Here is a 72,089-nt window from a genome sequence, read left to right as displayed (position 1 = left end):
GTTTTCCAACTCATTCCACACCTTTTCCTTATGATTTCACGATCGATTGGCGCCGCCTACACACCAACGGTATGTTTCTACTTTCTTTAACCTAGTTTTGAGATTTTCTTCTCTGTGAGCTTTACTTCAAGCCATTAAACTAGGTTTTCATTCTTAAATCCTTAGGAATCATCTTGCAAAAATGTATAGATTCCGTGTACGTACCCGCCATGCCATTAAGCAAGAGGAGCAAGATGCTACCGCTGCAGCATAGTTCAACCCACTCCTATTCCTCTCTATGGTTGAGCAAGATTGTTGGGAATGCTTCGAGTATCGTAATGTGGACCTGGGAAAATATGTGAGGACAAGAGACTTTCGTGTGTTCTGTCTCCATTAATGCTTTGAGGCGATCGGGTGGTGCTACATCTTAAAACCCAACAAGTATTACTACACACAGTTGGTGAGGCTATTTTACTCTAACTTATAGTGCACGAACCTTGGTACCGAGGAGATGCGGATCACCTCCTATGTGAAGGGGGTTGAGATATCCTTTGATATGAGGTAGTTGGCCAACATCTTGATGGTTGATAACACCGGTGACTTGGTTTATTGCCCGCCTTGGACTCCAGTTCATGATTTCTAGAGTCCTGACACCCTTCAAGAGTTAAATAATATGTTGACCAAGGAGGCTCCTGGATGGGATCACGCAACCAACTACCTGGCCACTCTAAAGGTTGTTTGCTGAGCAGTCCAATTGAACGTTCTCCCCACCTGTAGGCATTACGACGAGGTATCCATCTTGCATGCCTATGTGACTTATTGCATTTACATGGGGCCGCAGATATGTCTTCCTTACCTTTTGATGTGGACTGTGGTAACTCGGACCAAGGGAGTGGACTGCCGAGTTGGGAATCTATGCTATGAAAGGATACTGATAGACATCTTCCTTTGCTATAGGGTGGACTTGGAGGGTGAGGAACGCTTGGGTGACGAGGTCATAGACTTCAACCAAGACTCCCTGAGGAAGATGACTCTAGACATGAGCGAGGCGTCACTTGTTGAGGAGGACAAGCAACCTATGAGGTAGAGGGTGGTGGTGCCGATGATATTGGTGGCAATGCCAGTGATGTTGGTGGAGGCATTGGCAGAGGTGCTGGTGGGGTAGGGAGAGGAGCTACTAGGGTTAGTGGTGTTGGTGGTATTCCACCACTTAACCCACAGGCTATGGGTTCCAGGGTTGCTTCCACTTCCCAGGGCACCAGGGGTGCGAGGCCTTACGCTATCAACGATGTTATGGCCCACTTGGACACTACCACATCACAAGGAGCATGGACAACCACCTTGAGAGCGTGGATAGGACTTATTGTCTTATGGACAATAGAGTGGCCTCCTTTAAGGCACAGATGCATGCGATGGTCTTCCATCTAGGTATTCCGGTGCCACCTCCAGGAACACATGGTCTGAACCAAGCTCAAGGGCAAGGACAGAACCAACACTAGTAGGATTAGCAGGAGCACGATCAATAGGGTTAGTGGCATGTTTGCCACTGTAGCTTTTAGGATTTCACTTCCATGTTTTATTTGAGTTTGATGTTTTAGGTTTTAGTTGAATTTTCCTTTCTGTCATTTGCTTTAGTTATTTGAGTTTCCTAGACTTAGGATAGTTAGGCTTTCCAGCTTTCAGTATTTTATTTTCTTATGAAAAAGGTTTAAGCTATATAATCAAGTTCCTTATCTAATGAAATGGCTTTAACACCTATGATTGTCTCCTAATTTGTGCAATTCTATTATTGTTGTCTTTTATGTTTTTATTTAAATCCTAATTTCCCTAAGTCGTGGTTTGGTCGAGATTCTGAGTTAAGGCAGAGCTTCACCCTCTGATACTATAGCTATCACACCCCACTTCTAGTAAACCCAACTTACAATTAGGAATACTGCTGGTATGAGTAAGACACATATTTCTCTTACAAACCTATCAGGATCTCTGATAGTAATACCTTAACATTTCACAATCTCACATCACAAACCAACTAATAGCAGTGGAATAAGAGTAATATAGCAGAATCATAAATAAGTGGAGAAATATCTAATGATAACATAATATCAATAACCGAGTTATTCTATTTACAATCCTTCAAGACTTACACATATCAAATTTAAAACACAATATCCATAGACCTGTATCAAAATAATCAAAAATACATCGAACACCTCATAGTGTCGCATATGCACAAAAGTCACAAGTACAGTCGTGGCCATACTCCTCCTGGCATCCACTAGTCACTCAATCTGTACTCGGGCCCAGAGGAAAGAGGTCACTAGCCATAGGCACGAACGTACCGCATTATCATCTACAAAGTGTTTATATGTGAGGTGAGCTTTCCAACTCACTCAGTGAGGGGTGGGGTTCAAGCACATCCAAGTATAACAATCGTAGTAATAATCTATGATGCATGATTACAGAAATTAAACACATAGTCCATGATGCTCGTGATGCAATTCATTTATTTTATTATCCACCTAATAATACAACTAAGTCTGGTAAATGCTACTATACTATGACATATTAGGCTATATCCCTCGTCTCAGAACCACCATCGACTACATAGGGATACAAACTCGAGCAGTGAATAGAAGCCTGTCGGTCCTTGTATGCGTCTATGGGTCACCCAGCAAACCCCTGACAACCCCCTCCTGGCTGTCACGACACTAGTACCACATGCTGGACAAGTTTCTGCCTTCGACAACAATCACATTGTACTATGGGTGTGGCATTCCAAAAAGGCACATCGAACATACCACCATGGGTTATCCAACACATTACCCCTATTAGAAAGGGCTCGTAGCATAGAGAGTGATACCTAACCACATACATGCTTCATGCCTTCATAAGGATACAGTTAGTATGAATTACACAATACCGGTAACACATCGGCCATAAAGTGTAATCCATCTCCAAATACAGTCCTAGGTACACGATACCGGTAACCAAGGATTAAAGTATCGGTATCGGTCATTGTATCGGTCGGTCAAAATTAAGATACGTATCGGAGGATATCGTATCGTATCGAAGATACACTAAGATACGCTAAAGATGCACACATAAATGGATAGTAAACATTTTTTTAAACACTTTTGCATAAAGAATTTGTTAAAAAAAGCTATTGATAACATGTATTATGCATAAACACTAAATTGAGGGTATCATACTAAGAATTCAAGGTTTGCAGTTGTCCCATAAATGTAAAATCCTTGTTCCCAACCTTGATTTCCACTTTAGTTAGAGAGAAATATGGCTGACAGCAACTTTGGAACAAAAACCCTTCAAAAAATCGTGTTTTTCTGAAAAATTATCCATCTTGGCCATTATATGACCGTAGCGCACTGTATCGGTACATACCGATACTCACCGATACGTACCGATACTCACCAATACGCATCGATACTCACCGATATGTACCGATACTCATCGATACGTGCCGATATATACATACCGATACTCACCGATACGTACCAATACATACTGAAACGTACATTTTACCTCAATTTTATATTTTCTATTAAGTCGTATCGAGGCATATCGTATCGTATCGTATCAATGTGTATTGGTGGTATATTGATGCATATCGGTATGTATTGTAGGATATATATCGATACGAAAGGATTTTAAAAATTCCATGTATCGTATCGGTGTGTATCGTATCGGCCGGCTAAATTTAAGATACGTATCGGAGGGTATCGTATCGGTATCAGAGATACTTAAAACCATGCCGGTAACACATCAGCCACAAAGTGAAACCTAAGACCGTTTACCCAATCTAGCATGCATATAACAGTTGAGTATCGATTATGCAATACCGGTGCCAATCATCAGCCACGATGCATATCCATTTCCAAATGTATTCCCGGAGCACATGATATCGGTAACACAATGTCCATAAGGTGTAATCTGTGACTACAACTAACTCTAATGGACATAATCAATGCATGAATGCAACATGCATATGGCAATCACGGCATCGGTACCACCTTGGCCATGCCAGATTTCGTCTCATACATACAACAAACACACGGCGATCATGGTACCGGTATGCCTCAGCCACATCAGATCCCATCATACATATCAATTCCATAAGAACAAAACATATGATAATCGTCATCATCATGTGAGCAATATAATTAAACATATTAAGTCCACACATGTGAGCAATTCTAAAATAATAAACATTCCCAAAATAAAGCAATCCATCCCTCACCTTATTTATCTCTGTGTGTGTTAGGGTTCAGATAAGGCCACCGATCGATCAACTCAATTCTGCTCTCGGGGCTCGTGCGCATCGCTGTCCTAGACACAAGGGTAATCATACATCAATATATGTCAGGAACATTGGGAAAGTCCCACTTGGGTCACCCCTAAAGGATACAGACAATGTTTCCCAGTGACAGAAATGTCACTAAAACACCCACCGAAAACAGGAGTTTTCCACCGAAAATATCAGTCCTATTTCTGGTGGTGGTGGCAAAGAGCTCATAGAGCTCTGTGGTTCACCGAAAATAGCCCACCGAAAGCAGACCCAGTGTTTCCTGTGGCTTATTTCTTGTGACAGTACAAAATTGTCCAACTTGAATTAGGGCTTTCCAGCTCGGGCCCGATCATCGAGATTTATTTTGTGGAGGTTGTAGGGAATGTTCCTAGCACCATTATAAGCCAATAAAATCCATATCTCACCAAGCCATTTGGGAGATACGTCGATTGACCGATCAAAACCCTAGTTGGTCCTTTGGCAATTCTTGTTGTCGGAGCTCACCGAGCTTGGTTTGAGCTTGGCAATGGCACCGGGGAGGTGGAACATGTATTCCATGACCTCAAGAGGGTTTGTGCACAATATTACACCCATACCTAGCCTAACCTAGGTCAAAATGAAGAGTGAGTGTAGTAGGAATGATTGCATTTACCTCTGGCAACAATTCTGGCAACTAGGCAACAACCGACACCAAAGTAAGACTTCCACCCTCTTCTTCCTCTTCTTCTTCTTCTTTCTTCCTCTCCTCTTTCTCTCCTCTCCTACATTGAGCAGAAAGGAAATGAGGAAATGAAATCCTCATTTCCTACTTATGTGTTAAGTTGGACCTTAGGGTTTGTTTGGTTGGACCCTATTCGGATCGATCGGGTTAATACAGCTTTCGGAGTCCAAGAACTGGACCACTTAGGTCCACAATGTCCTCACATCAGGAGGATGATGTGGAGGATGATTTGGGATCATCTGAGACTATCTACAATGTGAATGGCAGGACCCACGGGCATCAGAACCTTTACAGCAGCCTATTTTGCTCATAGGAAACACCCAATCGGATTCAGGCCCAGTGCTTCTGGTGGCTTATTTCTTGTGGTCAAGACAGCTTGCTATCTTGACTCCTTGTTGTCCACCAACTGGCCTTTCGTAGGTAGTTTCTCTCGGTTATGCTTAGGGTCTTTCGGCAACTTTGGTATGTGCCGGGATTCATGTGTGAGGAGTCGAGTCACTTACCGTCTGGGGTCAAAATGTACGAACCCCCTCCAGTTAGACTAGCACGCGATGCACGAACACTTGGGGTCATCTCTCCCCCTTTGGCAATGGGCAGCTGCAAGCCAAAACCCAGTCGTGCTTCCGATCTCTGGTACGAGACCTATCATAACAGTTCAAATTAGACCGAGTCAAGGCACGGGAGTGACATTTTTACTAAGATTGAATTTTATTTTATTTTCTTTCTTTTTTTAAAGAAGACTTTTAGAAGGAAGGAGGCAAGACCAAAGCCCCTTCCCCCCCTCTCCTTGGAAGATTATTCCCCTTAGTTTATTTTCTAGTTTTTTTGCCTAGTTTATGCTCAGTTCTCTTCTCTCTCTCCTTATGTTTCTTCAAGATTTTATTCAAGTGATTAATGATAATGCAATTCAGTTTTTAATTGTTAGTTTGTTTAATTATTAGTTTACTTTGTTAATTTAGTTCATAGTTTAGTTAATTTAATTAGTGTAATCCATAGTTCTAGCTTTCAAACTTTCTAGTTCTAGGAAAGAATTGGTTCAAGTGACAAGTATCAAGAGTTTTCAAGTTCAAGAGAGCAAATTCTTCATCAATAATTCGGTTCCAATACCATCACTCCAAATCAATCAAGTTTCACTTCAGCTTACACATAATCAAGGCATGACAAAGTTTATTACTAGAATTAATATTTTTATTTAAATACAAGTAGTGGAATCAGGATTTTTATGCTTTTTTTTTCTTCTAGATTAAATTTTGAATTACTATCTACTTAGTGTATGTATGTGTGACCTCAATTTATAAGTGCTAAAACTGAAGTGGTGTGTTTGGCTATGCCTCCTTTAGAAGTTTGACCTATTTTTTGTGTTGTAACCCGATAGTCATTGAGAGTGGGGGTGAATCAGTGAGTCCAATTCCGATCCCCAAAAACCTATCCGATGTCTGGCCAAGAAAAACTTGATGCACCTATCCCTATACCTATCTTTGTTTGCACACAGTTGTATGCATACTCAGCCTCTCATAGGCACTTCCAAGTGTGCACATCCATTCCGCATTCTATGCACTTCAATATAAAATACAAACAACAAGCATCCACAACACAGGGTTTTTACGAGGTTTGAAAATTTTCCTACATCCCCAGAATAGTGCCTGTAAAGGCTTTGTACCTACTCAATATACTACTTTGACTACACCCACAATCGAGAGCACCTACACGAAATTTTCTCAAACTGAAGCTGAGATGGAACTCATAGTACCGGTACAATGTGTAGCACCTACTACGTGGGAGCACCCACTCCAAGTGCTTAGCATCCACTAAGCACTCAATAAAAAATACAGTAAATTTGGGCTTACATCAATGCCCTACAGTCAAGCCTTACCTACCATATACATCCACAACTAACCTAGCATGTATACATTCATCCACAACTAACCCTAGCATACATATATATCATTATACACATATAACGTAAATTCAAGGTTAGGGAATCTCACAACCGGTTGCCTAGGATGACTGAAAACTTGCACTAACAAGCTTGGTGTTCACACCTTCTCTCCCCTTTGGCTTCTTGCTCTTTAAGGTAACCACAAGAAAACCCTCATTTGGTTTCTTCTCTTCCTCTTTGTCTTTGAGTCAATGCATCATCAACACACATTAACCACCTCCTTAAACCCTTATTAATTGAGTAAACAAAACTCCCATTGGGCAACAAAACGCATTCATGGTTCTACCAACAAAGGGGGAAGCTCCTCTTTTCATTCGTCTTCTTCACTTGGCTTAGAAATAAGATATCATCAATACCACCCAACTACCCTTCTAAACTACCATTAATGGAGTGTAAAACAACTCACATGAAGCCTTCAAGCTTTTCAATGGTCAACAATGGAGGGAGGAGTTTTACACACAAAAATCATAGCTTTTCACTCATTAAAACCCTAATTATTTTCTTTTAATGTGTAGAGCTTAAAAAAATGAAGAAGTTGCAACTTTAATGGATGAATTTGGCCTTGTGGTTAGAGAGATATGACCTTTTGAAGTTGGAGCAATGAGATAGCCTGAAATGGAATCTTCAATGGTTGACGTAGGCTACGTCGGCGGTGTGCACAACATAGGTGCAGATCTGGCCGTAGGTCTCATCAAAAAGAATATTTCAATCTGATCCATTTGATTTAAATAACAGACAAAAAAATAGAACCACAGGATTGGAATCTTAATGATGTCATCTTGATGTAAGCATGACGCATGCTGACGCAAGCCGTTTGTGCCTGCATCAGCACCAAGCACGTTGTCGGTCACGGATTGGTTTGTGTTGACACATCACCATATGCTGACACATCACATGGTGATGTCCATTGCTTTTTGATAAAGCACAAATTGTCTTCAACCATCGGATTGGCTTCATCTAAACTATATCTAATCAGATCCAAGGGAAGAAAATCATGCATGGTGCACCATGCACATGTGTCACACTTGATCAAGAACCAATTCTTTAAATCACTCATCAGCCCCCTGGATTCTTATAATTACAAGAAAACCCACCACATATTCAAGCAAATTTCTAAAAGAACCCCCACTAGCTGAGTGCTACTGTTGGTTTTTTGGTTTGGATTTTCAAACCGGCTTTATGGAAACACATGTAAATTTTTCATATGATATCCGATCGAGATGAAATGAAGTGCGTTGGAACCGTGACTAGATGCTCTACGACTTTCCAGAAAACTAGATCATCTAACTTAGCCATGTAAAAAGACTAAAATTCTCCTAGACCTTTCTAATTATGCATCTTCCTCATACAGAATCGGAACACAAAATCAGAACCGTTGGAAAGAGCGGATTTTTGTCGTATCATTACATAGAGAACACTTCTTTTAAAAAATTCATCTTTAATTCTGAAATTGCCATCGACTGCCACAAATGCCGTAACTTCTTCGTACGATATCAGAATGTGATGAAATTAGATGCATTAGACTAGATAAATTACAATCTATGAAACCAGCCTTAGGGTAGGATGTATGTCCTAATAGCTGAGGAAGCTGAAGCCAGTACAAAAGTACTAGCAGGTACACTTTAATTCAAAAGACCTTATGATTAAAATTTGAGCAACCTATTATACTTATATGCAATGCAATACTAGGTGTCTTATTTGTATCAGATATACCTACATATGTCTTATTCGATTCTGAGGCATCACATTCATTTGTGTCTAAGAGATTTTGCTAAGAAGCTTGATGTGCCATCTAAGACCTTAGAATGCAAGCTAGTTGTTAGCACGCCTACCGACATAGTGGAACAGTTGAAAGGGATCTGTGGGCCATGTTTAGTTGGGATTAATGGGAAGAAACTGGATGCCCAGCTTATCAAATTCAACATGTAGAATTTTGATGTCATTCTAGGTGTGGATTGGTTGTCGGCTTATTGGGCAAATGTGATGTGTGCTGAGAAACAAGTTAAGGTGAAAGATGATGGAGTAGAGCTTGTTTATCAAGCTGAAAGGTCAAAGAGACCTAGAAAGACTATCATCTTTGTATTGCAGGGGTGAAATTGCTAGAAGATGGATGTCAGGGCTACCTTGCACCTGTACTAGATGTGGATGCAAAGGTTACGCCACTAGAGGAATTATAGGTAGTCAAGGAATTCCCTGATGTTTTCCTAGATGATCTAACTCAGCTTCTGCTTGACAGAGAGCTGGAGTTTGCCATTGACCTAATACCTAGAGCTGCCCCAGTGTCTAAAGCTCCGTATAGAATGGCACCAGCCAAATTAAAAGAGCTGCAGACACAGTTGCAGGATTTGTTGAAAAAGGTGTTTATACGCCCAAGTGTCTCACCTTAGGGTGCACCAGTCTTATTTATCAAAAAGAAGGATGGTAGTCTGCATATGTGCATCGATTACCGAGAACTGAACAAGTTGACCATTAAGAACCAGTATCCGTTACCACGCATCGATGACCTATTTGATCAACTTCAAGGTGCTAAGGTGTTTTCAAGGATTGATCTTAGATTGGGTTATGACTAGCTCAAGATAAAGGGGAGTGATATACCAAAGATAGCCTTCAAAACCCGATATGGTCATTATGAATTCTTGATGTTGTCTTTCAGGCTAACCAATGCATCGGTTGCTTTCATGGATTTAATAAATTGAGTATTTTATGATGTCCTTGATAAGTAGGCCATTGTTTTCATTGATGACATCCTGATTTACTCGAAGTAAGAAGAACATGAAAAACACCTGAGAATGGTACTACAGAGATTAAGAGAACAACAGTTGTATGCCAAATTCAACAAGTGCAAGTTTTGGCTCAAGCACATCGGATTCCTAGGATACATGGTGTCTGAGAATGGGATTGAGGTGGACCTAGAAAAAGTAAAAGTTGTAGTAGAGTGGGAAGCACCTAAGAATGTAATCGAGATCAGAAGCTTTTTGGGCTTAGAAGGCTACTACCGGCACTTTATCGAAAATTTTTCTCAAATTTTGGCACCCATAACTAAGTTAACCAGGAAAGGTGTAAAGTTTGAATGGTCAAAAGAGTGTGAAAATAGTTTCCAAGAGTTGAAAAAGAGGTTAGTGTTAGCTACTGTATTGACCATTCCGAATGGTATAGGTGGGATGATAGTCTATACTAATGCATCCAAGATAGGGTTGGGTTGTGTTCTTATACAACACGGCAAGGTGGTAGCATATGCATCCAGGAAACTCAAGGAGTATGAAAAGAACTACCCCACTCATGATTTAGAACTGGCAGCATTCATCTTTGCCTTGAAAATCTGGCTTCATTACCTATATGGGGAGAAGTGTGAAATATACAGTGATCACAAAAGCCTTAAGTACTTCTTCACCCAGCGAGATTTAAACATGAGGCAGAGGAGATGGCTTAAACTGATGAAGGACTATGATTGTGATATTCAGTATCATCCAAGTAAGGCTAATGTGGTAGCTGACACATTAAGTCAGAAGGCTCAAACTGTATCACTTTCGTACTTAGCTGTCAGCCCACAGCTTATAAAAGAGGCAATGTTAATGGATAAAATCCTTCTATATGAGGGAGCAACCTTGGAGCTTGAGTATCAGCCAGATGATGTTAAATAGTTGACTATATCCTTGTCAGCCTTACAGATACATCTATCCATCAGACAAGAGGTGATAGTGACACAATCATTGGATCCTGAGCTGCAAAGGATCAAGCTGAAATTCAAGAGTAGACAATGAATGACCCTGACTTCACAATAGCCAATGATGGGGCATTTCTATTTCGGGACAGATTATGTGTGCCTGATGACATAGAGATACAGGATAAGATTGTGAAGGAAGCACACAGTTCTAAGTTTCATCCTAGAAGTACAAAGATGTATAAAGATCTTAAATAAAGCTATTGGTGGCCAGCAATGAAGACCACTATTGCCTTGTATGTAGCAAAATGTCTCGTGTGTCAGAAGGCCAAGGCAGATTGGCACCGACCATATGGCACTCTTCACCTGCTCCCCATACCAGAGTGGAAATGGGATAAGATCACTATGGATTTTGTCACAGGACTACCCCGTTCACCCAAAGGAATGGATGTAATTTGGGTGGTAGTTGATAGGCTTACCAAGACTGCTCATTTTATTCCCATCAAGACCAATTACTCTATAGATAAGTTAGCCAACTTTATATGGAAAACATAGTCTGTTTACATGGAGTACCGGTAAGCATTGTGTCAGATAGGAACTCAAGATTTAAATCTAGATTCTGGAAGAGTCTCCAACAAGCTTTGGGGAAACAGGTGCATTTGAGTATTGCTTTCCATCCATAGACCGATGGGCAGTCAGAGCAAACTATACAAATACTGGAAGATATGCTTAAGGCCTATGCAATGGAAATGAGTGGCAATTGGGAAGAATACATACCTCTTATGGGGTTTGCTTCTAATAATAGCTATCAAGCCACAATTGGAATGGCTCCGTATGAGGCATTGTATGGTAGAAAGTGCAAAACATCCCTATATTAGGATGAAGTAGGTGAACGATGGATGCTTGGACCTGAAATGATACAGATGATGTGTGACAAGGTCGACATCATTCGGGAAAGAATTAAAGCAGTCCAATTATGCCAAAAGAGCTATGCAGGTAACCGCAGGAAAGATAATGAATTTCAAGGGGGAGAAAAGATATTCCTCAAAATCTCTCTTACTAATGATTTGCATAGATTCCACAGGAAGGGGAAGCTAAGTCCAAGGTATATATTCACCCATTTGAAATCTTAGCCTGAGTTGGCTCCGCAACTTATATGTTGGCTCTTTTGCATTCTCTCAGCAATGTTCACAATGTGTTTCATGTGTCTATGCTGAAGCGATACATCCATGATCCATCAGATGTGCTGCCCGTGGAACTTGAATATTTAAAAGCTAATATGACCTGTGAAGAGTAGCCCGCTGAAATTCTAGACCGTAAGATAAAGACTCTTCGCAATCGCTCCATCACCTTTGTGAAAGTCCGATGGGCCAATCATTCACTTGAGGAAGTATCTTGGAAGAAATAAGATGACATTAAAGCTGAGTATCCTCATCTTTTCGGATAACAAGGTACTATAATTTCGAGGACAAAATTTTTAAAAAAGGGGGGTAAATGTGATACCCTACTTTCTAAACCCGGTCTAATTACCCGTTTGGTTCGGTTTGGTCTTGTAGGACCTGAACCTGAGCGAGCCATAGCAGATACTTTATGGAGCATGGTGGCAAGGGTGACTCTGAACTCAGGTCGGCTAAATGAGTTGGAGTTAGTGGCTAGTGAAGACTGCATACGCAAGTTGTGTACTTGCACGTATCATAAGGCCATATATGCATAATAAAGGTACGTAGCAATATTTTATGTCAAGTATGCAGATTAATCAATTACCAAGAGTGAAATACATGTCGAGGCCAAGCTCCGTCAAAAATCCCAATGTTTGGGTTAAGTTTTGGCTGACTGGTGGGTGGTCATAGGTGGGTCAGACCCACCAGTGTGACCTACCACTCTGGTCATTAGATATTTTGACCCCACTATAAATAGCATTTATTACATTTATTTCACCTCATTTATGATTTTACATGGTGGATGAGAAAAGTAAAGAAGAGAGAGAAAAAAAAGAAAGAGGAGGAAGATGATCGTTGTGCGTCATCGGGGTCAGATCTCTTGAATCCAGTGCCGGATTTGTGATCCTCATCTCGAGATCTATGATGTGAGGTGAGTAAAGTCCATACTCCTTAAACCCTTATGAAACCCTAAGTGAAACCCTTCGATTTGGGTAGCAATCCTTTGGATCTTGTTATGATCTCTTGAGAATGCGAATCTAAGGTTTAATAAAGGTTCTATATGTTATTTATGAAGGATTTAGTGGAAGACTTGCAAGATTAGTGAAGCATTGGTTGATCTCTTAAGCCAAAGAGAAGATTTGGGGTTTTTGAGGTGTTCTTGAGCAAAGAGATAAGATCCACGCTTAAGACTTTAGTTTGACCTTAGATCTAGGTTGGAATCATGATTTGGAGCCTTAGATTTGTGAAAAATGTGATCGAATTGATCCTTGGTAGTTTCCCCAAGGTGGGATGAAGAAAGGAAGTGAACAGCAAAAATCTCAGTTCTGATTGGTTGGTGCCCTGGAAGTGGTCGGACCCACCAATATGAAGCCTACCTATCCTGGTTAGGCTTTTGGTCATTTAGGCGAGTAAGGACTAGGGGTCCCTTGCCTGTCGGTCTAGGCCCGTTGTTAGGGTAGCGGCCAAAAATGGACTTTATATAGGCATCGATTTCGTCCTCTCTCCTCTCTCTTTCATCTCTTTCATGTGAGGGGAGGGGTTTGTGTCATGTGTGCTTTACTTACGGGCCCCACACCGCTGTATCGTCGCTCAGAGATACGTGGAGGCCTATTTCGCAAGAGTGTAAAGTTCATCATTTGAGACAGGGGTTTGATGATGGTCCAATACGGGGATCGAGATCATACAAATGGGGGCTTGGAGTCGCCACTTAGGGTTATGGGCCTAGGACCTGGGGGTGGGCCTGATTCCTAAGAAAGGGGCCCAAAATTTGGTTTAGTCCAGAGATTTAGGGTAAGTGTCAGGTTGTAGAATTGGGAAGGTGTTAGGCACCCAATCTACCCGGTTCAACCGATCTTCCTACTAGATGCTTAGGAACGAACATTTTCCACAATTTATTGAATTTAAACTACTATATACATTAAAACAAGGTCTATATAAATTCCACATAATGATAATTTAGTTGAGAAACTGTACCTGAACTTAACCCCTATTTCAGGTCAAGAGGGGTGCACCCCTGATTAGTACCGGCTTGGACTGTCTTTCCTATTCTCCTGGCTCAGGGAAAGATGGTCTTGACCTCCAACTTCATTTCTTGAGAAATACTGATTGTGATGGTATTCGAACAGAGTTCCGGCTAGGAACAGTTACTTTTGGATTTGGATTTGGGCAATGCTTCGGCTAAGGAAGGCTATTTCTGGATTTGGATTCGGACAGAGCTTCGGCTAGGGAAGGCTATTTTCAGGCTTGGGATGAGATGGCACTCCAATAGAGCTTCCGCTAGGGGTAGGCTAAGGGAGGGCTAGGATGAGGTGGCACTTCGGCAAAGCTTCTACTGGAAATGGCTATTTCTGGAAAGATTCCAGGGGCACTCGGACAGGGCTTCCACTGGGAATGGCTATTTCTGGAAAGATATGGGTTGACCTAAAAATGGACTGAAGAACTCTAAAGTCTCGAAGAACACTTTGAAGATCAAAACAGAACTTCAAATCTTGACAAATATCTCTTCGTAGACCCAAAGAACCTCAAAGGGGGGTTTCTATTTCTAGTAAAACTCAAGAACACTCGAGGGGGCTCAAGAACATACTATTTTTGGAAAAAACTGGATCTGACTAAGAACTTGGATTGTAGATCTTCAAGATCCCGAAGAACACTTCGAAGATCAAAATGAGATTTCGGATCTTGACGAAGATCGCTCCGAAGATCAGAAGAAAATCAAGAGGGGGATGGGAGGAAATTTTCACTACAAAGGAGTGAGGTGGGATTTTGGTGTGTGAAATCCAAAGGAGGGGGTATTTGTAGGTTTTCTCGGCCAATGGGATAGGGGGAACCTCTTTATCCAACAGACGAAAGGGGGGTTCTTGCCTAAAGTGCGGGGATAGGGCTTCTATACAATGGGTAAAAGAGGGGTTTGGACAGAAATGGGTGGGGAGTGCTTTTGTCCAATGGGCAAGGAGGGGGGTTTGGGGAGAGAGAATTACTAGAAAAAAGGGGTTTTTTTGGTTTTAAGTGGGTGAAGAGGGAATTTCTTCACCCACTGGGTCAGGGGAACACCAATGCCGGCCGTTGTAGGCGGTGCACTGGATGAAGCCGAAGTGCTCGAGGTATGGTTAGTATAGGTAGGCAATGCAGGCAATGTTATGGGCGTGTGACGTATGACGTGTGGGTAATGGCCAAGGAGGCACAGGCATAGGCAGCATGCATGTGTGTTGGCTGGCTTGCTGGCTAATGCGCCCACACGCTTGGGCTGGCATGCTAGCCAACACGCAGGCAGCAAGGTATGGGTAGGGGTGCATGGCAACATGGGCAAGGCATGGCCACGGGCATATGCCCATGGGGGCGTAGGCCAATAGGCAATGACAGGGGTAGGGTGTGCATGGCATGGCTTGGCATGGCTTGGCATAGCCGCGGGCCTATGCCAGCGGGGGCACAAGCCTGCAGGCAAGGGCAATGGCAGGGTGTGCATTGCATGGCTTGGCATGGCCGCTGGCCTGTGCCCGTGGGGGCGCGGGTCTTTGCTAGTGGGGGCACAGGCTAGAAGGCAAGGGCAATGGTAGGGTGTGCATAGCATGGCTTGGACCGTAGGGGCACAGGCCAGCAGGCAAGGGGAGTGGTGGATGGCATGGCTTGGCATGGCCCCATGTGCTACAGCCTATGTGCTACTGCTATGGGCAGCAAGCACATGCTACAGCTATGGGTAGCAAGCACACGTGAGGGCTGGCCCGCTAGCCAGCATGCAGGGCGAGCGATTATGGGTTTTTCTGGTGATGATCACGGGAGATCCGTCTGTCCAATTTTGACGTGCCATATATCATCAAAATCGTATTCTTGAGCACTATCCATCTGTACGATCATCCGGACCGGATTCTAAAATGTCAAAATTAGACCCCCTTCCCTCCCGTGCAGGGTTTCTAGGGTTTTAGGTCCAAGAGTGTTTCTGGGTTATCTGGGTAGGTAAGGGATGAACTTTAGGGTGTTTGGGGTAGGTGGGGGATTTTCTAGGTTTCTAGCAGGACAGTCCATGTGCGCAACATATGCACGGGAAAATGTAATCTTTGGGGATGACTGCAGGAGATCCATCGACCCGATTTTGACATGCCATATATTGTCAAAATCGTATTCTTAAGCACTATCCCTCCATACGATCATCTTGACCAGATTCCTTCATATATAAACAGTTAAAACTGGACCCTCTTTTCCCTCTACTCGAGGGTTTCTAGGGTTTCGGGTAGAGGAATGTCTCCATCCGCAGCTCAATTGATCAGAAGCCAGAAGTCGCGTCCAAGGTCCATATTTCATCATAGCTGGAGGAGGGTGACAAAATTGGGTGTCTACAGAATGCTCCTCTTTGACCGAGGCTTGTGCCAATAGCCAAAGGGAAAAGAAAAGAACGACCACATTTTGTCACCTAGAGCATTTATTGCCGTCATCTTGCTCATTTAAGATGGAGTTAAAAATGCAACAGATAATATCTCTAGAGTTTAGGACTTACCTGGGCTACCAATTATGGAAAGGAATTCATTGCTCTTCCAATCCTACAAAAAAGGTTAGTACTTTGATCTTTGACTCTTCCTTAGCTAGGCTTCACATGCGCCAGTTCAGGAAATATGGTCTCCATACTGGGTCTTTCGAACCAATCTGGAATATCTGGGACCGATGGTTACAAGAAAGAAAGTAGCTGCTCTTCCAGTCTTGTAATGAATAAAAATGTTTGATTCTTTGATTTTCCTTAGTTGGGCTTCATATGTGCAGTTCAGGGGATTTTGGTCTCCAGGCTGGTTCTTTCAAACCAATCTGGACCGTTTGGTCTTCCAGGTGGGTTCTTTCGAACCAGGCAAGGTTATCTAGTCTTCCAGGTGGGTTCTTTCAAACTGGGCTGGGCTATCTGGTCTTCCAGGTGGATTCTTTTAAATCAGGCTAGGCTATCTGGTCTTCTAGGCACTTAACCGAAGGATGTACCATAAATAATATGAGATTTCCTATTTAACCAGAGAGTATTCTTACAAGGGCTTTTTCTACTTAGCTTTAGGGGAAGGGATGCAATACAAGTAATCAAAGTAAAAGAATGGTTCCATAGCTAAAGAGGGGCAAAGCCAACACATGCATCTAGCCATGATCCTTGGGGGAAAGGGAATGCATCAAAGTAAAAACTGAAATTTAAATCCTAAATTAAGAATTGAATAGGAAGTAAGAAGAGGGAATGAGAGGGGGGGTGAGAAAACTTATGTAGAAGCCTACTTAGTTGAACTTCAATACTTCAATTTGAAAACTTGGTTGAGATTTGAAATACTACCAACCCTAAAAACCAGATCTAAACTAAATCAAATATGGAGTTGTTAGGCCTGTAGAAAACAAATCATGAAGAGAAAAACTAAACTTGAAAGAGATGCTCCACAGCTTGTTCTTGTCACCTAGAATAAAGCCTAGAACTAAAAATTAAAATTGTTATACCTTTGAATAACTTGAATTGCATGAACAATAAAGTCTTGAAAAGCATAAACAAAGACTTGCATTGATAAGAAAAAAAAATTACAAAAGTGCTTGCATAAAAAAAAAAAAAACTAAGAAGAATAACTAAAGAGAGAGAGAGCTCAACAAAAAAAACTAGAAGAAGAAAGCTAGAAAAAGAGAGGGACAAAAGAGGACGCCCTTCCGCCCCCTTGGTCGACCCTCTTTTATAGGAGTAGGGAGAGAGGAGAAAATGATTTGGGGAAATTGGGTTTCCAAATTGGTGGGGATTTGGACAATCATGGTGATGAGGTGGGAAATAGGAAGTAGGAGAAAAGGGAGAGAAAAGAGGAGAACGCACAAAGGTGGATCCCCTGGGCGATTTTACGATGAGGTGGAGGGGAGAGAATGGAGAAATGAGAAACAATAGGAAAGAGAAAAAATCTCCACGATTTATTTTTTCTTTTTGTTCCTTTTTTTTATTTTTTCTTTCCTTTTTTCTCATTTTTTCTCCTTTATTTCCTTCTTTTTCTCTCTCTCTCTTCAAACTTGGAGAGAGAAAATCTTCCAAAAAAATAGCAGCCAAGTGGTTTGAACTTGAGACCTCCTGGTGAGCAAGGGATTTTTGCACATCACAACTCACCAACTATGCTAGGTAGTAGCTGTTACCAAAAAAGAATCTTCAATCACTCAAGGGGGGTCCATTGATCCTTGTTGGAATTTAGAATATTCCTTGTACACCTGGGACAACTGCAAACGGGCTACTTTGTAAAAAGAATAATCACTTGTATAGTTGTCCAAACGAATGTCTACTTTTAATGCAACATGTCCTTCTTGCCCAAAATTTCGTCATCTTCGCAACCATGAAAAGAAATAGGATCTCTTTACGTGTAAAATTGGAGATACGGTGCCCGATAGTCATTAAGGCCTTTAAAATATAAAAGTTGTAAAAAGAGAGTAAAACCCAAGGTTACTCCATTCTAAATATGTAAAATGCATGCTTTTATACCCTAGATTTCACACATAAATGTGCTCATCAGAATTCCCCCACACTGAGACTTTGCTAGTCCTCGAGCAAAATAAAAAGAATAAAAATTAACACAAAAAACCTAACTCACTTTCGTAGGAATCACGATTGCAAGTGCAATAAGCCTTTAAACCCCTAGGTCACCCTCAGTGCACGAGTTGTGTCTCGTGGGTATTTGCAGTGAATATACACCCAAAATTTAGAAGAAAAAAAAATGACTTTGGCTAAAGGTAAGGGCCATACCGATCCAGAGCAAAGATAATTCCTCTTACACTTGATTTAGGGACCCCCACACTTGATTTTTTATTACCCCATATCAATTTCAGGCACAAGCATATTTCTCAATTCGAAACTCACCTTGTCTCTTCCAAAACATCCTTATCTTAAGGCAAGATCACTTGTAAAATAATCGGGAACCCAGGACTAAGGCGTTGGATGTTTTTGACTAAACATGTTACCAAGGCATTGATAACATTTACACATACTTTTCCTATTGTGTGGGGTTTTTTTTTTCATAATAAACTCTATCCGACTCCACTACTATTGGCCTAAATGATATTGTGGATCAAATACCAGACACCCAAGTTACTATGTAGCTTCACTTTTTGCATATGCCCGCATAGACAGTGATGCTAGAGTTCTTTCAGAAGTTTCTTCCCGAGGAATTTTGATCAAGACACCATGCTTCTTGTGGCACAATGCTCTATCTAATTCTAAGGAAATCAACCCTTACTTTTCATTTATATCACTTTCCACACTTCATTTAAAATTGTGTATTTGTCAACACATGCCAAATTAAAAAGGTCTCAACTCCAAATCAAGAGTACAAAGAACCCACAGGCTTACATATGGTCCAACACTGCAACACAAGCGTATCTTATTTTTCTAAAGAGAGTCCCATCTCAAGACACGAGCTTGTTTCTTTTTTTCTCAATAGGGTTTTTATGTGTTTCAAGATGGGTACCTTAATCAAAACTCTTACTTTCATACATCAAGCAACCGAATGGTATGATCATTAGCCAAAAGCCAAGTAGGACTTCATCCTTAGCAAGCTCAAAAACAAAAAAGAAATACAAACACAAACAAAGGGGAAAACAAAAACAAAAACAAACAAGTAACTCTTTTCCCTCCCCCACACTTGTCATGCAATGTCCTCAATGCATGGAAAGAATTAAAAACAAAGACATTACAAGGGGGTAATACATGGGTAAAAGTAATTCATTTATGTAAAGAGGTTCACGGAGATCCATGACCTCTTTCAGAGTAGAAGATGACAACTCAATGAAGGGCTTCAACTTATGTGTGATCCCATATTTCTTTATAAGGACCTCAAATGATCTATTGCAAAAATGTTTGCCCGTGTCAAAAATGTAATTAATGATCCCAATATCCATCCACTTTAGAATTTCTTTTTGAATGGTTTCCTTCATCACTGGGTTAGCTCTCCTCTGGGGTTTCATTGATGGCATGGACCCCTCAATGAGGTGAATATGATGTTGAACAATAGAAGGGCTAATTCCTTTGTTGTCAACCATAGTCCAATCTAGGGCTTCCTTATTGTCTTTTAACACTTTAAGTAATTCCTCTTCCTGTCTAGAAGTCAAATATGAAGAAATTATTACTGGAAGAGTCTGGTCAGGCCCTAGGAAAGCATACCTCAAATCAGATTGTAACTCCTTAAGATCTAGCTTAGGGGGCTCTACTATAGAAGGTTTGTGAATGTAATTGGAAGGGGGTCCTAAGGGCTCTATAGGTGGTTGAAGACTCCAAACCTTAGATATAATTCCGTCATCAAAACCACCCAATTATTCCATATACTCCTGAAATTCATAATCAAAATCAATATCAAAATGTGTCTCAATAGAATCTGAAATTTCCTGGGGTAAATGAACATCCTTCTAAGAGGGATTTGGTTGCTTACCCAACCTAAAGACATTAAAATCCATAGAAGTGTTGCCAAAAGAAAGTTTCATGGTACCGTTCCTACAATTAATTATGGCATTGCTAGTTGCAAGGAATGGTCAAACGAATGTGTCTTTTTAATACAACACGTCAATCTTGCTTAGAATTTCATTCTCTTCGCAACCAAAAAGGGGACCTCTTTATATGTAAAATTGGAGATACGGCGCCCGATAGTCCTTAAGGCCTTTAAAATATAAAACTTGTAAAAAGAGAGTAAAACCCAAGGTAGCTTCATTCTAGATATGTAAAATGCATGCTTTTATATCCTAGATTTCACACATAAATGTGCTCATCAACTTCCTTCTCTGTTGGGGTAGTGACTCCCACTTCATCAAAGAGAAGAGGCATCAAATTGCATGTCATTTGAAGCAACTTCAAGGATTCAAGACCCAGTTTATGGTTGTGTTGGAATTCTCTCTTAATTATAGCAATAGACACTAATCACTAAATGTGAAATTGAAATGACACAAGCCCAACTTGTCTTCTACTATGTGAAACAACAACAACAACAACAACAACAACAACAACAACTACAACTACAAGCCCAATAAGAGAAACCATTAATGGCTCAATCCCAAGTTCAATATTGTGATGATCATGGTTCTATCCAAACCAGCAAGATCCCTTTTATTTGGATCAACAATCCTTGCTACTAGACTTTGAAGCATTTAGTTAAGAGGTTTGAGATTACCAATACAACTGCTACATCTACTTTCTCTCTCTCTCTCTCTCTCTCTCTCTCTCTCTCTCTCTCTGGATCGCATCAAACCTCAGCAAGAAAAGAGAAAATGAGCGCTTTGAACCAGCTTTAGTAGTCCATGTCTGAAAAGTTTCTTATAATAGTAAGAAAAGGAATTACTTCCTCTTTAGAGTTTCATATGCATAACAGAGCAACCATAACCCCAAAGCTAAACTTTTCAGTTTTAGTTGCTACAACTTCACCAATTCATAGTTTCAGATGCATAACAGAGCAACCATAACACATATCAAACAAGGAAGAAATTAGGGCCAAGAATAGAATGATTTAGGGTCAAGAAATTTTACCCCATAGAGATCAACAAGAGAAAACCTCAAATCCCCATCGTTACGGAGCTGAAATCAGAGAAGAAATTAAGGCCAAGAATTTTTACCTTGCAGGAACTCTGAAATGGGGTGAACAATGACAATGGAGTTGTAGGAAGATATGGTGAGTTCTGACTTTGAGCTTGGTGTTAATTAATATGGGTCGGATTGGGTTCTGACCTGGTTCCTTTGTGGGTCATCCACTTGGGGTAATCATAGACCCACTAGGATTGGGAACCCTAGCTTGCCAATTCTCTATAAATAAGAGGGTTTTGACCTGATCACTAAAGCTCTCTCTCCCTATTCTCTTTTGTCTCTCCCAAATTGAGAGTGTGTATCTCCAAGGACCTCCATTGCAATCCTTGGATTTGGAGGGTGGAATATTGCCTAGCGATTGCCTAGCGAGATCGGCACAACCTTTCGTTCATCGTTGTTCGTCCTGATCAACGCATGATGCATCCCGATCCATTTTGCTGCGAGGAAAGCTATACTGAGGTAATCTCCGATGCCCGTTTACTCTCTATTTAACATTGGTATCAGAGCCTGCGTTCTTGGTTGCATTTGTTCGTGCTTGAATGTGCATTGCTATGCATTACCGCGGCCATGTCGCATTATAATCCCACGTCCCTATTTGATTTGTGTCTCATATGCATCACGTAAACTGATGTTGCCAATCCAAATCCAAATCTTTTTTGTGCCTAATGAAAATTTGTGATAGAAATTTGACATGGCAGCAACCTCCATGTAAGAGGTCATGTTAGTTCTCACCATCGTATGAAGATTCTGCTATGGGGTGCCATGGCAGAATCGTTACATATATATATATATATATATTTAAAGAGGTTTTAAACATGAACTCACAATAGGTTTGATCATGAGTCCATGATTATTAATTTTTATTTAATATTTTAAAATCTTTTTATCATGAGTCCATGATACTCTCATTAAAGAATTCAAGTAAAAGAGTTCACCTCACACACGGCTTGGTGTTACTTTTAGGAAAGTGAAGATCTGTAACATAATAATAATAAAAAAGGAGGTTAAAGTAAAGTGTTTACTTTATTATGACCATGCAAACTCTACCATAACTCATAGAATTCGGGTCGGCTTCGTTTAGGCTAATACCGATTGATCCGAATTATCAGGGACTGTGACATTATGATATATATATATATATATATACATATATGATGTGGTAATATCATTATGATCCATATTTTATGTTACTTGCTTTAATATATTGGGACTCACAAGTATTGGAAAATTTAAACCTTGATTGTGATTAGGGGTTTATTTATTGAACCCTACCCAAGGGTTTATCTTTATAATATAATTTTGGGTTTGGGTTTGTGTAACCCTACCTAAAATTAGGTTTTTTTAGTTAATGACTAAGGTCAAAGGGAGGTAATTTCTCAGATGATTTACTTGAAATTGTTGATATGATGATGCATATTTATGTTGTTTGCTTTATATTACTGGATTTATTGGCATGACTCGAACATGCAACCTTCGCGTTATTAGGCCAAATATATTATTGCTTTGAAATGTGTTTTAGCATATATATGTGTATGTATTGACAAATCATCATACCCTCCCATGGCAATTGTGACTTATGACTTGCTCCACTTATTAGGATGCGTGGTTGATCTCCACCCATTAACCTATGGTTAATTTTTTTTTGGGTTGGAGATCATGATTGGTACTTTATAAGTGGGCATGTTCCTATGTATGTATATTAGAGGTAGTTTTCGTGCATGATGTACAATGCGTCACTCCCTACTCAATAGAATGATGTAGTAGTTTTTTTTTTTTTTTAGATGTAATTATTTTTGGGACAATGTAATTAATTTTTTGAGAAGCCTTGTAAAAGTGAGCACCTCGCACTGCATATCATACATTTACACTACCTCGATATGCCACTTTAACTCTTTAAGTACCAATAGGGTTCCTATGTGGGACCCATGCACACTCGTTTATATGGCATAATTTTGTGGATTGGAGATACCTAATTCTCCTTATATTTGTTCGAAATCGATTAAAATTATATGTCCTTGACCCACATATTGAGATTTGATTATGAGCCTAGCGAAATTTTTGGTCTCACCGTGTATTGTAAGAAACCACTAATTTTAATTAGGGTTTCTGGAACAAATTCTTAATGTGTACCTAATGTTTACCTTTCACATCATTGTGTATAGTGATATGACCACTAATCATGTTGTTGCAAACCTCACCAAGGGTGACAAATTGATTGGACCCAACTATGACATGTGGCGTCAAAAGATTCAATATTTACTCAATAAGCAAAACTATCTTGAGTATTTGATCAATGTTATGGACAAACTCGCCGAGGGTACTACCACTTAGCACCGTCGTGATATGGAAGCCTATAATCAGTGGGTGAATAAAGATCGTAGTATGTGCTTTATTATGTTAAGCACTATGCGTGATGAGTTGATTGGTGATTATGAGAAATACACCACAGCTAAATCCATGTGGGACCAGTTGAACATTGACTTTGGAGGTATATCTACTATAAGGTTAAGGGGTATGACCTTAAAGTTTGAGATGTATAAGATAGATGATAAGCACACTATGCCTGAACAGCTTAGGGTGGTCAAGGACATGATTCGGAAGCTGAAAGATGCTGGCACCACTCTTACTGATGAGCAACAGGTTCAAGTTGTCATTAAGACCCTACCCGATTCTTAGAACCCCATAAAGCTCATTCTCACACATAATGACAACATTAAAAATTTTGCTAATATTGCACAAAATGTGAAACTTAAGGTGGAGCACTAAGAGGAGAACTGCGTAATTGCCCTAGTTACCCAGGGAGGCAAGCGCAAGTTCAAGCACAAAAGACAAGGCAACCCAAGAAATTAGGGTATGACTCATAACCAGGTGCCAAAAGAAGGCAAGCCTGCCAAGCGCAAAAGAGGCAAGCGTGGTGGAAAGAAAGATTTATCTAAGGTCAAATGCTATAACTGCTAGAAGATGGGGTACTTCGCTCTTGATTGCACTAAGCCGAAGTAGGTATCATTTCTATACTACTCTCTCTATACATTTGTTTGTACGCATGTTTTGATTGCCCATACAGTCTAATTGGATTGTGGATATAAGAACAACAAAATATAGCATGAGATCGAGGGGGTTTTGTAGATTATCGTAGAATTTCAGCTGGATCCCAGAATGTGTTCATAGGGAAGGGCACTAGTGAAACAGTTCAAGGAGTTGGTACTTGTCAGCTCCAGATGCGTACTGGGCACACCTTACTTCTTCACGATGTGCTTTATGCATTAGATATTCAACATAATCTACTTTCAGTTTCTGCATTATTACCTTTAGGATATTCATTCGATATTGACAGTTGCACTTTAGAGTTTTGAGTGGTATTTTTGTTGGACATGGATCCTTAATTAATGGATTTTTTAAATTAGATTTAATTGATTATGCTTCATTTGTTTCTTATGTAGTTAATATATGTGATAATTCTAAATCTATTACATGGCATGTTAGATTGGGACACATAGGGCGAGACAGGATGGCTAAGTTAACTAGAGAAGGCCTTTTAGCCTCACTCGTTAAAGTCAATCTCCCTGTGTGCAAGCCCTGTCTAGTAGGTAAGGCTCATCAGAAGTCTTTTGAAAAGGCAGTCTGAGCTACCCAGCCTCTAGAACTTGTCCACTCAGATATTTGCGGACCTATGAATGTAAAGGCACGCTATGGTGCCTCTTATTTTCTCATATTTATTGATGATTATTCGCAATACAGATATGTATATCTATTGCTCACCGCTATGAGGTATTAGATACTTCAAACACTTTGTGGCAGAGGTTGAGCATCAGTCAAGTAAGAGCTTAAAAACTATACGCACTGACCAGGGACGTGAGTATCTATCTGACCAGTTTAAAGAACTGTGTGAGGAGAAGGGGATTCACAAGCAATTAACCATTTCTCGCACTCTGCAGCAAAATGGCATAGCATAAAGGAGAAATAAGATACTCTTAGATATGGTTAGGTGGATAATGGTGCAAGCCAACTCTCGATATCTTTATGGGGGAGATGCTCTTCTGACTGCTGCCTACATCCTTAATTGAGTGCCTTTACAGTCAGTTCCTTCGACACCCTATACATTATGGAAGGGTGCAAAGCCAAATTTAAGGCATATGCAACTATGGGGATCAACAGGTTAAGTTTATAACACTTCCTATAAGTTTGGGAAGCTTGGCCCTAGAGCTAGGAAACACATCTTTATAAGATATTCCGACAGCTCGAAGAGTTACGTTATATACATTGAACACCTTGACGGAGGAATGACTGAGATAGAGTCATGAGATATCAACTTTATTGAGACAAATTTTCCTAGTATAGGAGAGACGCCAATAGGAATCTCGACCTCTTTGAGATAGAGGACGAAGGAAAGTATCTCACCTACTCTTGGCGAGGGTGGGGAATTAATTCATCCTGCAATCGCCAGAGAAAGTGAGGCTGATCAACCTAGTGGGTGTGTACCAACCAATGAGAGTGTACCACTAGACGATCATCAGGAATCCTTTACGTGTAGGAGCACTCATGGGCATATTCCCCGTCGTCATTTTGAGATTGAAGAGGAAGCTCTCATTTGTGTTCCAAAGGATGAGAATGAGTCCGCTTCTTTGTGAGAGGCACTCTCCTCACCTGCTAAGGATAAGTGGCAAGCTGCTATGGAGGATGAACTGAGTTCTATGAGCAAGAACCAATTATGGGAGTTAGTTAACCTACCTCCTGGGTGTATGACCATTGGAAACAAATGGGTTTTAAAGGTCAAACGCAAGGTGGATGGTTCAATTGACAAGTAAAAGGCATGCCTTGTGACGAAGAGCTATACCCAAAAAGAGGGTGTAGACTATGATGAGACTTTTTCCCAAGTGGTGAGAATTGCCTCGAATCACCTAATTCTAGCCATTGTCATAAAATTGAATTTGAAACTCTTTCAGATAGATGTTAAAACTGCATTTCTCAATGGAGAACTAGATGATGAGATCTTTATGGACTAACCAGTGGGTTTTGAGATCAAAGGACAAGAGCACAAAGTCTGTCGTCTCAAATGTTCTATTTATGGCCTTAAACAATCGTCTAGGCAATGGTATTTTAGATTTTATCATGCCATTACCTCTATTGGTTTTGAAATGATTGAAGATGACCATTTGTATATATGTGAAACGATCCAAAGGAAGTTTCCTTATTTCATTATTATATGTTGAAGACATTCTATTGGATGAAAATGATATGGAGATGATTGTCGCCACTAAAGAGTGGTTGTCCTCTACTTTTGAGATGAAGGACATGGGTGAAGCTAATTTTGGGTTAGGCATCAAGATCATTAGGAATTTCTCTAAGATTATTCTTAGATTGTCTCAAGAGACTTGTATAAAGAAGATCCTTGAATGATTCTACATGGATAAGTCTAAGCCTATTGACACTCCCATGGACAAGGCTTGTGCTTTGAGCCTTGACCAATGCCCTAAGACTGATGAAGAGAAGAATCAAATGTCCAAAGTATCCTATGCAGCAGGGATAGGTAGTTTGATGTACGTAATGATGTGCACGTGCCCAGATATATGCTTCGCAGTTGGTATGGTTAGTCATTGCCAGAGTAATCCACGACCACGCCATTAGTAGGCAGTGAAAAGAATCTTTCGACACCTTCATGGGACCACTGATCTCACCCTCACCTACAGTGGTTTGGATTTGAAATTGAGAGGCTACAGTGATGCTGGCTGGGCTAGTGACAAGGATGAGCGCAAATCTACTTCAGGATATGCATTTGTCCTAGGAGGTAAAGTTGTATCTTGGAGTAGCAAGAAACAGACTTGCATCGCCCTATCCACAATGGAGTCTGAGTACATCAAATGCTTTGCGACTATTCAGAAGGCTGTTTGGCTGAGGAGGTTCCTACATTTCCTTAGTATTACCACTTATTCAGGAGATGTGGTGCTTGTACACTGTGATAGTATGACAACTGTGGCATTTACTAAGGACCCCAAGTTCCATGGGAAATCCAAATACATAGATATCATATATCACTATATTCGAGAAATAGTTACGCAAGGGGAAGTTATCTTGAAGCATGTCTCCATGAGGAGCATGGTGGCTGATCCATTAACTAAGCTTATTGCTCGGGACATTTTCCTTACTCATATTAGGAATCTGGGACTTAGACGTGGATGATTTGAATTTTGAGTTTTTATATTTTCTTTAGACATTATTGTTATCACCTTTCGATTTATATATGAGACATAATTACTTAGGGTGATTTACATAAGTACACATTTTATTTTGTAAATATGTCACCAGGCTTGAATCGACCTAATCACATGGGTGATTCACCTTGGCACTTCTAAACAACGAGCAAGATGGGCCAAATTAACCTTGGCACTTAAAGATAGTGAGCGAGATGAACAGATAGTTTTTAGCTAAGTGGCGCTTACTTAGAGCTAAGATGAGACATTTCTATGGTCGATCACAGAGATCCTATGTCTCAATGTAGCCTACTTATAGCCGAGTGTGAAAACTCAGGCAGGTGCCATGGGGGTGGCTGAGCTAATTTACTCAGGTCAGGTGTTTGAAAGTGCGACTGAACCCAGATTCGTATGGTGTTCTTTTTATTTTATGAGTGACATACCCATCTTAGTGGGAGTTGCACCATAACATACATTTCATATTGTAGGTGTTTTATTTCGACCATTTGTGAGAGTGACTGAATGGATCCCTTCTTCATCACTGTGTGAGCCACTTGGATTAAAACTGAGTTGATCCTATGGATACCCTCTACCTGAGACTGTTATGAAGAGGATGCCCAATGACATTACTTTGATGTGCTCCTTAGGATCATGGATGATGCGGTCCAGCGGGACACGATTGGGAAAGCGGTTGGGAATAGTCAAATTGACATGTGGGCTTAGGCAAAACCATTCAAAATTGCACCCTTATTTTGTAGCTTATTGCCTGGACGACTTGTTGTATTTGTGTTTCGACATTGTTATAAGCACATTGCATGTTTTAAGGTCAGCACTGCTCATCATGAGGGATTGAGACTACTAGACTTGGTGTAATTGGATTATTTAGGATACCCCAAATTATTTGTGAATGATGTGCTATATTGGTTAGATGAAAACTTGATATAGCACTCCTACATTTGTATTATTTTGTTAGGTCGCACGCTCCATTTCTTGGATGATGAGACACCTATGGTAGAGAGCACAACCTTTCGTTCGTTGCTATTCGTGCAGATCGACATGTGGTGCAACCCGATCCATTCCGCTGCGAGGAAAGCTATACTGAGATAATCCTTGATGCTCATTTACTTTCTGTTTAATACTTAGTTAAGGGAACATTCGAGCTTGATGAACCTTAGCTTTTGTGAAGAGTTGGAGTTGCTGCGAGATATGGTGAGTTTTTCCTTTGGAGTCGCCACTTGGAGAGCTGCTGTGAGATATGGAAGAGTGCCTTCTATCGGGATTTTTGTAGAAGGGCTTGGGCAGGTCACTTCCATTGAGATTTTTGATAATTTTTTCCCACTTTGTTTGAAAAATAGAAAAAATAGGGTTGACTTGTTTTTTTATTCCTGTTTCTATAAACAAACATAAGGTTGCGTTTGATAGTTATCCAGAAAAATGTTTATGGCGTTTTTCCGTTCAATAGGAACAAAAAAAAAAAAAATGGAATAAAGCGTTTGGTGTCAACATAGTGTTTTTCCATTTTATTGGAACGAAAAGGGGGAAAAAATGTTATAAAAGCAAAATGATGGAACGACAAAACCTTGTTCCATCATTTCTGTTTCATTCCAAGTAAAAAAAATAAAAATTGAAAATTAGGGTAATCGTTCCTGAAACAGGTTCACCAAATGCCAATTTTTTTTTAAATGGCATTTTGGCACAAAACTGAGAATTCTATTTTTGACACGAAACGTCGTTTCTGGAACTAAATGACTACCAAACGCAGCCTAAACACAAATTCCTATTTAAAAAAAAAAAAGTAAAACGAAACAAAAAAAATCAAATAAAAAATGAGTTTTTTTTTTTTTAAACCGAAAAATAAAGAAGCACATTTCTGTAAACAAAATAAAACGAGCCCTTTTTTTTTTTTGTAAATCGACTCGACTTCGACCCTCTTTTATATCATTTTTATTTTTAATTTTTATTCACAAAAACAAATTTTGTTGCATTTGGTATCATTTATGGAGCTTATTTCTATTTAAAAAAAATTGATAAAACACAAAAACCAAAAAGAAATCAAGAGTCATTTATGTGTTTTGGCAAAAATTGATTTCTAGTTATTTTTGCGCTAAACTTTATTGAGCACTTGTTTAAAGTCTCAATATGGAGGGGTAAAGTAGTCATTTGTTTTGTAATTAGAAATCCAAGCCCCTTAGCCCCTCTTTTTCCATCCAAAGTGGAGGAAGATAGATGAAGAGATGTTCTCTTCACCCATTTTTTCAAAAAAACTATTTTGCATATAAGAATACCAAATTATTTCTCACAAAAAATTAATTTTTGTTAAGTAGTTACCGAACCATATTTATGTTTTAATAAAAAATAATTTTTGTTAAATAGATAGAAATCAAAAGAAAAATGATAACATAGAAAGGAGTCAAATCTGATTTTTCAATTTTTCTCCACTCTATTGTCTTTTGAAAGAATCCACATGGCAAATTAGCAAGGAAACTGGGGCTGGGGCTGACTTTCTACCACGTGGCAGTTTCTTCGAACCATGCAGTGTCGCGTCAGGTTTTGGTGTTAATGCTACAATTGTACCAAAAGAAAGAAAATATTAATGGTACCAGCAAACCATCGATTAGGGTTTTATTTTCAGCCCCTTTCAATTCTCTTTCTTCTTAAACCCACCGTAGTTAACTCTCGACAGTCGACTCTTCATATCACTTCAAGCATCAAAGGGCAGCAGTAGATTCACCGCTTTTTATCCAAAAGCTGCTGCGGTTCCATCTGTTCAGTCAGAGCTTTGCCCTTTCAGATCTCTCCAGTCGGTTGCGACCAGGAACCAGAAATTCGGCCGGGTTGGGGACCAATTTTTAGGTTTGTTTAGCTTTATTAAGAATAATCATCTTGTTAGTCGATTTCTGAACTTTAGAATGTGAATTTTGTCGGGCTTCAAATTTTGTTTTGTATGTTGTTCTTTAAAAAAAAAACAATTTAATTAAAAGGTTTACAAATAATAATGTAGTCAGTTTAATTTGGGGTATTTTTCTTTTGAATTAATTTGTGCGGTGAGTTCCTGATGAGAATGAATGGCCACATGTCCTTGTTTTAAACTGATTCCTTTTAACTTTTTTCTTCCCCCTTCCCCGAGGATTTGTGATTATCCCTGAATGTCTGTTTCTTAGTTTTTAGTGATAATGTTTGATGCATTTTGTGATTTTATGCCGAATTTGATGTTTCATAGATGTTATTTCTATTTGAGAATTTGAGGTCATTGTTGGTTATTGATACTATTTATGTGTTTTCTTTTAAGCTGTATATGCTCTCTGTTTATATTTATCTGTAAAATTTAATTTATTTATCCCAAACTTGTTTAGATTGAAGAAAACCCTGTTATTGAAGTTGGTACGCCCCCAACTTCATTAACAGAATACGAGATTATATTAATGGCCCAAATTACAAGCGCAACTCCCAATGCAAATCCCACCAATTACACCACAGACATTGACTTAGGTATTTTTACAAGCACATAACCTACACTCGTTCACCCAAAAAAAAAAAAAAAAAAAAAAAAAAAGACAAAAGCCTACAGTCAATTTAATACAAATGGAAATTTTCCCAAGTTTGGATTACCTTCCCGATGTAATCCTACCACTAATTAATTGTCAGAGACGTGTAGATATCATCCTACATGTGCTCCCCACATCAATGCACTTCACAGTCGCTAACACACATTCTCCACCAAGAAATGGGATCCTTCAACCTTGGAATGCCTCACACAATGCAATCCCACTACTTTGCACCTCAATGATACCATGTGAACACCTTCACTGTGTTCCACTGTACAAACAAGCATCTTCCCCTTCTCTCTCATTTTTCTTTTTCTTCTTTGGCTAGAATCACTTTGAGTATTCGATAGACATCATCACCCTTCTTGGGTAATGTAGACTAGGATAGGACTCTAACTCAGCCTCCAACTTCAAGATCTTTTAATCCAAGAACAACAAACCAATCCCCACACACCAACACAAATCAGTCCAACAGAATAGCAGCAAATAAGCAGGCTATCGGTCTCCCACAACCAGTATCAAATAGGATAGAACAGTAATAATCAAATATGAGTAAAACCAGGGACTTCAAATAGCTCAGATAGGTTCAAACCAACAGCAAACAATGAACCAAAGTCCAAGAGAGCAATAGAAGTTGAAGCAGATCTATCGACCTCAGTTCTGGACAGGTACAGTCACTAAAGACAAAATTTGGGTGATTTTCAATAAGTCCAGATTGGCTGATCAGAAACAGCCATAATCATGGTCGATCCTTAAGGGGGTCAAGAGGGACAATCGACCAAGATTTTAGAGCCAACTGATGGCTGGAACTAGTTCTTCCAGAGGAGGCCGATTGCTCCGTTTTCAGGAAATTCTGGGCAGAATCAGAAATATAAATACCTGATTGTTTTGACAGCAGTAGAACCTTGAAACAAACTTGAAAGAAAATAAGAAAACTTGTAGAAACCCTCCTGGACTTTATGCCGCAAGGAGTCGCTTGGATCAAACACTATGATGTAGATACGCACCTATGAAGTGATCCATACCATCTGGGTATCTAGCGAGAGATGAACCGGATTCATATTGAGTCCTTAGTCTAGTAGGATTTTAGTAGTTTATTATATTTAGGAGACTAATATCCTTATTTTATTTTATTCTGTTTATTTTTGAGAAGTTGCATGCGTAGGACATAGCTAGGATTGGTTTAGGATTTCTTTTCCTTTTGAGTTACTTTCCTTTTAGGATTTCTTTCCATGTTAGAGTTTTTCAATTTCCCATTTATATGCTTGTAATCGATTGAGAAAGACAGATTGAAAAGATGAATTGAGTATTTGTGGAGCCTACGGGCATGTGTGAATGATTTTCCTTTCTTTCCCCTTCTTAATGCGATTTCTCCCTCTCCCCTACAACTTTGAGACCCCTCTCAGGGATTTCTTCCCTTCCCTAACCGGCCTTTCATCAATTTGGTATCAGAGCCAAAGGATCCCCATCCCCTTTCTTCCTTCTGTCTCTCTTTTCTCCATTCCCATTCCCTGTTCTGTTCCTACAGAGACTGAGAAATAAAAAAAAAAAAAAAAAATTTACCCATCGTCCCAACCGAAACCCCAACCCCACCCCTTCAACCCTTCTGAAACCCCCACTGAGCCCTCTGTTACCTTTGTCGTAGCCTCAGACTTCCATAAGAAAAATAAAAAAAGAAGAAGCAGCAAGAAACAGAGAATAGAAGAAGGTGACGAGAAGAAGAAGAAAGAAGAAGGCGACGAGAAGAAGAAGAAAGAAGAAGGCAACGAGAAGAAGAAGAAGAAGAAAGAAGAAAGAAGAAAGAAGAAAGAAGGAAGAAGAAGCAGAAGGAAAAAAAAAAAAAAAAAAAAAAAAAAAAGATGAGAAGAAGGAGAAGAAGAAGAAGAGAAGTCAAGAAGAGAGAGGACCACATACCTGCGAAGCCATCGCGAGCCTCTCTCTTGATCGGAGCCGACTCTCGGTGCTGATTCCGACTCCAAGAAGAGCCTTCGGTCGGTTGCTTCTCTTTGGTAATCCCAAACCTCACCCCCAATAACCCTTTTCTCTCTTACTCTGTTCAATTTGTTGGATTTCCCCACTTTTCCTTTCTGTTTGTCTTTAATTCTTTATCCCCATATTTTTCCTTTATTTCCAACTATATCCCTGACCCACACGTGACATCCCTTGGTGACTTGAAGTGAACTTCATCTATTTACAATTCTGCCCTTCCTTGACCAAAAAAAATAAAAAATTGAGGACAATGTATTACAACCCCAAACCAAATCTGATATAATTCTCTAATTAGCCTTGACAAATTACAGCAGCAGTAGAAAATCACCAGAAAAGGACCTCAATGGTTACTTGTAAAAATTGAGAACAATTCAGTAGCAAGAACCAGCAACCAAGAACCAAACCCTAGAAAGATATAAACCTGCGGCTAGGGTTAACAGAGGATACCTGCGGCAGGAGTTGGGATGCTCAGATGGGACCCAAACTAGGGTCGATTGTAGGCCCTAGGGTGTAGAGTAGAACCCTTAAAGATCTCTGAATTCTGCCAGCTGAGTTGAGAGATCTGGACTTTCTTGATTTCTGACTTTTGGAGAGAGAAAATAGGGAATATTCAAGAACTGCAACAGATGACTTTAATAGGCCCCCAAGTGTGGATCGAGTGGTCTACTTGGAAGGTAGAACAGAACCCTAAAAGGGCTTGCTGATCAGTTCTCAGAATTGGGAGATATGGGAGATCGATTGTCTTCAAGAACTTGGACTTCTTGCTGGTCGATTCTGTCTTCTGGAAATTCTGGGCAGGTCTGATATGTTCTCAGCAGTAACAGTAAATGGGAAATAGGGTTGATTGAATAAAAGAGCAAATAACAAAGATAAGGTGAGGGAGGAGTGGCTGTCTCGGCCAAGTCTTCTCACCCATAGCTATCTCGGCTGTTCTAATAGTTTGACTGCAATATTCTTTTATTCAAATATGAAAACTAAGGTTACAAAAGTTCCTCTATATATAGAGGGCAGATCTAGCTACAAGCAGCCATACTAGAATTAGGAGATGGACTCCTAATGTAACTAGGAATTAGAAATAGGCTAGAACTAGGAATTAGAAAATAGACTAGACTTATAATTCCAACATGGAGTGACCCACTTAACTATTAGCCCCTAGTGGGCCTTACAACCGATGGGCCCATATGGCCCTTTATTGAAAATAAAGTAAACTTAATAAAAGAAATCGGTGGGCCCACTCTTTAAGTGGATTGATCCACACTTTGGGATGGGCCTTTCTTCCTGCGATAGGTCCTCCCAATGTGTGGATCTACTTCAGCGCCCCCCTTAGAATAATTCATATCCGACGAATGGATAAAGGACATGTAGTGCTTATAGAGATCTGTGTCAAGGCGTCGGAAGTCGTGAGCATGGATCCAAGTGCATTCTTCTCGTGGTTGTCCTTTCCACTTGACGAGGAATGAGTAGTAATCCTTGCCCCCACGAACTGTAGTGAATTTGTTGTCGAGGACATCTTCAATAACATCATCTGTAGGGGATACAAATTGGGGAAGCTTCAGAGTACGTTCTGTGTCACCTTCATCAGCATGGTGTCCTACGTACAGTGTCAGATCAGCCACATTGAAGACATTGGTGATCTTTAAGGTAGGAGGTAATTCAAGCATGTAAGCATTAGTGCCAATCCGTTTCAGAACCTTGTAAGGACCCATTTCGAGGATGGAGTTTGTGCACTGTACTGGGAGGGAACCTTTCAGGGGAAATCCGAACCATCACCATATCAACCGGTTGGAATTCCACGTATCGGCGATGACGATTTGCAGTTGCTTGATAGCCCTCATTGCTAATGGCTATGCGTCGACGAATAGCAGCATGTACCTCTTGTGATATGCCTAGGGAACTCATCTGCTTCAACATTAACATGGGCATGAGGTGGCAAAGGTACCATGTTAACCGGTCATTGTGGCTGCAGTCTAAGGACAATCTCAAATGGTATACGACCAGTGGTGCGGTTGACGGAGCTATTATAGGCAAACTCAGTAATGCCTAGAATAGATGGCCAAGATTTCTTATAGTCACGGACTAGGCAACGGAGTAAATTGCCAAGGCTTCTATTCTCCATTTCGGTTTGTCCGTCTGTTTGAGGGTGGAATGCCGTGGAGGACTTGAGTTTAGTGTTTGTTTTCAGCCATAGGGTTTTCCATAAATAGTTAATGAACTTGACATCCCTGTCTGAAACAATCGACTGTGGCAAACCATGTATGCACACTATCTCTTTGAAGAAGAGCTTGGCTAAGTGACTTGCATCAAGAGTTTTCCTGCAAGGGATAAAGTGTGCCATCTTGGAGAAACGATCTACTACCACAAATATAGAATCGTACCTTTCCTGTGTAGGTGGCAAGCCTAGGACAAAGTCCATGCTTATGTCTAGTCAAGGTACATGTGAGATGGGCAACGGTGTATACAAACCCGCATTCTTCTTTTCTCCCTTTGCAAGTTGACAGGGGCGGCATCTTTGTATAACATGCTGAACATCCTTTTGTAATTGAGGCCAAAAATGCAAGTCTACCATTATTGAGTAGGTCTTGTCCTTGCCAAAGTGTCCACCTATTCCCCCTCTATATAGCTCTCGAATCAAGTGATGTCTTAGAGAGGTGTTTGGAATGCAAATACGTGTGCCCTTGAAGAGGTGCCCATCATGTATGGAGAATTTATCATCTCTACCTCCTCTTTGCAATTTCTTGAATAATTATGAAAAATCAGCATCATTGGCATACTCGTCTTTGATGTGTTCCACTCTTGCACTTTGTACGGTGAAGGTATTCATCATCATCACCTTTCGACGAAGTGCATCAACCACTTGATTCTCTTTTCCAGCTTTGTATTTGAGAGCAATGACATATCCTTGTAAGTATGAGATCCATTTAGCGTGTCGATCGCTAATGGTCTTTTGGGAGTGCAAGTATTTGAGTGCTTCATAATCCAAATAGAGTACGAACTTTTTGCCAATTAAGTAATGCCTCCAATGCTTGAGGATCTGAACAACGGCATAGAGTTCTAAGTCATAAGTAGAGTACATTTTTTTTGCATCATTCAATTTTTCACTATAGAAGGCAATCAGATGGCCTCTTAATGCAAGAGTAGATTACAAATAACTAACTCCGCAATTTATAACCCCAAACAATACAAATAGGAGCAAGAAACAAAGAAATAATACCATAAAATAAACCCTTAAGGATACAATACCCATATAGGAGCAAAACCAGCTCAAAACCTAACCCGATAGGAGAGAGAAAGACCTGTTATAGAGCTGGAGAGAGAGAGGTGTGGCCAGGGCTGTAGAGTTTGATTGAGTTGCACTCTTGGGAGATAGTCCCTAGGGAGGGTACAAAACCCCCCAAGGATTCTGATGGCTGGTTGTGAAGTTACAAGCTTTCTTGATTTTCTGACCTAGGAGAGAAAACTGAGAAGAACCTTTAAGAACAGCAGCTGAATGTTTCCAACAGTGACTAGATAAGGATCATGGGACCCCTATGAGACCTGGAATACCCTGATTGAAGACCTGGCTGAACAGAGTACAAAAGAGAGGAGATCGATCTCTCTCTATTCCCACTAGGATTGCTGATCGGTTCTGATATCTGCAGACTTTTATCAGAATTTGAATTATACCTCTTGAATGTTATAGCAAATAAAATAAAAAAAGAAGAATAAAACAGATAGGGGGTTGAGATTGGTGAAAGATAATAAAGGAAGTGGCTATCTCAGCCTGGGCTTCTCACCCACAGCTATCTCAGCTGCTCTAAGCATTTAGTTGCAAACTTTCTTTCAGAAATGCAAACTTTCTTTTATTCAAATCTCCCCAATAATGGGACATATGCCTCTCTATTTATAGAGGGGAAGTTTACAATCATACTAATACTAGGAGCTAGTTTCCCAATAGGACTAGACACTCCTACTACAACTAGGAGCTAATTTCTCAATAGGACTAGAAACTCCTACTACAACTAGGAATTCAAAATAGGACTAGGACTTGACTTTATGACTCCAACATGGAGTAGGACTAACTAACTAATATTCCATATAGGACTTTACAACCAACTAATGGCCTAATGAGCCTTTATTGAATTAAATAGCAACTAATTAAACTAATGAATAAAATCCCGTTTTCCTACCTTCTACCTATATTTGAGGCCCATTAAAGTGGCCCATTTCAAAGAAAACCCATGGGATCAAAGGCCCAACACATACATAACACAACCCAAGGCTTATTTGCAATAAAATAAGCCTAAGTGACTTATTTACATCACCTCTCTTGCATAAGCACTCCTCTTATCCCAACATGGGACGCATCAGTAGCCACTTCAAACATAAGATCAAAATTGGGTAGTCTCAGCACTGGTGCTTCTGTCAACTTTTGTTTGATCATGTTGAAAGCTTTAGTGGCTGCCGGAGTCCATTGAAATGGAACTTTTCCCCCTTTTGTGCATTATGTAATTAGAGCAACATTGGCGCTGAAATTCCGGATGAATCGTTGGTAAAATGAGGCAAGACCATGAAAGCTACGAACCTCGGTTAAGGTCTTTGGAATAGGCCAATCAACTACACTTTTTACCTTCTCCGGATCAACTTCTATGTCTTGTGAGGACACAATAAAGCCAAGGAAGATAACCTTGGGCAGCATAAAGGAACACTTCTTCAAGTTGATGTACAACTTTTCTGTCCGTAGTACTCTCATGACACGTCTTAGATGCTCCAATGGATCTCAGTCTTTTATCGGATATCCGTTAACAAATGCAGTTGATAATAGAGAAGCTCAATGAGGCTCAACGACATTGCACGAAAATCAAATCCATAACACACTCTACCTTCAACTATGTGATATCAGCCGTTGAACAACAGGTAGACGAACCAGAAGATGAATCACCGGTGGTAGAAGATGAGATGGCACCATTGGAAGTTGAAGATTAACTTATGGAAAATTTTAAATCGATTGATCTCTTCAGTGAACCGATCGATTTTATTTTCCCGAGTCATTACTTCACCAATGAACTTCGCGTCGTGGATTTCATATCATTCGATCTTGGTTTCGATGGTGATTTCATACAAGCAAGGATGGATGCTGATCGATTGGTGTTGCTTCTCCCGTTCTACAGAACTCGTGGACGAGTTTTTCTCAACATCGGGGGAATTGATGTAGACACGCACCCATGGAGCGATCCATACCCATTTGGGTATCCAGCGAGAGATGAACTGGATCCATACTGAGTCCTTAGTCTAGTAGGGTTTTAGTAGTTTATTTTATTTAGGAGACTAATATCTTTAGTTTATTTTATTCTGTTTATTTTTGAGAAGTTGCTTATGTAGGACATAGTTAGAATTGGTTTATGATTTCTTTTCCTTTTGAGTTACTTTCCTTTTAGGATTTATTTCCATGTTAAGAGTTTTTCAATTTCCTATTTATATGCTTGTAATCGATTGAGAAAGACAGATTGAAAAAATGAATTGAGTTTTTGAGTATTTGTGGAGCCTGCGGGCATGTGTGAGTGATTCTCTTTTCTCCCCCCTTCTTATTGCGATTTCTCCCTTTCCCCTGCAACTCTGACTCTGAGACCCCTCTCAAGGATTTCTTCTTTTCCATTACCGGCCCTCCATCACACTAGACCCTTCTTCTTTGATCAAACACAAAGAAACACTCCAGAGGAGAAAACGCAACAACATATTTTTTGGTTATCAAAAATCGTGGGCAATGAGAGGGCCCTTTCCTTTATTTATAATGATGGGGGTGTTTACAAACAATAGCAACTCAAAAGTTACTAAATCTGAGTTACTAAAACTACTAACATGTAGTTACTAAAAAACTGAAACTGTAAACTAATGAAAAAGGAAATTAAATATAGACTATAATTAGAAACTAATAATGGACTGAAATTAGAAACTAATTCTAGAAACTAAATCCCCATCAATACCCAAACCGTGGGCTAAGAAAACCAGCCTTGGTCGACCTTAGCCACTATGGTGGTCGACCCTCTTCTTCCTCCTAGCATAAATCTTCAAATTTGCATCATTGGGTCTTCAGCATGGCTTCATTTCACTCGACAGAAGATGTAGAAGTGAGTCAAGCAATCCCTGTTGGCCCATCTTGCTTTTTCAAGTATTTCCTAATAAAAGACTACAAGCTGATGTGCGGAAAAACTAGGAAGGATAAAGTCCGAAATTAATGTATTAGAGCTGATTTGGGAGTTTCCCTGATCAATGATAAGCTTCGAAAAAGTCATTTGCAGTGGTATGGTCATGTTCAATGGAGGCTAGGGATGCCCTTGTAAGGAGGAGTGATATGCTTCCGATTGAAGAACCTAAAAGAGCTAGTGGCAGACCTAAAATGACCATTGGAGAAGTTGTGAGGAATGACATGCATAGTTTGGGTCTTGTGCCAAGTATGACCGCGGATAGAGCCTATTGGGGAGCAAGGATCCATGTGCTTGACCCTATTTAGCTAAGATTCTCCTGTCTTGTCGGATTGTCCTCTTTCCTCTTACTTTCATCTTTCATTTTTCATCTTGCATTCTTCATCTTTCTTTTGTCTTTTTCATTTTTATTTCTAATCTCATTTCTTATCCCTCTTTTCTCATCTCTTTATCCCCTTTTTCTACTTAGACATCAATTTTTACCTACTTTGTTTTGTTTGGATCCATGTAGCTGACCCCATAAAGTTGGGATAAGGTTGAGTTTTTTGTTGTTATTTCTTGATAAAACCTTGCATGACCGCATTAAAAAGCTCACAAACCATATTCAGGGATGTGCTTGGCTTCACAAGGAGTCCATGGCAACTTAGATCACCTCATTTGGACTTAAAATGGCCAAGTTGTGGCCAAAACAAGTTCTAGGGGGTATAAGGACTTCTTGTGACATGGGGGATTTCACACGGTTGGAGGCTTGAATGGGAGATGTTCGATCGAGGCTTCCAAAATGCACATTGAAATCTGGCTGTTAGATGTGGCTATCGCATTAAGTTAAATGGAGTGGCTTATAAGCCAATCAAATGAAATCTTTGAAGCGTGAACTGCTCACACACAAAAACAGGATCAACAGCTTAAGCAGTGGCCATAGAATCGGTATCCTAGATTGTGAAGCCATTCTGAGTTGCAGGATCTTGAAGATCGTTTGACGGAACGATGACGTAGCGGGGCTCACTAGATTAATCGAGTCTAGAAGATGCGAGGCATCAAAACAATGCTTGAACGCAGGTTGAATACTGGCCACAGGATCAGAACCCCATGTAACAGGTGTGATTCAAACTATTAGATTGGCTGTGGTGCATCACGACTTTGCGGGAGACATAGATCTCTCATATTGGAGTAATCAATTAAAGCTTGGTGCACCTGCGTGACATGAGAGCATGATGCATGGTCTTTGGTATGCACGATCACAGCTCATGCTGGAACCTTTAGTGGTGTGTCAGTGCATTTTTGAATCTTTTGTTGGGTCAAGATCTACACGACGTGGGATTCTCTTGCTTCTCAGATCGGCATCAAACAAACTTCATTTCGTTCCTGACATGCGGTCGAACTTATCATTTTTATTGATAGATGTGGTTATAAAACAACTCACCAAGACCAAGTTAAATTGTCCTCTCTTTTGGACAATTGATCGAGCAGGTGGGGGATATCCTATGCCTTAGTCTAATTTTTATGTTTCTACCCAACGATGCTTGTGGGGTATGGCTTTGGTGCCCATGCGCATGTGGCAGACTAGCCTCGACTGGCTGCTGTGTGCCGCTGGTGGCTTGGCTCCCCCATGTGCGTGGACCTTTGTCGTTTAACGGTCCCATGGCCTGCGGTGTGGTGCACAACCTTGCTGTAGTGCCCCTACCATGCATGGCCCATAGCCCATGGCCTTGTTGCCGAGCCTTGTCATGCCCATAGGCCTTTAGCCCCATTACTGTGTTGCATGGTGGCTAGCCTTGTGCCGAGCCTTGTCATGCTTGGGCTGTCCATGTTGTGTGGTCTTACTGGGCTGCTGTGGCCCTTGGCTATACTTCGCCATGTGGCCCAATGTGCCCACTTGGCTCCCACATGGACTGCCATGTCATCAACACATCCTCATACACACACACCATGGCATCATGATCTTATTCATGCATGCTAATATGCATCTATACACGTGCATCCACGAATGTAGTACTATATTTGAAAGAATCAAAATAGTAGCCAGCTGACAAGGATCTATACTCAAAGGATAGTTCAGATGCAAATAATGAATACTATGAGAGAAATAAGACAACAACTATGGAGGAAAAACAAAACAATGACTGTGTGGGGCAAAACAATAATTTTCAGCCCAAAATAAGGGTTCAGAAATTAGGTTAATAAAACGCAATGAATCTCTGATTGCAAGAGGTAACTTGAATCAACAAAAGGAAGCAAAATGATAACTATTTGCGCACAAAACAATAACTTTTTCCAGATCTTAAGAAGGGAAGGACAAGACTGGTATTTTGTAATATCAAGCCGTTAGAAAGGCCCAAATTTTAATCGATCTCCAAATTAGGGTTCTTGAATGCTTGGTCAAAATTTGTGTTCGATTGGATACCTGAATTGCTTAATTCGAAAAAATGTCTGACATCCAATCTTCTAGAAGACTTGAAGAAATTCAAGGAAAACTTGAAAAACAATACTTGTTGGATGAAGAAGATGATGAAAGAATAAAAAAACAAAAGAAGAATTGAGATGGGATAGATGTGGGTGGGATGGTGGGATGGCTATCTCAGTCTGGGCCTTTCACCCACATCTATCTCAGTTGTTGAAGAATTCTTTCTCCAAAATTTTGGGAGCGAGGAAGCTGCAATTTCATTAATAAATTCGTGTTCAATGTTGTAGCCCCTTACAAACTTACATAGAATACTCAAAAACGGACTCAAAAACTAAAAAAGAAAGACCTAATTCAATCCTTAACTAATTGGGAAACCTAAATTGGCTAGGAAACACTGAAATAACAAAGAAAATTGACTCAAAACAGGAAACCTACTTAGCTTAGAACTTAAGCTATTTGTCTCAAAACAGACCATTGGCGCTAGAGGCTATCTCCTGTTCCATTGGAAATGGAGCTTTTACTTCTCTTTGGCTGGCACCCCTCGGGAGTCCTTCATCTTCCCTGTCCCAGAACTGTTTACTCCTCGGGGTTGGATAGGATGGCTTTTGTCTCCTCTGTCCTCCTAAATGATGGATGGGCCCCCTCTCTTGTTCTCTAAACAGCATTTAAACCTCCCTTCCTGCCCTTCCCCCCAGCCATAATGAGAGGGAGGATTCCATTCTTTGAAACCCTTCTCCTACCAAGAGGTTCAGCTTCTCCTCTGCCTATAACTTTGTAAGGACTAAAGGCCAACATGCCCTTTGGCGCAAAGTCCTCTGGTTCAAAGGCCACATCCCTCGCCACAACTTTATAGACTGGCGGGCTCTCCCCAACTGCCTTCCTACGCAGTCTATCCTCATTCACCGCCAGATTCAAGTCTCCCCCGCTTGCTGCCTTTGCTGGAGAGGAACTAAAGATGTTGATTATCTTTTTTTCTCCTGCTCTTTCTCCACCATTTGGAAGAATGTTCTTTCTCGTTGTTGGCCCACTAGTAGAAGAGTTCTCCCTCTTAGTAGGGAATGGCTCTAGGTTGGCATGACCTTTTACGGCCCCACCATTTGTGATACCATTGGTAAGCTCGCCTTTTGTGTCACCATCAACCACCTTTGGATGGAGAGGAACCTCCGTAGATGGACGTCCAACTCCCACACCTTTGAAAGGATTTGGAAGGCCATCTCCTTTGAGGTCTCCACCAAAATTGCTACTCTCCCGCCCTATGGTCCCAGACTCCCCTAGAAACAGACATATTGTTCAATCTTGGAATCTCTCATCTTCTATTCTCCCCCCTCCTCCCCTCGAGGGATTGTATCCATTAGTGGTGGTCTCCTATTTTTTGTCAGGTTTGTCTCCTTTGGAGGGCCATGTCCCCCCCCCCCCCATTTTCATCTTGTATATTGTTTTCTTCTGGGTAATACTTCATTCGTCAGAAAAAAAAAAAAAAAGCTGTTTGTCCATCTAAGAACATAATTGAACTCATAATAGGACTCTTAGAAGACTCCAACATGGAGTTGGACCCAACAAAACATATCAAGACTAGGAGTCTAGGACTCTTAACTAAACTAATGAAGTAAATCTCGTTTTCCTACTTCCTACCCATATTTTAGGCCCATTAAAATTGCATATTACAAAGAAAACCCATTGGATCAAAGGCTCAACACCTACATAACCCATCCTGAGGTTTATTTCTAATAAAATAAATCCTTTTAAGTGACTTATCTATATCATCCACTTCATATCATTATGCATGCTATGTGCATGCATCATACATGCACAAATCTTACATGCACCACCATGCACCAACCATGCATCACCATGTCCATGACATCCATCATCATCACACATGGCCCCACATGCATGTCATCATCATGTCATATGATATTTTATCATCCTACCATGCATAACATGATGCGCACATACATTTCACATGTGCTGCGACATCCAGAACACATCCTCTCACATGTCTGGCACATCATCAGCCCCCACTGATGGTGTACACGTCATCTTCTGCCCTACTCTGCCATCTGAAACCTACCACTGGCCACATCATCAGTATGGCCACCTCATCACTGTTCTGGACATATCTGCAACCTCAACAGCATCATCAGACACACACAATCAGCTGTACTGACTCAACCAGCTGTACAGTCCTTCACTGCCAGCCTTGCTCACATCACTGTGTGAGTGTGTTGCTCAACTAACTGTGTTGGCAAAAATGTCAACAGTCCAAAAAACATTCCCAACGTCTCACCATTCAACCTTAATTCAATCAAGTGTTAAATACATGACATGTGTCTCTTAAGATAATGTTTGCATGCAAAAAATCCTCCCCCTTAGATTTTCCCCTTGTCCTCGAGGGCAACATCTGGAAATCAGAGCTTCAAATTGCAGCATCCTCCTACATGGCATCTGCTAGAGAAGACCCTTCCAATGGACAAGAATTTCATCCTTCGATTTAAGATGCCTTGGGGAATTTGGACTGGTATAAGGTCTATTTTACTCATATCTGGTTAAGTGGCTGAACTTGGACTTCGGCTCCTGATTTCTTCTTTAAGTTGGACACAGGTACCACGGGATGTATTGTTGCATCAACAGGCAGATCAAGTTTGTAGGCTACAGACACAATCCTTTGTAAAACTTGGAAAGGCCCATAAAAAAACTGGTGAAAGTTTGGGATTCCTCCGCATGGAAAGTGAAGTTTTGTTGGTAGGGTTGTAGTCTTAAGTACACCCAATTGGCAACCTCAAATTCTCTCTTTTTATTACGTTGAACTGCCACTTGCTTCATTCGGGTTTGGGCTCTCTTCAAGATTTCCTAAGCTCTTTCATGACTAAATCATGATCCTTTAGTTCCTTGTCAACGGCTTCTGATTTGGCAGTTCTGGTAGAAAAATGTTGGAGGTGGATGCCCATACACGATTTCAAATGGTGTCATCCTTGTAGAACAATGTACACTAGTATTGTAACAAAACTCGGTCCAAGGATTCGACTTGGCCCATTCAATTTGGTCGGGAACTTGTGAAACACCTCAATTACATTCCCACTGTCCGATTAACAACTTTCATTTGCACGTCTGTCTGAGTATGATAAGAATTGAAATTAAAGTCAGTTTCGTTAAGCTGGAAAAATTACTTCCAAAAAACCCTTGTAAATGTTGGATCACAGTCGCACACAATTGATTCCGGCGTCCTATGCGAGTGAAAATTTGTTCAAAGAACTTATATGCTACTTGTTGGGCTGTATATGGGTGGAAAATAGGCAAGAAGTAGGCATATTTTGATACCCTATCAACAACAATGAAAATGGTGGATTTCCCCACAAAAACGGCAACCCATCTATGAAATCCACAGATATATCAGTCCATACTTGCGTAGGAATAGGTAAGGAGCCATAGTAACCCCACCGGCAGGGGGTTCTCTGACTTGTGGGCCTGTGGCGTTGGCATACATGCTGTTGGATATGTTCTCTAATTTGCTGCTTCAACCCTTTCCAATAAAAAACCGTCCGTATACCATCCGGTGTCTTAGTTAGGCGTTCATGAGTGCTAGAGTGAAATTCATTAATGATTTCAAAGAGCAAAGGAGACTTCTTACTAAAATATATACGATTCTTGAAGAAAAAAAATCCTTCACGATAGACCCATGGGCCAACAGCTTCCCCTTCCAAGCATAATCTAACCAGTTTGATGCAGTTGGGCGATAGGTTTAGAAACAATATTTATTTTTATTTGGTTACTTTCCTTTGTAGACTTAGAAATTAGTTTGTGGTATTTTATTTAGCTTGGATTTTTATTTCAGTTTCTGTATAGGTTAGTTTCCATTTTTAATTAGTTATCATTGTGATGCTTTGAGTTTTCTTTCATAAGCCATGTAATACACTAGTGGAAGATAGATTTGAAGTTTTGAAAATTTAAAAGAATTGAAAGATTTTTCTTGGGTGTGAACCATGGCTGCCGTGGCTGTCCCTCTTTTGTCCCCTCCCTGATCTCCTTCTCTTCTTTTCCCTTCTTATCTTCTTCTTTATTGCATCTTCTTCTTTTTTCTTCCTCTGTTCTTCTTTTCCTTCTTTCCATTCTTCTTCTTGCTGGTTTTCTCTCCCAGCCCCTGTTTTGGGCGACAGTAGCAGGTTCAGAAGAAAGCTTCGCTGAAGCTTATCTCCAGTCGATTGACTCTGATATTTGGGTTGGAAGGCTGCTACCCTGAAGGCAACCCAAATCCCAGAGAATCACCTCCAAAGTCTATCTCTGCAGTGGGTTACGAGACTGATTTCAGGACTGAACTTTACTCTACCGCCAGGTTCTATTTCTGGTTCTTCCTGCAGCCTCCCAGCCTGCAGATCCAAGTGCTTCTCTTGTGGGATCGATAGACCACCTCCTTGAGAACCTTCGCCTGAAATTTCAGGGCAAGCCGATGTCTAACCAGTGAGTTCTCCATCTCAAAGCCCTGCTGACTCCACTGCTGCAATTCTTTCCCTATGATCTTATTGTATTGTGGGATGAAGGTGACTGGGTTTGGGAAACTTCATAAGAGGTCAGACCTTTTATTATTTTCACAAAAGCCCCTTCTTTCTGAAGTTTTGTTTCTAAGTTATCCTTAGTTTGAATTGAATTTCCAGAACCACCCTTTTCTCCTAATTTTAATACCTGCTTCGTCCCTAGTCACTTATTTCCCTCCCAAAGGTTCTAATTTTCTATCAAAATTACCAGATTGCCACTGCTTTGTTTGAGATTGATTTAATTGCTCTTTTTGTGGGCCCATCAGCAAACTGATTCTGATTTTGAAACCCGGTTTGCATCACGGTTCTTTCTGCTCTTGGTTGCTCTTGACTTCTTTAATGGTGTCCAGCCACCTTTTAACTGGCTGGGTTGTGAGTGCAATAGGCCTAGCCCACCTATATGAAGCTTGGAATGTATCACAAAGGCATGCACAGTCCCTCAAATTGAACCATGTAAAGTCGGTGCCATAGGCAGGGAGTCCATGGGAGGAGGCAACACCTTACCCATTAAACATCTAACGGCTTCTGAAATGTAGGTAAGACGATCCAAAGGGCTCTGTTACAATTGTAATGAGCGTTTCGTGCCTGGGCACAGATGTAAGAAGCTTTTCCTTACTGAAAGTTGTGATGTGGATGAGGTCGACGAACTCGATCCAGAACCTGGAGAAGACGTGGTAGAAGATGTGGGAAACGTCCTTGAAATCTCCTTACATGCGAAGTATGGAGTGAGGCCCCATAGACGATGAGTATAGCTGGATGATTGGGACCTGTGGCAGTGACTATTTTGGTCGATTCAGGAAGCACTCACAACTTCTTGAGTTTAAAGCTCACCAACAAAGTAGGACTCTCCCCTACAAATCAGCAACCTTTTGAAGTTATGGTTTCCTTTGGAGAGAAAATCGCCAGCCCTGGTATGTGCACTAACGTCTCCTTATATGTTCAGGGAGTTACGATTAAGGCCGATTTCTTTCTTTTGGCATTGGGTGGTTATGAAATTGTATTAGGAGCCCATTGGTTATGCATGTTGGGACCTATTACATGGGATTTTTGTAATCTCATCATGAAGTGTGAGGCGATAGGCAAAGAAGTTGTTTTTAAAGGAATAACTGCAGGCATGGACAAAGTTGTGGATAATCCCATGCGAGAAACAAGGAAAAGCAAACAAGGGTTGTTGCTCCAACTATGTTCCCTATCATCTCCCATGTTACACAAAGAAGGGCATTCGGTTCCAATCTCTCTATGGCAATTATTGGACCTTTTTCAAGATATATTTGCTGAACCAAGAGGCCTACCACCAACCAGATTCCACGACCACCAGATCCCTCTCAAGGCAAACTCACAACCTGTGTGCATGTGAGGGCTTATCAGCACCCATAATTAAAAAAAGAAAAGAAACTGAAAAATTGGTTACGGAAATGCTCTCCTCAGGTGTTATTCAACCCAGCAACAACCAATATTCTTCTCCAGTGATTAGTCAAGAAGCATGACAACACATGGCGCATGTGTGTAGATTATCGGGCATTGAACAAAATCACCATTAAAGATAAGTTCCCAATACCATTGATAGATGAACTCCATGGTGCTCGATTTTTTTTCCAAACTTGATCTTTGGTCAGGTTATCACCAAATCAGGGTTGTTTCTGGGGACACGGAAAAAAATGGCCTTTCGAACTCATCACGGCCATTATGAGTTCTTGGTAATGCCATTCGGCCTTACCAATGCTCCCTCAACTTTTCAAGCACTCATGAACCATGTATTCAAGGATTACTTAAGGAAGTTTATTTTGGTTTTCTTTGACGACATTTTGGTTTATAGTGCTACATGGGAAGAGCACCTGCAACAATTGGAGATCACCTTACAACTTCTCAGGACACATCATCTTTTTGTGAAGAAAGAGAAATGTCTACTTGGGCAATCTAGTGTCCATTACTTGGGACATATTATTTCAACTGATGGAGTGTCAGTCAATCCTGACAAAATTTCTTCTATGTTGAGCTGGCCAAACCGAGATCAGTGAAGGCTATGCGAGGATTCCTTGGTCTTATGGGGTATCATTGGAAGTTCATTTAGAACTATGGTAAGATTGCTGGTCGACTTACTAATATGCTCAAGAAAAACATATTCGATTGGACACTGATAGCTGAGGAAGCTTTCAAAAGGTTGAAAGAGGCCATGATGTGTGCTCCCGTTTTGGCCTTACCTGACTTCTCATCTACTTTTATTGTGGAGTGCGATGCTAGTGGATCGGGCATAGGAGTCGTTCTACTCCAAAAAAGCCTATTGCTTTGTTCAGTCATACCACGCAGGGGCAAAATCTATTACTCTCCACGTATGAGAAGGAAGTCTTAGCTCTAGTTGTGGCTATTTAAAAGTAGCACTCTTACCTGATTGGTCGACAAATTGTGGTGAGGACTGACCACAGAAGCTTAAAATACCTTTGGGAACAAAAGATAACTACCCCAAGTGAGTAGAGGTGGTTATACAAACTTATGCACTACGACTTCATGGTGGAGTATAAAAAAGGGAAGGAGAACATCGTGGCTGATGCCTTATTGAGAAGGAACGAGTAGGAGAATGTGCAAGGTGGGGTGTACCAATTAACAACTTTATCTTTCTCCATCTCTAGTTGGGTGGAGGCAATTAAGGATGAGATTAAAAGCAACTTTGAGTTGCAACAACTACTCAAAAAAATAGGGGATGACGAGGCAGTGGGCCCATGGGAAGTTCGAGATGGAGTTAATTTTTTTTTTGTTTAAATCAATAATTTATCTTCCTAGAACTTTTCCCATTATTGGCACCATCATTGACCAATTCCATAACAGCACACGCGAAGGCTATCAGAAGACTTTTCAAAGTATAAGGACTACATTCATTGGACAGGTATGAGAAAAAACTGTCCTTGAAAGGTTAGCCCAGTGTGACACGAGCCAACGCCATAAGGTGGAGTTACAACTTCCATCTGGCCTGTTACAACCATTACCTATTCCTGAACGAGTTTGGGAAGATATCTCCATGGATTTCGTGGAGGGCCTCCCCACCTCTAAAGGAAAAAACGGTTATTTTGGTGGTGGTCGATAGACTCTCCAAATACGCCCATTTCCTCCCACTTTCTCATCCCTACATGGTAGTAGGAGTTGCTCAACTCTTCTTCGACAATGTCTTCAAGTTGTACGGAATGCCTAAATCAATAGTACGCGACCATGATCCCACATTCACAAGTCACTTTTGGAAGGAGATTTTTCAACTCAATGGGACTAGCTTAAATCTCAGTTCGGCATATCATCCGCAAACCGGTGTCCAAACTAAAGGGGTTAATAGGACGTTGGAGATGTACCTCAGGTGTTTTACGATCTCGCATCCGAAGGAGTAGGGAAAATGGTTATTATGGGCAGAGTATTGTTATAATACAAGCTGGCATTCCGCCATTAAAACAACTCCCTTTGAGGTTGACCAGGTACAGCCAAGGTTGATGCAGTGGAACAACAATTGCTGACCCAGATCAGTGACTCAAGGAGATGTGTGCTACCTTAGCTAAAGCTCAGGTACGAATGAAGTTTATTTATGATCAACGCCATCAAAAGAGGGAGTTCGAAGTTGGTGACTGGGTCTATATTAAGTTGCATCCCTACAGACAGACTTCTCTTGAATCAAGGTGATCACAGAAGCTTGCTCCGCGTTATTATGGCCCCTATCAAATCATTGTGCGCATTGGGAGGTTCGCTTAGAAACTAGCATTGCCTGTGGATTCTAGGATCCACCCTACCTTTCATGTCTCTCAATTGAAAAGCAAATTGGAGAACGTCATCAAGTTCAAGAGGATTTACCAATGGTGCAAGAAGATGAAACCTTACAGCCTTCTCCCTAGCCCATACCAGATCGACGCATTCGCAAGAGGAGAACTCAGATTTTAATCCATTGGCGTGGACTTTCCCTAGCTGAGGCGACTTGGGAAGATTGGGAGCGCATGCGAGTCCAATTTCCTGAAATTGATCTTGAGGACAAGCCCAAACTCAAGGATGGAGGAGCTGTTACATGCCACGGCAGCATGGAAGGTGATGCATGAATCGTGGGTTGCGTGGACTCCTGCACGTAGGATGGAAATTTTTTTATTTGTATTTTCATGTGAGTGGTCGTTATTTTATTTTATGTGAAGTATAGTCATCCCAATTGTGATCATGGATCATGGGACGTTATCCGTAACGGGCTGGAAGGGTTATCGTAGGAGAGGTTATAGGGAGCGGTAGTGGGGTGTACTGTGCTTCTTTTTCTGATAAATACTTGAATAGAAGATAGAGAAGATAACTTGAAAACTCAATTAAAATCTGCTCGAAAGAGTGGGGAGGTATTGGGTTCCTCGATATAGCCAACTGTGAACTTTCTATTTTCCTCTCCTATGTATTGTCTGAATCATTCTTCCCCAAAAATTCGATCCTAACAACATAGGGAAGTAGGGTTCTTCCACACATATACCATATTCCCTCTACCGATTTTGGTTTTGTCTCATGATATGCTTTGACAGCAAGGTATAAATGGCGAAAAAGTTTTAGGAAAGTTTCTAGATGTACGAACGTTTCTTTTTGTTTCTTATTCTTATTGTCAAAGCAATAGTTTTCAATTAGGAAATATTTTAGATAGGATTAGTTCCTTTTCTATAATAGTTTCTTTTTTTTAGTAGTTTCCTATTTTATTTGTTTGTTAATTTTGTAAAGGCTCTCAAGTTTATTTAAGAGAAGCAATTGTTGCCTTTTGGGCAGAAATTGGAGTTAACAATAAAATTTGAAGAGTTTGTTAATGATTATTGGAGTGTTGTCTTGAAGGACTGAGAGAGTCGATTGAGGGGTGGGATGCCCACAAACTTGAGAGGGTGAGAGGCCTAATCCAAACTACAATCCTTCACCTTTATCCCCCTCCATTGGATTCCTTTCTTCTCTTTTCTTTTGATTACTTTCTGTATATTACTAAGGCTGCAACCTACCAATCAGTTCTGGGATTTTGAGCCATCTTCAAAGCCTGCGGCGGCAAAAGGAGAAGGATTTCTAGACTGATGTTTGACCTTCACAGCTTTCAGACCTGTGAACAGTTTCAGTCCAACTTTTGAGAGCTGCTTTAGGTTATTGCCAGGGCCCGTTGATCCTAATTTGATGGCCGTCTGAAGCTGCAACCTCAAGTTCTTGAAGAATTCCCAGAGTTTCCTATTTCATGACCTCAAGCAAGAACCTGCATATCTCCACCACCGGCCATCCAACAGGCTCTATTTTCGAGGCCATTCAAGGGAGACTCGATCAGCTTTTGGGCTAGTTCCTTGACCTGGTTTGTGAGTTCTTGAATTTCTCAAATTTAACCTAATTCTCTTGATTTCATGCCTTCTATATTCTGCCCAGAATATCATATCAGGGGTTGTGGGTTGCCTACTTGTTTTATTGTATTGTTTTAACCCTAGCCAATTCCCTAATTGGCCTGTTTCTTGACCTAGCTTTGGGTGTGTGTGTACGTGTTGGAGTTTACAGATATAACTGGGGTTGGGTACTAGAAACTCTTCAATTTATTAACTCAAATTTTGTCTCAAAGGGCTGCAATTGCTTCTCTTAAATAAGTTTGAGAGCTTTTATAAAATTAGGTAACAAATAAAATAGGAAATTACTACAGAAAGGAAACTATTATGAAAAGGAAACTAATCCTACCCCAAAACTTTGGTAAAGCTGGAACTACCTACTTGACAATAAGAATAAGACATGAAAAGGAAACTAATCTTTGTTCTTCTTGAAACTTTCCTATTTCTTTTCCCCTGCTGTACCTTGCTAACCAAGGCATATAATGAGACAACCAAAATCGGTGGAGGGAATATTATATCTTCTAGAAGCTGCCTTCATTCCTAATCGACAGCATTGTTACCCTAGGTATTCAAGCTGCTCGACAGGCTGGATTAGTGACAATTAGAGTGCTGCTCGACAGCCTGGAATAGGATGAAATATGGCCCAAATATTGGGGCCTATATTGAACCAACTTTGAACCTCTTTTTATGGCTTGATCTACATCATTGCCTACTGTGTATGTGGTGCTATTTTGTTAATAGGGAGAAAGGGAAGTTGGTGACGGAGGATAAAGGATGCACAAAGAAGCAGATAGGATTGATTTTCTTAGTGGAAAACCAGCCTCAAAGTCGATATTCGACAATTTGGTAAAGGTACTGGATATCTCTGTTATTAGACTCTTGGTCATATACATGGCTTACACAACGACAATGACATTTTTAGAAAGATTCGAACAAAATGTTACTCCTAACTTGAGCAACAAATCTCCTAGACTTAAGCAACGGATAACCCATTCAAACACTGCCAACGTTTCCCCATTCAGCCTTTATTCAACAAGTTTTAAATACATGACACATGTCTCTTAAGCTAATGTTAGCACGCAATGCCAAGAGATTAAGTTTTTAATTATGTTTTCAAATTCTGAACTTGATAATGTCTTTGCAGTAGTAATAGGTGGTTTCCACTTGGCAAAGGCGAGTTTGAGGAAAGTACAAGTTTGTCTCTTTTGTATAAGAATTCAGAAAATGTAGAAGTTCCATAGTACTTCACTGCATTACATCTTCCTCCTCTTCCCCTCTCCCAACCCTCAACTAAGGGTCTTGAACTTGGTCTGAAATAGCAAATTGACCTTATTTTTTTGGGTTAAAGAGTTATGTTTTGTTAAAAATTTAGATTATCCCTTGCTCTAATATTTTATTCAATTGATATTTTTCTCTCTCTATCCATGCAGCTACTGGAAATTCTCAGTCATGTCCTGGTGCACTATTGAATCTGATCCTGGTATGGTTCTTGATCACCAATCTGTACTACTTTACCATTTCTTTTCAACATTATATATATATATATATATATACATTTTTTTTTTTGGGTGTGTGTGGATAAGTAGGCCCCAAGGAGAGTTGGACTCATGGCCCCTTAATTGTAAGGTGTTGGTCCTTGCCAACTGAGCTACCCCTTGAGGTTACACCCTACATTTTTTACTAGCGTTAAAGAGTCCTAAAAGTAGACTGTTGTAGGAATTCAGAAAATGTAGAAATTCCATATCAGACCTCTGTGCATCCAAGTAATTAAAGCTGGATCCACTTCTCTCATATGCTACAGCATCCTAGTCTGGAGGCTTTATTCTGTTAGTGTTGATTTAAGCTTCCATTCACTCATCATTTCTCAACCTTGTTTGAATTTGCATTAGATACAATCAAGGGAATATTTTTGTCACCAATGAAGTGCACTTCACTTAGGTTCTTCTAGGAAGTGTGGTCATGTTGATATCTATGATGGATAATAATCCCCAGTTGTTGAACTTTTTAGGATTTACTTCTTTGAAGGTACATATACATTTGAAATAAGCTATGTGTTTTATGACTTGCGTTTTTGCAGAATTCTTTTTCTTTCTCTCTTTTCTTGATTATTAGGAGCGATTTTTCATTAATGGAAGATTATTTAGCTTATTTAGCGCCAGTTAGTTCTATGCTAATACAGAGCTTTTTCTGTCTGCATTATGTAAATTTCAAACTTCATTATTTTTTGATATTGACCAGCACAGCATGAAATTTGGGTTCTGTAATTGTGATTTTTTCTGTCTTGTAGATGTTTCTCCTGCAAATTAGAGTATTTTTGACAAATTTAACTTGTCTATATTTCTTGTTGCTAAGACTGTTATGGCTTTCATTGTAGGTGTGTTTACTGAACTTATACAGCAGATGCAAGTAAAAGGTGTCCAGGTGATCTGCATGTGCAGCTTGATATCCTGTTCTATTTCTTGGTATAATGTTTTTTGAGGTCATGTTCTCAAATATTGAAAAGGTTGATGTGGTCACCTGCCCTGTACTCCATGTGGCCAAGTCAATCTTCTCTTTGGTTGTTTGAAATATAACATTTCTTCATCTTTGGTATGGAGAAATCTATCGAATAGTGGTTCTCCACTGGAACTGCATAGAGCAATCTTGACACCGGGTGTTTGAATGCTATTTTCTGCAACCTGGTGGCTCAATGGCAATGGAACATTGGACATGTTGATGATATCCCCCTCTTAGACATGTGATAAAAGGCATTACAACACATGACATTATCCAAAATTCTACTTGGTTGTTATCTCATGGCTGAAAGTACTAGGAAAATATCCAGCACATGGTGGAAAATGTGATAGGTTTTGGGTATGAGAGTTGATATATGCCTGATCCACTTCACCTATCTGTCTGACATTAAAATGGCCAGATAAGTGGCTGAAAATAGAAGGGGAAAGCTTTCAGTACATTGTGGCCCATATGTTTGAGTTGGGCCATGAAATTTACATGTGGGTAATCAAAGAGGTAAAGTAAAGAGGTGCCCTATCTACTACCTAATGTCGGATTGGCTAAAACAGCCCAAATTTCAAAATAACTTTGCATTCTTTATACACCTAGAGATTCGTCATGACAATGCCCCTTAGAAAAATCTCTGCCACCTAAGATAATAAGATATTTGTGTGGTCATGTTAGGATGTTAAGAACTTTTTATATTCTCTCTCTTTTTTTGTTGGCAAACTATATGGTAGTCAGTTTTCTCTCTCTCTCTCTCTCTCTCTCTCTCTCAATATAAGCCTGTATTATTGATGGATTGTTTACGAACTTCAAATGAGTTTTGATTTTGTCCAACATGCTGGTAGCATGGGAGACCTTCTTTGTCTTGAAACCTAGTTATAATGATAATACCATTATATGCATACAGGGCAGTTTCCTGGTATTGCTGGATTTTGAGGGGAACCATATGTCCGTGGATGCGTTCTATTTTAAGGGGAGAAATGCTAGCATACAGTGCCTATCTAATGGAAGATTTTGTTGCAAAACTACATAGATAGAACCGTGACCCCTTCATGTTTTGTGATTGGAGATTCCCATGAGAGATACAGACTATATGCCTAGCATTTTCTCTAAATTTGAATCCTGGAGGATTCTTGGTCATGATGGGTTGCTCACTTGCTTGTTTCCCTTCTGGTTGTGTTTTTCCTTGGTTAGACTAGTAAATTACCTTGCTTATGTGCTGCAGGTTGAGGAATTGTATTCATTGGACCACGAATCCTTAAACAATCTCCAGTACAGTATCACAACCTTTCTCAGATTGTAGTATCTTACATGCACATCTACATCTTTTGACTTCTAGAAAAAATTATTTAATGCTTTTTTTTTTCTCTGTACATTTGCAGGCCAGTGTTTGGATTGATTTTTCTTTTTAAGTGGCGTCCGGGGGAGAAAGATGACCGTCTTGTAATTAAGGATCCTAATCCAAACTTATTTTTTGCAAGCCAGGTTAGTATTAGATTAAGTTGGATGTGGAATATTAACTTGAAAACCCCATAGTCTGAATGTGTGTGTATAATCTCATAGGTTATTAACAATGCATGTGCAACACAAGCCATCCTCTCCATTCTTATGAATTGTCCAGACATTGACATCGGCCCTGAACTTTCCATATTGAAAGAATTCACTAAGAATTTCCCTCCAGAGCTCAAGGGGTTGGCAATTAACAATAGTGAAGCCATACGTACAGCTCACAACAGTTTTGCCAGACCTGAGCCATTTGTGCCAGAGGAACAGAGAGTTACTGGGAAGGATGATGATGTGTACCATTTTATAAGCTATTTGCCTTTTGAAGGAGTCTTGTATGAGCTTGATGGATTGAAAGAAGGACCGATTAGCCTCGGGCCATGCTCTGGTGGGCAAGATGATCTAGATTGGTTGCGAATGGTGCAACCAGTGATCCAGGAACGTATTGAAAGGTATTCTAGAAGCGAGATAAGATTCAATCTCTTGGCAGTTATAAAGAATAGGAAGGAGATTTACACTGCTGAGCTGAAGGAACTTCAGAGGAAAAGGGAACGCATTTTGCAGGAGCTTAATGCTGCACGATCAGAGAGGATGGACGGTGCAAATATTGAATCACTCAACAGAATGCTGCAAGAAATAAATTCTGGCATTGAGAGTGCTACTGAGAAGATATTGATTGAGGAAGAGAAATTCAAGAAGTGGAGAACAGAAAATACCCGGAGAAAACACAACTATATACCCTTTTTGTTCAACTTCCTCAAGATCCTAGCTGAAAAGAAGCAGTTGAAACCCCTTATTGAGAAGGCGAAGCAGAAGACAGTGCAGCCCAAATGAGTTGTCATGTTTTAGCTTTACTGTGTGGGACTTCGTTGTACGAGCAGAGAAGCCAAAGCAAGAAGTTCTGCATTATTTTGTCGTTTCTTTCTCTGCCCAGTGTAACTGAGACGTTGGAAGTAGGACGGTCTATATTCGCCCAGTGTGACTGAGACGTTGACAGTCTTGAGAACAATCTTTTTCTTATTCTATTTGTAGCAGTATTGAGAACCATCTTTTCCTTGTGTAATGGTATATAGCCAGAGCTTGATACCAATATGATATTGATACAAATTGGGTGGATTTATATATATATATATATATTCATATTTATTAGGAATTAATTAATTAATGGGAGGACGCTCCTTCCTCTTTTGTTGCTAACTATTGTAATCTCTCTTCGCTCGTATTTTCAGGGCATTAATATATATATATATATATATATATCTATCAAGAAGAATCTATCTTACTATAACTCTCCCTCTTATCATATTTACTAGGAAAATAAAATTCACACTAAATATCTCCCCCCCTCCTATCCACATAAATTGAAAAATCTCCCATCTTCCCTATCTTTCCCTTCCCAAACCTCTCTCCCCCGTCTCATCCAGTCTCTCTCATAATTCTAGATCGATAAGGTGCATTATTCCTTCCACTGGGCAAAGATTCAGTCTCATATTATTGGAATTCCTTCAACTGGGCCAAGTGGCTGTAAGCACTTTTTTATCTTTTCAAGGTGGAAAATACGCTCTAGTAAATATTGAAGCTATAGGGGAATTTCCTTCATCTCATTATGTTTTCTTTCAATCCCATAAGCATTGTGCTTCTCAGAAATGGTGCATAATTGAAATTTCTATTAATCATGTGATCATTAATGCTTGTTAGGGTTGGGAAAACTCAGTTCATACTCTGATCGTATCGATAGTCACTAGAACAGATCCAGATTGGTCAATTCTAAGTCCTTTTTTTTTATAAGAAAAAGTTGGACTAAACATGCATGGCTTCAATCGTGATCATGTGTGAGGAGGTTCAATGGAATTGAATAACCTAACATGTATAGCTTTTCACTCTTTGGAATGTTTGGTGGGTAAAAGTAGAGAGTATGGGCTGGCCCTGCCATCTATTAATGTAGTGCTGAATTTGCCTCTTTATTCTCTGTTTGTTTTACCTCGTCTGTCTACTGTAATTATTTTGTAGCATCCCATCAGCATGCATGGTGGAAATGGGAAGGTAAATTTTTTTAGTATGCAATGGATGAAGGAGCATTTTCAATTGGAATGTACTATACAAGTACGTTAAGTTTGACTTGAATTTTTGACCCGTTTTGAAGATTGACCTGCTCTTACATATTTTGGTGGTGATCCGAATGGAAAGTTTTCTGAGATTTGTGATGGAAGCAGAGGCCCGGAGCCCAGCACTGATGTTGTATGGGGGTGCGGGGGGCATAGCCACCGCTGTATGGTTTGATCGGGTCAACCCGCGACTTGAAGCATGTATAATGTACTGTTGTCTTGTTGAGAAAGTCGTCGTATTTTGGGGGTTTTTTCGAGCTAAGGTTTCAGGGCGAGTTTTCTTGCCGCTGCTTGAGTGTAATCTCTCTTTTGCCTAGTGAAACATCTTCTTCTTCGCCTGAGGATGTAGCACACCACCGTGGTGTGTGAACCTCGTTAAATCTCTATGTTGTGAGATCTATCTTGATTTATTTATTGTATTTCTTGGTGTTTGCTCTTACAAAGTATCAATAGTATTTCGAATGCATTAGTTTTTATGAGCAATTTTCCGTAAAAATGTACCATGCACTGAATGAGGGAGCCTTTTCAATATGAATGTACTATACAAATCTTAGTCGTATTTTGAATGCGCAAGTTCTTGTGAGCAATTTTCAGTATAAATCTTCCCATGTTCCAAGCTTGCCCCTGCTATGAAGAGGGTTCCCAAATCTTCCCATGTTCCACGACGCCATTACAGTCATGCCATCATTGCTCCTTTCCGTGAACATCTCCCAGGTAACTCCCTTATGCAATACCCCTTCCCCTTCTGTTTCCCTTGCTATGGCCAGCACCTTACCCCCTCTTCCTATCCCTCTTGTGGCCGAGTCACAACTCTCCCTCCTTCTTCTTCCAGCCCCCTTCCCCCATCCATATCCTCTATTACTCCCTGCCCTCTCTTGAGGCATTCTGTGCTTTGGATCTTGCTTGGGTCTCTGAGGGGCATATTTTCCCTACCTCTCCCATTTCCCTTGATGATGCGTTCTAGTCCATGCGGGCGAGAATGCCTCTACCAATATGCCGACAATGCTCTTTGGCCTCTTTTTTGAGATCCCTGTTCTTAGATATACCCGAGACTCCCAGTTTATGAATAGCTCCTTTTTCTCTACTGCTGCCACTGAAGCTGTCGACTACACCACCACTAGACTCCCTTCGCCCACCCCCACCCCTACACCTATTGTGTCCTCTCTTATGGCTGAGGATAGTCCATATGTCCGATTCCATACGGCGAAGAATGTCACCGTACACAAATATTTTTTATGGTTCATACCTCCTCTATTGACACCTCTCCCTAACCTGCTCCTAATGTCTTGCAATCACCTACAATTGCCTATGCCAGACACCATCACCAAGCTCCCTCTCTACCTTCGAAGAGAAAGAGACATACAAGCCCTGAGGAAGACATTGCCGATGAAGTTATATCTCCCTACTTTCGAGGGCGATGACCAAGTCAAACAACCCTTCCTCTGTGTTGAAGGAAGTCAGCTTTTTCTGCGAGAGTGAAGATATGACGGAGTCTACATCCTATAGAGTTCCAGGCCCAACTCTTTGGCTGCTGAGGGTGAGACAAGCCACAAAGGGTGGCATGAGCAGACAACTACGGATCAGGTAACTGTATCTTGTTCCCATTGACCAGATTTCTCTATTTATCTAGTGTATTTTTTTGTATGCTTTGGTTTATACCTTTCGTGGTTTTGTCTTAAATCCCGCCATCTTCCCCGACGTCTCAACGGATCCGGATCCTCTGTAGCACGGAGGTGTGCTACATATCGTGTAGCGTGGCATTGAGAGGCGACACATGTAATATTTAAAACGTAGGGTCTAAAAAACCGATAGTGTAAATTAGCTATTGTACACGTGAAGCAGGGTTCTTCTGTTCTTCTAATCATTCGCAGTCTCTCTCTCTTTGGGTTTTCTCTTTTGTTCAAGTTCTTGTGAGATTGCAGAATCATAGTCTGGTTTGTATGTTGGTTTGAAGTTCAGTTCTGGATATAATCCGTCCCGTCCATCCCATCCATTCGGCGTTTCTTGATATTATTGCCTTAAGAACCCAGTCTTAACTTAAGGCAATGCAGAGTGACATCATCAAGTGATGAATTCATTCTACTTTGCTTCTTCTCAGGTGGGAACAGAGGACTTCTCAGTTGGGAATGGAAGAGAAATTCTTAGAAGACAAAGTCGATGGCGGAATGGTATTTTGGTGTTAAAACCCTAGATTTTGGGGGGCAGGAGAAGGTTTTCTCATCAGAGAAGGAGCTGGTTCTTCTGATTAGTCGATTGAGAATGGTGTTTTGGTGTTCAAAATCCTAGATTTTGTGGGGCAGGAGAAGAGTTTCCCATTGAAGAAGGATACGACTCTTCTCAATCTCTGATCGTCGAAGAAGGGGAAAAAGGATGAACATAAACAGAAGGCTCCCTGCTTTTCATGTAGAATGGCTGATTTGCACAATCAGTTATCTGGATCATACATTTTGAAAATTACACGTGTCACATTTGAGTGTCGCGCTACATGATATGTAGCACACCCCCGTGCTACAGAGGATCCGGATCCCGTTTTTTCAACCCAGGTACATTTATGTTTTTTTAGTCTCTTTCCTTCTATTTTTGTATCTCTGTTCTAGCTATCTTGTTCATTGGTATTGCTCTCCTCCCCCCACCCCCACCCCCCAAAAAAAAAAAAAAAACACTTTTTGATGAATACTTATTTCTTTATTCCTATCCTATCCATGCCATTTTAGCAATTGCCTTCTTTATTTACTTAGGATCCTTTTACCAAAAAAAAAAAAAATTTACCTAGGATCCCAGGCTCTAGTTTATTCTAGCTTTATATATATATATATATATATATATATTTCTTGACCTTGCTTTTTTGGTGCCTCGTTTGTTTTCCTGGTCTCGGTCTTTGTTTTTTTTCGTGTGTGTGTGTGATGGCTGGATCAGTTAAAAGTTTAGACTGGAATGTGTGTGGCTTTCACAATAAATTTACTAGGAATTGCCGGTTTTTTAGCCCGCTGTAACCGAACTCTTACCTGATATTGGCTTCCAATGTGAGACAAAAATTAGAGATCATCTTTCTTTCCATATCCCTGCCTTTTTTCAAGGAATTTAATGGTTCTATGTATTCTTACAGTAAGGGTACTAGAGGTTTGAAAGGAAGGCTATGGTTGCTTATTTCTAACCAAATTGCTTTCTCTGTTCTTTCTATTGGTTCTTGCTTCATTGCCATTCAGATTCTCTCTGGAAATGATAATTGGGTTCTAATATGCACTTATGCACCTCCTCATGCTAATCTTAGAGCTCAGTGTTGGGACAACCTGCTTTGTTTTATCTCCTCTATCTCTCAGCTTTTTTTTTTCTTTTGGGTGATTTTAATGAGATTCTTTCTCCTGAGGACAAATTTGGTGGATTCCCTTTCAAACACTCTCCCTATTCTATTCTTTTGGACTCCATCATCTCTTCCAACAATCTTAAGAAGATCAAAACTTTGGGTAACCACTTCACTTGGTCAAGCAAACAAAAACCACCTCATCTCATTAAGGAGGCTCTTCACAAGTGCTTTGCTAATTCTTAATGGCTCTTCCTGTTTCCCTCCATGTCTCTAACCAAATTGGCCTCCACTGGTTTTGACCATAACCCCGTTTTCCTTACCAATTCATATTCTTAGCCTAGATCCAAAAAACTGATTAATTTTCAAGATGCTCGGACCACCCACCCTGAATTTGGATCCTTTTGCTATAAAACTTGGCAAGTCCTCACCGATGAAAACCTTATTTCTAGGCTTGCTAGTTTTAGCACTCCTCTCCATGTGGAATGTCAACACATTTGGGAACATTAACTTCATGAAGAATTCCTTGTTCAAATCTCACCTTGGCCTTGAGAACCAAGACACCCCTCCCTTTGATGATATTCTTCTATCTCCTTTCAGATCAAGTAGGTGCTGGATGCTGAAGAGCTGTTCTACAATCATAAATCTAGACACCTTTACATCTCTGAAGGAGATAGAAACACCAAAATATATCATACCACTGCTAAATCCAATTGCCATAAAATAAGGATGGATTCGAATTTTAACTAGGGAGGCTGACCTTTCTGAACCTAGTGCTATTGCTGCTGCCTTTGCCTTCCATCTCAGCCATTTTTATTACCTTAAACCCCCTTGACCCATTCATCTTGGAATGTATATTTCCTCCCCTCTTAGATATTTCTGAACTCCCCTTACTTTATGGCATTCCCTCTCTCGAGGAAATCAGGAACTCTATTTTCTCCGTTGGAGCTTATAAGGCACCTGATCTAGATGGGTTCCAAGCTATCTTTTTTCATCGATTCTAGGATCTGGCCCAACGGGATGTCTATAACCTTGTTACCTCCTTCTTCAGAGACATTTCTCTCCCATCTAGTACTAGTCTCTATGATGTAACCTAAAAGATTATCTTAAGATCCTAGCCTAGGACTAAAGTTTATGCTCCATCGTATTATCTCTCCCTTCCAATTTGTTTTCGTGCCCAGAAGACAAATTTCTAACATCTTCACTGCCCAGGAAATCTTCCACCATCTCAAGAAAGTTAAAGGTAATACTGAGTGGGTTGCCATCAAACTAGACATGGCTAAGGCTTATGATAAGTTGGAGTGGGGTTTCTTGAGATTTATTTTTGATTTCCTTGGTTTTGGAGAGAACATTAGCTCCTCTTTCTTATTAAACTTAAGAGGCTTGACCTACAATCTTTTTTTTTTTTTAGCCATCTAAAGATATCAGACAAGGTTAGCCCCTCAACCCTTTCCTCTTTACTGTGCCTATGGTTTTCCGCCTTTTAAATGGCTACAAAGGCCTCACAACCTATTCAAGGGAATCAAGGTGGCCTGCAATGCCCCTGAGATCTCCCACCTACTTTTTGAAGATAACACATTTATTTTTTGTAGAGCTAACCCAGAATATATTTTCACCATCAAAGGTATTTTAGATCTACTCTTTGATTTTTCTGTCTCACTATGAATTTGGATAAGAGTGGCATTGCCTTTAGCTCTAATGTCACTACTTCCCGCAAATCTAACATTTGCAAATTAATTAGAATTAAAGAAATGGAAAAGGACACTACCTATCTTCGGACAAATCTTTTTCTTGCCAGGGCTAAAAGCAATAGATTCTAACATATTGTGTCTCGAGTAGAGAAAAAAAATTATCTTTTCTTGGAATCGAACTTACTTTCCTTTGCGGGGAGAACTGTGTTTTTACCATCTACCCTGTCTTCCATCCCTCCTTATGTCATGTTTTTTGTTCCCTAAAAGTACTTGCAATAAACTAGATTCTATCTACTTGAGATTCTTAGATGGAGATAGTCAAGATAAGAAAAAATTACACTTAATTGGATGGCATAAAATCTGGAACCCTAAATAGGTTTGGAGACTGGGAATTAGAAATTCAGAAACCCAAAATTATGCCCTCCTTTTGAAACTGGGTTGGAGAATGTTGACTGAAACTAATTCTTTTTGGGTTAGGGTGCTCTCTTCTAAATATTTTCCAAATAGATCCATCTTTAATCCATCTGTAAACACCCAATTTATTCACCATCCCCCAGCTATGATAACTCATAGATCATGGATACGGCCATTTGCTTTTGACCAGCGGAGATAACAACTGACTAAGGTGGTCCAGCCCCATAACCCCCTTCACACCGAAAAACCCAAAACCCTAAAACCTGGGGAAAAGAGGGATCAAATTATAACATAACATATACGAAGGAATCAAGTCCAAGTAACCGTACGGATGGTAGTGCTCGGAACCACAATTCCAACGATATATGGAACGCCAAAATTGGACCATCAGATCTCTCGTAATCATCCTTGGAAGTTAGAACCTGTATGCACAGCCAGATCGGAACCTAGAATATTCCCCAGAATATCCTTCGCAGCCCCATGAACCATTGGCGGCCCCGTGAGCTTGGTGGCCCCTCAAATGTCTCTCACCCAATGGGAGTCCAAAATTAGACAATATCTACAAATTTCACCTCCTTGGGTATGAAAATCTATAAATAGGGCACTATTTACCCATCCCAAGACACCATTGGTTGGTATACCTAACGCCTCCCTTGGGTGAATTAATCCCTTCTTGTCTTTCCCCTAGTTGGTCCCCTCTAGCTGTTTTCTCTAGTTGGTCCACCTAGCCCCTTCCCTTAGTTAGCTTTTGCTAACTTAAGCCCTTTATTAGCCTTCCTAGTCAAAGCTTTGCCGAAGTCTTGGTCCAAGAACTACCCTTCCCTAGCCGAAGTTCTGTCGAAGTTCCGCTGAAATCTTAGCCTTTTATTAGCCTTCCCTAGCCGAAGTTCCGCCGAAGTCTTAGCATTTTATTAGCCTTCCCTAGCTAAAGCTCTGATGAAGTCTTGGTTCGAGAACTAGCCTTCCCTAGCTGAAGCTCTACTGAAGTTCAACCGAAGTCTTAGCCCGAAAATCACACTTCCCTAGCCGAAGCTCTGCCGGAGTCTTAGTCTAGGAACTAGCCCATACAAGCAGAACCCCTGTCCAAATATCCGAAGGACCACCACAGTCAGCATATCTAAAGAAAGGAAGTTAGAGGCTAAAGCCACCTTCTCCTGAGCCGGGAGAACTAGTGTGACGATCCGCATCCATTTCAGTATGGGCCCCACCCCTCTTGACCCGAAATAGGGGTTAAGCTCAAGTATAATCACTCATTGAATTAACATAATGCAGCTTTTTCATTTATATTGTGGTAGTGGATATATGTAATAATTTAGTCATGCATGTGGTATAAGAATAAAAGTGAAAAATGTTCGTTCTCAAGCATCTAGTAGGAATATCAATTGAACCGGGTAGATTAGGTGCCTAACACCTTTTCAATTCTACAACCTAACACTTACCCTATTCTCTGGACTAGACCAATTTTTGGGCCATTTCCTTGAGGATCTGACCCACCCCTGGGTCCTAGGTCCTTAATCCTAGGTGGCAACTCCAAACCCCTTTTACATGATCCCCATCCCCTATATCAGACCATCATTAATACCCACTTTGGAGAATGTACCTCTCCACCACCGAACATCCAAGAGCCTTGTAAAGTAGGCCCCCCACACATCCTTGAGTGGGGATGCAGTGGCATGGGGCCAGCAGGGATGTCGAGGAGAGGGAAATGGCCGAATTCCACACCGATCAGGCCGTTACCTTCACAGTGGTACTCCACTGGGGAATTGTTGTCAAGCTTCCAAAATTAGATGTTACCTTTAAATGCAAGAACATTTTCCACCTCACCTGTTTGATGACATGTTTGGCTAACCTATGTTTGTAAATGTATGCGCTAACCATATCATGCGTCGTGCTCTAAGTGAAATCATTTGGCGAAGCTACTCCCTATCATGCCCGCACCCTCAGGGAGGTCAGTGCATGTCATACTAAGTACTCTGGGATCAAATGATAGCCACTTCCTATACAAGAATGTGTGGGATATCGTCATACGACGAGGATGTTCGTAATTGTGCTAGCACCCTCGGGGAGTCCATGCATTTTATGACATTCTGAGATCGGATGATGGTAACCCCCACATTACACTTATGCACACAATCAATGCACGGTTCCATTTACCCCTATAGCTAGTTGTCTAACCTCGTGTGTAGTCATGGGTAATGGGCAGTAAAACCACCCCCTTGATACAGTACCTTCGGGTATATCACAAGGATCACGTACCTCGCGTCTATAGATCTCGTCAAGCTTAGCCGGTTCGGTCCTATTGTGTCCATTGCATACTCGCATCATGTAGGAAATAGATAGAGAACCCTTAGGAACGTGACAAGCTAACTTGTAGAACTTGTTTGAGGTCTTAGAAAAGAATCTTCCTATAATGCATTCTAGTCATAAGGAAATCTTTTCTTAAGTGGGTTTTGGAAAATGGTGTCCTTCCTCCTTAGGAACAAGATTTGAATGGTTCGGCACGCATGACTCCTAGGTGATTCATACCAAGAGACATGCAGGTCTTGGATTTCTCAAAGACTCGAAAAAACTAGGAGGAAGGTCACCTAGTGGGGCAGAGTAAGGAAAGCGTAGCCTTGTTGACATGGAATGTTTCATAAGAACATTTTGTTCAAGCCAATTGTGTGTGTTTCCCACTTTATGACACCAAGTGGATTAGGGTATCGACTCCGGTCCACTCCCTATCATTAGGTGGACTAACTTTGAGTGCATCATTGATTGACAAGTGAATGAATAAGGGGTGAGAATATAAGAATCCTAAAATAAATCACTCATGGTTCAGGCACAATTCCATGTCTCAAGAATTCCCTGCAGTCTGTCTGGATGCGTCAGGGAAACCGGTTGACTCACTTAAGTCCAGTGTCACCCCTATCATGCCTCTGGGATTATCTTCCTCTAGGTACTTGTAGTTCAGCCGTTATGGATCCATCCAACATTGAAACACCCGAGCCAACATGGGTTAGTCCGGTAGAGGTATTGCAAGCTGAAATGATTGAAGTCAAGCATGGATTAGCATAAGTATTGCATTTATTGCAAAACCCACCGAGGGTTGACACAGTTCCTCCCCCAATAGAGCCAGAGTCGACTAGGCCAGCCGGTCAACGAGGAACCCCACCAATTAGGCCAACCGATCAACGAGGGACTTCCACTTGGGCTCCCCCACGGGTCGTAGATGACGAAGAGGAAGAGTTTACGGCACATGCTCAGATGGAACCTCCTAAGATAGAAAGAGAAAGGAAAATGAGAGAACAATTGGAGAAGCTTGAAAACTTGATCCAAACAGGGAGAGGCCAAGAGGGTCAAGCAACAAATTCTGATGAAATGAGCTTCTTTTATGAGGCAAGAATTCCTAAGATGTTCAAATGGAAAATCGACAGATTTGATGGGTTAGGGGATCCTAAGGCTCATCTGAAGGTATTCCTTAGAATTCCAAAGTCATGGCATCTTGCTGATGATTAGATGGGGCAAACATTTATGTTAACATTGTCAGGACCGGCACTAAGATGGCTCACACATTTAGAACCCGCAAAGACTTAGAATTGGGTAGTAGTTGTGAAAGTTTTCACCAAACAATACTCCTACAACACTGAGGTAGATGTGAAGCGACGGGAGGTTGAAACCTTGAGACAACAATCTAGGGAAGGATTCATCGCTTTCTTGATGAGGTTCAGGGATAAGGCCACCAAGATGGCAGATCGACCTTCTGAAGAAGAACTGGTGGAAATATTGATTGAAAATCTTTCCAAGCCTAACTATGATGTTCTCTACTAACAACACCTATAGAACTTCGATGCATTCATAGCCACAGGGACATGTGTTGAGAACAAGATCTTGAGGGATGCACAGTATCAAGGAACATCCCAAGATTTAGGGAAAAGTACCAAAGTTGGGTGGGGTAAGAGCTCCAAAACCAATGTGGTAGATGCAGTCCAACAATCAGTATTTGCATTAACCACCCCACATTCACAGCCTTTTCTGATACAATCAGATGCTCCTCAGAAAGCTTCTGGCCCAAGGTGGTAGTTTACAGATTTGGGAATGCCTTTGGCCATGATGTATGAAAAGTTGAAGAAGCAGGTTCTCTTGGGAATTATAGCTCCCAGAGTGGTCAGTAACCCTCTGCTGGCTTGGTACAAGGACTATGAATATTGCTCATGCCATAATCAGAAGGAACGCACCATTGAAAGATGCATAAGCCTGCAACATGTAGTTCAGGTTTTGGTAGACAATGGAACCATTGAGGTCAAGGTCAAACAACCTCCAAATGTCACTACCAATCTACTCCCGGATCACGGGACAATTAATGTATTAGCAAATGACTGGCATGATTTCGATCCCCGATTCTTTGATCCAACTCATCTTTTCAGAAACTCTAAGAAGTATCACCTCCAAAGGGAACGTGAGTGGGTGGAGAAATTGTTGCATTTAAAAAGACTCCCTCTCCCCCCAGAAATAATAAGGCACATGATTAGCTTCATCAAGATAGCTCGTTAAAAGGAACTCTTGGCAAAGGGCCATATATATGTATTATACGGACATGCATTTTTATCGTCACACGTCTTATGAGCATAGGGGCTCTCACTCCAGTAGTGTGTATAATCTGGAAGAAGAATCAACAGAAAGTGATCCTACCCAACTCATCAGACCTAGGGCTTGGAGAGGCCATTTTAATGCCCAAACCTATAGGAAGATCATTGGAGGTGGGGCTAAAGTCAAGAGGACTCCTAAGGAAGAAGAATCATTAGGGGAGATGTCAGAAGACAAGGACTAGATACCCGCATTCCCTCCTTCGTCACCAACTCCATTGGAAGAATCCACCGCTTCATATAACTCATCATATCATCCACCTTCACCATCATCTTCATTCTCACCTTACTATCTGTCACACCCCACTTCCAGTAGACCCAATCTTACCATTAGGAATACCGGTGGTGTGATTAAGACACGTACCTGTCTTACAAACCTACTAGAATCTCTGATAGCAGTACCTTAACGTTTCACAATTTCACATCACAAACCAACCAAAAGCAGCGAAATCAGAGTATAGTAGCGGAATCATCAATAAAATGGAGAAAATATCTAATGATAAAATATTATCCATAACCGAGTTATTCTGTTACAATCATCCATGATGTATAACTAATAAGTTCAAAAAATGTACCATCCACAAGCTCGTACCAAAATAATCAAAAATATGCCGAACACCTCATGGTGCCGTGTATGCACAATAATCACAAGCATAGTCCTAGCCATGCTCCTCCGCTTCCGGCATCCACCAGTCGCTCACTCCATGCTCTGATCCGGAGGAAAGAGAGTAACTAGCCATAGACACAACTGTACTAGCATCATCATCTAAAAAGGGGTGTATACGTGGAGTTTGCTTTCCAACTTGCTCAATGAGGGGTGGGGTTCAAGCACATCCAAGCATAACAATCATAGTAATAATTTATGATACATGATTACAAAAATTAAACACATGGTCCATGATGCTTGTGATGCAGTTCATTTCTTTTATTATCCACCTAACAATACAACTAAGTCTGGTAAATGCTACTATGGCACATTAGGCTGTATCCCTCGTCTCAGAACCGCCATCGACTGCGTAGGGACACAAACCCTAGCCGTGAATAAAAGCTTGTCGGTCCCCATATGCATCAATGGGTCACCCAGCAAACCCCTGATAACCTCTCCTTGCTGTTATGACACCGGTACCAATCATCGGCCATGCCTGACAAGTTTTCACCTTAGGCAACAATCACATCATACCGCGGGTGTGGCATTTTGAAAAGGCACATCGAACATACCACAATGGGTTATCTAACATCTTAACCCCTGTTGGCAAGGGTTCATAGGATAGGGAGTGATACCTAACCACATATATGCTACACGCTTTCATAATGATACAATATGAATTACACGATACCGGTAACACATCGGCCACAAAGTGTAATCCATCTCTAAATACAGTCCTAGGGTACACGATACCGGTAGCACCTCGGCCATAAAGTGTAACCCGTGACCTTTTACCTAATCTAGCATGCATATAATAGTTGAGTATGGACTACGCAACACCGGTACCAATCGTCGGCCACGAAGCATAATCATTTCCAAATGTAGTCCCGGAGCACATGATACCGGTAACACAACGGCCACAATGTGTAATCCGCTACTTCAACTAACTCTAATGTACATAATCAATGCATGAATGCAACAAACATATGGCAATCACGGTACCGATATCATCTCGGCCACATCGGATTCTGTTTCATACATAAAACAAACACGCAGTGTTCACGATACTGGTACCACCTCGGCCACACCGGATCCTGCCATACATCTCCATAACAATTCATATTATAATCATAAAATGTAACATGTGATAAAACATCATCATCATGTGAACAATATAATTAAACATGTAATTTTGCACATGTGAGCAATTCTAAATACAAACATTCCCAAAATAAAAGCAATCCATCCCTCACTTTGTTTATACTCGTGTGTGTTAGGGGTTAGGTATCGCCACTGATCGATCAACTCAATTCTGACCTTGGGGCTCATGCGCATCACTGTCCTAGACACATAGGGACCCGTACGTCAATACGTGTCGGGAACATCGTGAGGGGCCGACATGGGTCACCCCCAAAGGGTATAGGCAAAGTCCCTCAGTGACGGTAATGTCACTGGAAACACCCACCGAAAACGACAGTTTCCATGAAAAATATCAGTGTTGTTTCTAGTGGAGGTGGCAGAGAGCTCCTAAGGCACAGTGGTTCACAGGAAATAGCCCATCGGAAGTAGGCCCAGTGTTTTCGGTGGTAGTACAGCAACTGTCCACACAAATTGGGGTTTTTCAGCTTGGGCCCAATTGTCAGAATTTGTTATATGGAGTTTGTAGGGGATGTTCTTAGCATCATTCTTAGCTAACAAAATCCCGATTCCATCGAGCAGTTTGGGAGATACGTTGATCGAATGATCAAAACCCTAGGTGGTCATTTGGTCATTCTTATTGTTGAAGCTCATCGGACTCAATTTGAGTTCCACAATGGCACCGGGGAGGTGGAACACGCATTCCCCAAACTTAAGAGGGTTTGTGCACTAAGGTTCCATCTAAACCTAGCTTAACCTAGGTCAAAATGAAGAGAGAGAGAGTAGTAAAAGTGATTGCACTTACCTTCGGCAGGGATTCTAGCAACTAGGCGATTGCCGGCACCAAGGTAAGCCCTTTCCCCCTCTTCTTCCTCCTCTTCTTATTCTTCCTCTTCCTTTCTCTCCTCTCTTACATTGAGCACAAGTGAAATGAGGAAATGAATTCCTCATTCCCACTTATAAGGCAAATTGGCCTCAGGGCCCGTTTGCCTGAACCCTATTCAGTCCGATCGGGTTAATCCGACTTTAGGAGTATGAGGACTTGACTACTTAGGTCCATAAAGTACTCATGTCATGAGGAAGCTGTGAAGGATGATTTGGAATCATCCGAGACTGTCTATGATGTGAGTGGCGGGGTCCACGGGCATCAGAACCTTGACAGCAACCTGTTTGGTCACCGATAACAGTCACTGGATTCAGGCCCAGGATGTTTCCGGTGGCTTATTTCCAGTGGTTAAGACAACATATTATCTTGACTGCTTGCTGTCTACCAGCTGGCCTCGCATGGGTAGTTACTCTCGATCGTGTTCATAGCCTTCCAACAATGTTGGTACGTGTCAGGATTCATGTATGGGGAGTCAGGTCACTTACCGTCTGGGATTGAAAGGTACGAATCCCCTCTAGTTGGACTGGCATGCAATGCACGAGCATGTGAAGTTATCTCTTCCCCTTCGGCAATAGACGGCAGCAAGCTAAAATCCGGCTATGCTTCCGATCTTTGGTCTGAGACCTATCACAACAGTTCAAATTAGACCGGGTTAGGGCATGGGTGTAACATTCCCCCCACCTTACATGAATTTTATCCTCGAAATTGAACATATCTGGCAAATCAAACAATCCGGGATGCTATTTCATCATCTCATCTTCCCGCTCCCTGGATGCTTCATGTTCTGGGTGGTTCATCCATTTCACTTTGACGAAGGAAACGGTGTAGCTGCGGAGAACATGGTCCTTCCAGTCAACAATCTTCTCCGGATACTTTACGTAGAAAAAATCCCCGTCCAACTCACGGGGTATGTAAGTTAAGACGTGAGTGGGGTCGTGAATGTACTTTCTCAACATGGATACATGGAAGACATCATGTGTACCCTCTAACTCTGGTGGTAAATCTATCCAATAGGCTACCAATTCGATACTTTCCAGTACATCGTACGATCCCATAAATGTCGGACTAAGCTTTCCCTTCTTGCCGAACTGCATTACCCCTTTAACTGGGGAGATCCGCAAGAGCACCTTGTCTCCAACTCCAAATTCTAGATGCTTTCTCCTGACATCGGCATAGCTCTTCTATGTGGAACTAAGCTGCTTTAATCCTTTCTCTGATCACATTCACATTCTCACTAGTAGCCTGTATCAAGTTTGGACCTAGAATATGCTGTTTACCAGCCTCATCCCAATAGAGTGGAGTCCAGCACTTTACTATACTGTGCTTCGAATGGGGACATTCCGATGGTGGCCTGATAACTGTTGTTGTAGGAGAACTCGATAAGGGAAATGTGCTCATCCAAACTATAACTTATATCTAAGGCACATGCTCGAAGTAAGTCTTCCAATGTCTAGATTATCCTTTCCGACTGACCATTGGTCTGTGGGTGAATAGCTGTGCTAAAATTCAACTGTGTACCCATAGCTTTGTGCACACATGTCAAGAATTTGGAAGTGAATCTAGGATCTCAATCAGAGATAATGCTAACTGGTACACCATGCGACCTGATGATGTTGTCAATCTGTGTTAGGATTTAAAATGTAACTGCAAGCGTACGGATCAGTGTAGCTACGGATCGAACACAGGGAGAGCAGCTACTTTATTTTTGGTTTCTTTTAATAATGCGAAAGTGAACCGATTAATGGTTGTGATCTAATTCTAACTACCATCCTAAACATATAATACGAACCATTCGTCATCTAAGAATTTAAATAAACAAG

At 40.8% G+C, this 72,089-nt stretch overlaps 1 protein-coding gene across 2 annotated transcripts; it reads left to right on the top strand.

Annotated features, from left to right (window-relative positions):
* The first annotated feature begins 30,066 nt into the window (after positions 1–30,066).
* Positions 30,067–56,554, top strand: LOC122070412 (ubiquitin carboxyl-terminal hydrolase 2). Of its 2 annotated transcripts, XM_042634549.1 has the most exons (7): positions 30,067–30,336; positions 52,204–52,314; positions 52,893–52,942; positions 53,837–53,883; positions 55,187–55,233; positions 55,344–55,446; positions 55,525–56,554. In XM_042634549.1, the coding sequence occupies exons 3-7, from the start codon at positions 52,912–52,914 to the stop codon at positions 56,296–56,298; spliced, it is 1,002 nt and encodes a 333-aa protein (XP_042490483.1). In that variant the 5' UTR covers positions 30,067–30,336; positions 52,204–52,314; positions 52,893–52,911; the 3' UTR covers positions 56,299–56,554. The 2 variants fall into 2 exon arrangements, with proteins under 2 accessions (XP_042490483.1, XP_042490482.1); XM_042634548.1 differs by lacking the exon at positions 52,204–52,314.
* The last annotated feature ends 15,535 nt before the right edge of the window (positions 56,555–72,089 follow it).

Source organism: Macadamia integrifolia, unplaced genomic scaffold (genome assembly GCF_013358625.1).
Source record: "Macadamia integrifolia cultivar HAES 741 unplaced genomic scaffold, SCU_Mint_v3 scaffold910, whole genome shotgun sequence".
NCBI lineage: Eukaryota > Viridiplantae > Streptophyta > Magnoliopsida > Proteales > Proteaceae > Macadamia > Macadamia integrifolia.
The sequence above is the reverse complement of the archived record's forward strand: the minus strand, read 5'-3'. Positions and strand labels throughout refer to the sequence as shown.

Coding starts and splice junctions, on each gene's coding strand:
- LOC122070412 (XM_042634548.1), top strand. CDS start 52,912: ATGTCCTGGTGCACTATTGAATCTGATCCTG. Junction 53,884..55,186: donor TGCAAGTAAAAGGTGTCCAG/GTGATCTGCATG, acceptor TATGTGCTGCAG/GTTGAGGAATTGTATTCATT. Junction 55,234..55,343: donor GAATCCTTAAACAATCTCCA/GTACAGTATCAC, acceptor GTACATTTGCAG/GCCAGTGTTTGGATTGATTT.